General features: G+C 42.8%; 1 protein-coding gene across 4 annotated transcripts; it reads left to right on the forward strand.

Moving 5' to 3' along the window:
* Nucleotides 1–8,289: 8,289 nt before the first annotated feature.
* PARP11 (poly(ADP-ribose) polymerase family member 11) lies at nucleotides 8,290–44,352 on the forward strand. Of its 4 annotated transcripts, none has more exons than XM_075856044.1 (8): nucleotides 8,290–8,374; nucleotides 19,887–19,996; nucleotides 20,981–21,112; nucleotides 22,912–23,032; nucleotides 23,953–24,028; nucleotides 38,223–38,426; nucleotides 38,625–38,776; nucleotides 40,152–44,352. In XM_075856044.1, the coding sequence occupies exons 2-8, from the start codon at nucleotides 19,994–19,996 to the stop codon at nucleotides 40,463–40,465; spliced, it is 1,002 nt and encodes a 333-aa protein (XP_075712159.1). In that variant the 5' UTR covers nucleotides 8,290–8,374; nucleotides 19,887–19,993; the 3' UTR covers nucleotides 40,466–44,352. The 4 variants fall into 4 exon arrangements, with proteins under 4 accessions (XP_075712159.1, XP_075712160.1, XP_075712161.1 ...); XM_075856045.1 differs by lacking the exon at nucleotides 8,290–8,374 and adding an exon at nucleotides 8,387–8,546; XM_075856046.1 differs by lacking the exon at nucleotides 8,290–8,374 and adding an exon at nucleotides 8,585–8,606.
* The last annotated feature ends 12,751 nt before the right edge of the window (nucleotides 44,353–57,103 follow it).

Here is a 57,103-nt window from a genome sequence, read left to right on the forward strand (position 1 = left end):
GCAGATGTTTGCCAACGCTATCGAGGCGCATTTTCGGACGTAATTCGAGGCATAAAACGCCCGAATTACGTCCGTAAATAAGCTGTGTGAACATACCCATAGGCTTCTTTCAGACATAGATTTTTTTTCTGATGTATTAAAAAAATACGCATTTTAAAACACCAGCTTTTTTGTTTTTCTCTTTAAATAGAACAGCTTTTATATGGCGTTTTCCGTGTTCTTTTTGGTGCCTTTTTTTTTTTAATCTAGTGTTATTATATACATGCGTTTTTATTAAGTTCTATAGAAAAACCTATGGTAAAAAATGTCAGGAAAAAGCACCATAACCTGAGCATGATGCGTTTGAAAAAAAAAATAACACCACTGGCTACAAAAACGCCACAGACCAAAAAACTGTGCATGTAGTTAGTGTATAAAATTTAGCATAACATAGGCCACACATAAAAAGCACTAAACGCTGTGGCTCTCCAGCTATTGCACCACTATAACTCCCAGCATTCCCTGAAAGCTTTGGCAGATGGAGAGTCACATATTGAAGATTACTGACCTAGAGCCATATCCAGGGTTGCCAACCGTCCGTATATTTACGGACAGTCTACAAAAAAGGTAGTGTCCGTAGTGTCCGGCAGAAGAAAGCGCTGTCCGGGATTTTGTTGTCATTCTCCAAGAACGTTGCACTGCGCATGCAGCAAAATGTACATGCGCAGTGCTAAAGGAAAGAGTAGGCCGTGTGCATATTTTCAGATTATGCTTGATTTCTACGGAATCTGAAAATATGCAGGCCGCTGCCAAGTGAATGACAGTCTGAGTGAGGTCGGTGCCGGGAGTGGACCAGTCCAGTTACCTGACCTGTCACTTGACCTCACGTCAGTGACATGATTTCAGGTGACTGGACTGGGACCGGACCGGCACCGACCTCACTCAGACCGCCGCATGACCTGCTCCTAATGGCGAGTCTCGTCAGGCAGAGCAGAGTGTGGTAATGGTAGTCTACCGCTACTGCTCTGGGGGCTGTGTGGCACTAAGTACAAGAGTGGGCTCTGTGGTACTCCCTTGTACTGTGTGGCAGTATCTACAAGGGGGGGGGGGGGACTGTGTGGCACTATCTACAAGCGGGTGCTGTGTGGCACTATCTACAAGCGGGGGCTGTGTGGCACTATCTACAATAGGGTGCGTGTGGCACTATCTACAGCGGGCTGTGTGTGGCACTGTCTACAGGGGACATTATTATACTGTGTGGGGGCACGGTTATTGAGGGGCACTTTTATTGTGTTGAGCACTAAGGAATCATTATTACCACCTGGGGTACTGTGGATTATGAGTTTGTTTAGCGAATGGGGTATAGGTGGGGAGGGTGCTGGAAAAGCGAGAAACCAACATGTCTGTGTGTGAAATTCTTCAGGGACGAGTCGTGTCTGGAATAAGTCATCACAGTGGTCTGGGCCGGATGGAGAAATAAAGGGAAAGTGAACGACTAATCAGAGAAAACACCACCTGTGAGTCACTGGATATAAATGTGCTGTAATCCTTTACTGTATATCTTCTGCAGAGCTCCTGTGTATAACTGGCATCTACCACTATATGTTCACTACATGGTGGTAATATTGGTCCTTGTATAGTGGTTTTTATTCAGTAACAGTATGGAGGTATTATTCAGTCACTATGTGGTTATGTTGTGGCGGTATTATTCAGTAACAGTATGGGGGTATTATTCAGTAACAGTATGGAGGTATTATTCAGTCACTTTGTGGTTATGTTGTGGCGGTATTATTCAGTAACAGTATGGGGTATTATTCAGTCACTATGTGGTTATGGTGTGGAAGTATTCAGTAACAGTATGGGGGTATTTTTCAGTCACTATGTGGTTATGGTGTGGCGGTATTATTCAGTAACAGTATGGAGGTATTATTCAGTCACTTTGTGGTTATGTTGTGGCGGTATTATTCAGTAACAGTATGGGGTATTATTCAGTCACTATGTGGTTATGGTGTGGAAGTATTCAGTAACAGTATGGGGGTATTTTTCAGTCACTATGTGGTTATGTTGTGGCGGTATTATTCAGTAACAGTATGGGGGTATTATTCAGTAACAGTATGGAGGTATTATTCAGTCACTTTGTGGTTATGTTGTGGCGGTATTATTGAGTAACAGTATGGGGTTATTATTCAGTCACTATGTGGTTATGGTGTGGCGGTATTATTCAGTAACAGTATGGGGGTATTATTCAGTCACTATGTGGTTATGGTGTGGCGGTATTATTCAGTAACAGTATGGAGGTATTATTCAGTCACTATGTGGTTATGTTGTGGCGGTATTATTCAGTAACAGTATGGGGGTATTATTCAGTAACAGTATGGAGGTATTATTCAGTCACTTTGTGGTTATGTTGTGGCGGTATTATTCAGTAACAGTATGGGGTATTATTCAGTCACTATGTGGTTATGGTGTGGAAGTATTCAGTAACAGTATGGGGGTATTTTTCAGTCACTATGTGGTTATGGTGTGGCGATATTATTCAGTAACAGTATGGAGGTATTATTCAGTCACTTTGTGGTTATGTTGTGGCGGTATTATTCAGTAACAGTATGGGGTATTATTCAGTCACTATGTGGTTATGGTGTGGAAGTATTCAGTAACAGTATGGGGGTATTTTTCAGTCACTATGTGGTTATGTTGTGGCGGTATTATTCAGTAACAGTATGGGGGTATTATTCAGTAACAGTATGGAGGTATTATTCAGTCACTTTGTGGTTATCTTGTGGCGGTATTATTCAGTAACAGTATGGGGTATTATTCAGTCACTATGTGGTTATGGTGTGGCGGTATTATTCAGTAACAGTATGGAGGTATTATTCAGTCACTATGTGGTTATGGTGTGGCGGTATTATTCAGTAACAGTATGGGGGTATTATTCAGTCACTATGTGGTTATGGTTTGGCGGTATTATTCAGTAACTGTTTGGGTTATTATTCAGTAACAGTATGGAGGTATTATTCAGTCACTATGTGGTTATGGTTTGGCGGTATTATTCAGTAACAGTATGGGGGTATTATTCAGTCACTATGTGGTTATGGTTTGGCGGTATTATTCAGTAACAGTATGGGGGTATTATTCAGTCACTATATGGTTATGGTGTGGTGGTATTATTCAGTAACCGTATGGGGGTATTATCCAGTTACTATGTGGTTATGGTGTGGCGGAATTATTCAGTAACAGTATGGGGGTATTATTCAGTAACAATATGGGGGTATTATTCAGTAACAGTATGGGTGTATTATTCAGTCACTATGTGGTTATGGTGTGGTGGTATTATTCAGTAACAGTATGGGGTTATTATTCAGTCACTATGTGGTTATGGTGTGGGGGTATTATTCAGTAACAGTATGGGCTATTATTCAGTAACAGTATGGGGGTATTATTCAGTCATTATGTGGTTATGGTGTGGCGGTATTATTCTTAACAGTATGGGAGTATTATTCAGTCACTATGTGGTTATAGTGTGGAGGTATTATTCAGTAACAGTATGTCGGTATTATTCGGTCACTATGTGGTTATGGTGTGGCGGTATTATTCTTAACAGTATGGGAGTATTATTCAGTCACTATGTGGTTATAGTGTGGAGGTATTATTCAGTAACAGTATGTCTGTATTATTCAGTCACTATGTGGTTAAGGTGTGGCGGTATTATTCAGTAACAGTACGGGGGTATTATTCAGTCACTATGTGGTTATGGTGTGGCGGTATTATTCAGTAACAGTATGGGGGTATTATTCAGTCACTATGTGGTTGTGGTGTGGTGGTATTATTCAGTAACAGTATGGGGGTATTATTCAGTCACTATGTGGTTAAGGTGTGGCGGTATTATTCAGTAACAGTATGGGGTATTATTCAGTCACTATGTGGTTATGGTATGGGGGTATTATTCAGTAACAGTATGGGGGTATTATTCAGTCACTACGTGGTTATGATGTGGCGGTATTATTCAGTAACAGTATGGGGGTATTATTCAGTCACTATGTGGTTATGGTATGGGGGTATTATTCAGTAACAGTATGGGGGTATTATTCAGTCACTACGTGGTTATGGTTTGGCTGTATTATTCAGTAACAGTATGGGGGTATTATTCAGTCACTACGTGGTTATCGTATGGCGGTATTATTCAGTAACAGTATGGGGGTATTATTCAGTCACTATGTGGTTATGGTGTGGCGGTATTATTCAGTAACAGTATGGGGGTATTATTCAGTCACTATGTGGTTAAGGTGTGGCGGTATTATTCAGTAACAGTATGGGGGTATTATTCAGTCTATGTCGTTATAATGTGGCGGTATTATTTGGACCTTATATTGTGTTATTATTGGTAATATTGGTCTTATAATAGTGAGTTGTGTTCAGTAACAGTATGGGGGTATTATTTCCTCTGGTATAGTGGTATGATACAATAACTGTATATGTATATAGATCATTTGTTTTTGTGAGAGGGGGGACATTACTTTGAGGCTTTCAACACTCCGGGACGCGCTAGAAATCAGTGATGACGTTCTCTGCACACCCCCTTCTGAATTGACTGCATTACTGGTACAATAATTCAGCATTTGGGGCCCCACTTTTAACTTTGCCCAGGGCCAAACTTTGTCTAAAGTTTCTAAGGCTCTCCAGTTCCTTCAGTCAGTTGATCAGCGCAAGTGTCTGGAGTCGGACCCCTTCCGATTTGATATTAATGGCCTATTTGACGCCATGTACTGCTTAATTTGACGTCTAGCCACGCAAGTCCTACCGCCAGTTTCTATACCTGGCCTAATAGTTATCTACCGTACTAAGATTAGTGCCTGTCCTGGGGATACCTTCTGATCTGAAATCGGTTCAGTAGCTCAAAAATAGCAGAAACCTGATGGATCCCGTTATAAGTCACTATGGTCTGTCAGGATTCATCGGGATCTATTTCATCTACGGATACGGCACAGTGGTCATGGCTCGGTTATGAACGGAAGCCATGGTGCTAATGAGAATAGAGTCTTATTATCCCCTCTAACGTGTAAGTATAGAGAAGAGGTGCCACATGGGCGGCGCAGCATATTTTACAGCAGTCCGTAATATTTTTTGTTCCTGAGAGTAAATCACTGAGGTTTCTTTGACAATGCGTGCCCTTCAGCCACAGATGCCCTCAGAGTGCCAGCTGTATCTTGCGCTGAGACCTGAATCCGGACAACAGCGGGACTGACTGGTTCAGTGACAGCGGGTCCTGTGTGTCTATGAGGCTTTATTCAGACGAACGGGAAAAACGTCCGTGCAACGCGCTTGATTTGCACGCGCGTTGCACGCACCTATATTAGTCTATGGGGCCGTGCAGACATGTCCGTGATTTTTACTCAGCGTGAGTCCGCTGAAAAAAAGTCACGTCATGTCCGTTATTTCGGCGTTTTGCGCGAATCACGCACCCATTGAAGTCAATGGGTGCGTGAAAACCATGCATGCCGCACGGAAGCACTTCCGTGCGAACTGCGTGATTTGCGCAACAGCTGTCAAAAGGATGAATGTAAACAGAAAAGCACCACGTGCTTTTCTGTTTACAAACATCCAAATGGAGTGTCATAATGATGGCGGCTGCGCGAAAAGCACGCAGCCGCGTAACACATGCTGATGCCCCACGGAGCTGTTAAGTGGTTTTTGCGCATGCAAAACGCCACGTTTTTGCGTGCGCAAAACCGCCACGCTCGTGTGAGTGAGGCCTGACACACAGGATCGAGCTGCTCTAAATCACATCTAAGTTCATAACTTAGATGTGATCGATAAGAGGTGGATCCTGGGTGTCAGAGACATGCAGGACCCGCTGTCACTGAACCAGTCAGTCCCGCTGTTGTCCGGATTCAGGTTTCAGTACACGATACAGCTGCTCTACATACAGTACAGAGCAGCTGTATCTCGAAAAGTAAAAATTATTTTACTAAAAAGCATTTAGAAAGTTGTTCCAAACACACTGATAGACATTTTTATTGAAAAAAACTACTACCGCACTCTGCATTCTGACGCCAGGGAGGAGGAAAGAAATACGTGTGGGTCTCGCTGTCAGGATACGGTGCCCAGGAGACTTGCCGGTCCGCCCGAGAAGTCTCCCTTTTTTTCGTGAGTCTCACGGCAATTCTAGTTGAATAGGGAAATATTTAGGGCTCATAAAAGTGACAAAGCGGTGAGCACGGACCCTATACGCTGGGATGATGACGTTTCGGTCTACAGCCACCACCATAATATATTCATTGTTCCTTATGTTTGTGTTACTAAAACCATCGGTTCCAAATGGAAACCAGCCTTACATCCTGTCAGATAAGGCGGGATTCACACGACCGGGTCGTTCCCGAGCCCAAGTGTCGGCCGGTAAAATCTGACATTTTGCCCGGCCGGTTTGCATTAAGGCCTCATTCACACGGCAGGGTTTCCCGGCCGGGTGCCGGCCGTTCATAAATCGGCCGGCACCCGGCTGCATTAGGAATAATAGACCCCTAATGGTGTTATTCACACGACCGATTTTTTGACGGCCAGGAAAACCGGCCGTCAAAAAATAGGGCATGCTCCATCTTCGCCCGGGTACCCGGCCGCCCGGCTCCCATAGAAGTCTATGGGGCCGGGTAATACACGGCCATCACCGGGATGTGTCCCGAGTGATGGCCGGGTTTTCCGGCGCTTGCGCTCTATCTCCTCCTCCTCACAGCGCAGAGTGCATGTGAGGAGGAGGAGTTGATGCCATTCTGACGAATGGCATCGCTGTACACTGTGTGGCAGGGTCGGGGTGTACAGCAGGTGGAGGGAGCGCTGCGCTGGCTCCCTTCCCCTGCTTGTTTTAAAAGCACCCTGGCCCGGCGACACCTTCCATGGCGCCGCTAGCAGCTGCAGCTGCTGCGGCTGCTACTACTGTAGCGACGCCACTATAGCAGAGCAGGGAGGTATCTCCCCGCTCTGCTATGTGCTAGCCGCACTTTAGCTCCTTGAAGGAGCGGAATCCCCGTGTTTTCGGGGATTCCGCTCCTGGACAGAGCGCTTGATGTCTCTGTCCATATATGGGCAGTGACATCAGGGGAAACTCCTGAAGCGGAATCCCCAAACACAGGAGTTGCCGCTGATGTCACTGTCCGGATCTGCCCGGCCCGGCACGGATGCAAAACTTAAAGGCTGTGTTCACACCTGCGTTCAGCTTTCCGTTGTTCTGCTGGGTCAGAAGAGCAGAACAATGAAAGTACCGGAAGCGCCGGTTCCGTTGTACAGTGGATACCACCGGCGGCCGACTGAACCCATTGACTTTAATGGGTTCGGTCTGGATTCCGTGGTTTTACCAGACACAATAGCGCAACATGCTGCGCTATTGTTTCCGTTATTTTTAGGTATTCCTAACTGAGCCTCCGACGCAGATGTGAACGAGGATTAACTGTTCGCGGTTTTGTTCCTGCTGTCATATGTATACAGACAGGGCCGGTTTTACAAGGTGGTAACTGGGCAATTGCCCAGGACCCCATTTCCTAGAGGCACCAAGGAGCCCTTCACTGCCCTAGACCACCAGAGCGCTTATAATTAACCCATTCACTGCCCCAGACACCAGAGACTTTATAATTAACCCCTTCCCTGCCCTAGACCAACAGAGAACTTATAATTAACCCATTCGTTGCCCCGACCCCGAGAATTTATAATTAACCCCTTCCTTGTCCTAGACCAACAGAGACATTATAATCAACCCCTTCACTGCCCTAGACCCCCAGAGAATTTGTACCTAAGCCCTGCCCTACCCGACCAGATAATTTAGAATGAACCCCTTCACTGCCTTAGACCAGCACAGAATTTATAATTAACCCATTCACTGCCCCAGACCCCCAGAGAATGTATAATTAACCCCTTCCTTGCCCTAGACCAACAGAGAACTTATAATTAACCCCTTCACTGCCCTAGACCCCCAGAGAATTTGTACCTAACCCCTGCCCTACCCGACCAGATAATTTAGAATGAACCCCTCCACCGCCTTAGACCTGCACAGAATTTATAATTAACCCCTTCACTGCCCCCAGATTACCAGAGAATTTATAATTAACACTTTCAGTACCCTAGACCACCGGGTATTTTGAAATTACAAGAAAAATTGTTTTAAAAAAAATAATAAAAATCTGTGATAAATAATGGGGACATTCCAGGTCCCAGTAAGAACATAATTGCAGGATTGCAGTAAAAAAAAAGAAAAAAAAAAAAGAAAGGGACACTGCTCCTTTAAGCTGAGCGCTCCAACCCGGCTGTGACACATTGTATCTCGTCACATTCCACGTTCCCGCCCCCTTCGAACGTTTCGTTTCTTTGACTGCTGAGATGACCCCGCCCAGGAAGTGAATACAGGGAACAGGTAAGTGCACGGGGGGAGGTGCTGTCATGGTGACGCAAGGAACCCAGAAATCCTATAGAGATCACCATGCCCAAACATGTATACTGCCTGTGGCCCTGGCTCTGTGGACGTTACTGGTGCGGGGCTTCTGGGTAGAGAACAGCTGCTAAGTGGCCATTGTAAACATCTGGAGGTAAGGGGGAAGTAGTCACTGTCTGATGGGGGTTGTTACTCTATAGAGCTAGAATTGAAGGTAAGTCTCTTTTAACAAAAAAAAAAAAATCATATAAATAAGTCCTTGAGTCGTTCTCGTCTGTCCGGTAGTTTCTTAGTCTGGGAAAGCTGGGTGACCAGTCATATAGTGCTACTATTACAGCTCACCTGGAGGTAGGTAGTCACCCAGCTTTCCTAGTCTACTGCATGGTAAGTCTGCAGCTATTCTACAATATGGGAGCTTGTGATGTACATTGTTTTTGTGATGAGCCTTAATGGAGACCATCTTGCCTGTCACCTAGCTTTCTCAGACCAATGATATGGTAGCACGGTATGCATTACTGCTGCGAAAGTGATGCCGTTAACTACATGGAAAGCTGGGTGACAACGCTTGCGGGAGCTGTAATAGGACAGCGCGGCTGTCACCCAACTTTCCAAGACCCGTCATAACAGCAATGCATAGTAATTATTGCATGTCAATATAACAACCAATCAGATTCCACCTTTCATTTTTCAGAGGCCCTTTGGAAAATGAAAGCCGTGACCTGATTGGTTGCTATGGGCAACTACTGTACGTTTTTCCTTGCACCAGTTTTGCTTTATCTCCTCCAGTGACTTCTGATTTTAGGTTATATATAAACCGTACCTCAAGTTATAAGGCGACCGCCACTTGCTCTGGTGGGAGATTGAGCAGGTGGTCTTATATTCAAGGGAGATTTGGGAGTAGCGCACATTTTATTACTAGAGACGTGCACTTTAGGGTAGGTCTACACGACGACTTTGGCTGCGATACAGGGCGCACGGCCAAAGATAGCTGTGTGCCCCTACGGGCTTCGCACCGAATCAAAGTCGATGTGGCCTGACAGTCTTAAGAAATCTGATTTCTTGAGACTGTCGAGTCGTGACAACCCGTGGAAAGTCAACGTGGCCGCGTTGCAACCATTACGTGCGATGCATGCAGGGGCACACCGCGATCTTTGGCCGTGCTGTCGTAGTCACCGCGTAGCCATAGGTTAGTTCTGTTTGCTTCTGGGAAAGCTGGGTGACAAACAATATGATTGCCAGTAATGGGGTTTTCCGAGAGCTGAAGAAATGAAAGTAGCTGCAGCGCCGATGCTCCGGTCGTTCCCGCCGTTTTTATTTACTGTTCTGGAGTGATGGCATGACGTACGTCCACATGACTGCAGCTGCCAATCACTGCCCTCTATATTGACTCTAGCGAGTACGTCATGGCATCGCCTCAGGAAAATAAACTATAACCGGCGAGGAGCATCGGCGCCGGATTGGCAGGGGATATAACGGGTAAGTCATTTTTAATTTTTTTTACATTTCCTTCAGCTAGTTTCATTTCTCGGACAACCCATTAAGCACCCATGGGAGTTTTCACCTAGCTTTTTCAGACTCCTGAATAGCATATATGTCTTAGGCCTCATTCACACGAACGTATTTCTCGTCCCTGTGCTTTACATTTGAACAACAGACTCCACACTGAGCCATACAAGTCAATGGGACTAATCGCACATCCGTTTCTTTCAAAGGAGCCTCTGTCCATTACGAGAAACTCGCAGCGTGCCATATTCTGGCCCGTTTTTGCGGACCAGAATCAGCCATTGATGTCTATGGGTGCATGAAAAAAAACGGACATCAGTTGCTAAACAAATGAAGTGGAAGTGCTTATAGACGAGAAAATCGGACGTGCTCGTGTGAATAAGGCCTCAGGCCTCCTGACCACTTCAGTTATTTTCGTCAGGGTGCTATCCGTTTTTCTTAACAGATAGCACCCTCACACATTCAGTTCAATGGGGCAACTTCGGTTGTTTTAACGGAACCGTGTGGCCGTTCCACCAAAAATAGGGCAGGTCCTACTCCTGTCTGTTTTTGACGGAACAGTCTCGGCCTTTTCATTGATTTGGTCCGTGAAACAACGGACTGCACGTGGGAGCCATCCATGTGCGGCCCGTGTTTCACGGATCAGTCATTAGCGGCCGTACGACAGCCAGCGGAAGTGTGCATGAGGCCTTAGTCTTTAGCAATGTGGAACAGCAGATGTATCGCTGTATAAAGAGGCAGATTCTCTATTCAGGATTCTAGGAAAGCTGGGTGACAACCCGATAAAAGGTGCAATAAAATACATATTTGCCGTTACTTTGTTTAACCCCTTAAGGACGCAGCCTAGTTTGGGCCTTAAGGCTCAGAGCCCATTTTTCAAATCTGACATATTTCACTTTATGTGGTAATAACGTCGGAATGCTTAAACCTACCCAAGCGATTCTGAGATTGTTTTCTCGTGACACATTGGGCTTTAGGTTAGTGGTAAAATTTGGTCGATATATTCGGTGTTTATTTGTGAAAAATTGCCAAATTTTGAGAAAATTTTGAAAAAATAGAATTTTTCAGAATTTAAATGCATCTGCTTGTAAAACAGACGGTTATACCACCCAAAATAGTTACTAGGTCACATTTCCCATATGTCTACTTTAGATTGGCATCGTTTTTTGAACACACTTTTATTTTTCTTGTACGTTACAAGGCTTAGAACTTAAACAGCAATTTCTCATTTTTAAGAAAATTTCCTTCCTGGTACATGGGTACTGGTGTGACATCTCTCTTGTCCTTGTACGTGACGCACAATATGTTGCTGCTAGATTGTGCCCTGCTCTCACCCCTTCTGAGTGTTTGCCCTGCAGAGTCTTAGGGAGGCCTCTCAGATTTCTTCTAGCAGTGCCGCATGCCGCAGGACTTCTGGAAGCGAGGCAGTTGAAGAGTGGGACGCTGGTATAAAAATTATCCAGGTAGAGGTGGTAACCCTGGTCCAGCCGTGGGTGCACCAAATCCCACACAATTTTTGCATTAACTCCCAGTAAGGGGGGCATTCTGGGGGCTGAGCACTAGTGTCCTTCCCTTCATATATCCTAAATTTGTAGGTATACCCTGATGCACTCTCGCACAGCTTATACATCTTCTCGCCATACCTTGCCCTCTTACCCGGCAGGTACTGGCGGAATTGAAGCCTCCCTTTAAAATGTACCAGGGACTCATCAATTGAAATACAATTCTCGGGGGTGTATGCTTGGGAAAACCGGGCACTGAAACGGTCGAATAGGGGTCTCCATTTATACAAACGGTCAAAACTGGGGTCATCTTGGAGTGGGCAATGCTCATTAGGCGAAGCAAAGTATTGCCTCCTTTTTTAGGTACCTGTTCAGTTCTGAAGTGGCTTTGAGGGGCCTATATATTATAAACACCCATAAAACACCCCATTTTAAAAACTAGACCCCTCAAAGTATTCAAAACCGCATTTGTAAAGTTTTTTTTAACCCTTTAGGCATTTCACAGGAATTAAAGCAAAATGGAGGTGAAATTTGCAAATCTCATTTTTCTTGCTGAATTTCAAATTTATTCAATTTTCTCCTGTAACACAGAAGGTTTTACCAGAGAAACACTACTAAATACGTATTGTCCAGATTCTGCAGTTTTTAGAAATGTCCCACATGTGGCCCTACTGCGCTCGTGGACTAAAACACAAGCCCCAGAGGCAAAGAAGCACCTAGTGCATTTTGAGGCCTCTTTTATTAGAATATATTTTAGGCAGCATGCCAGGTTTGAAGAGGTGTTGAGGTGCCAAAACAGTAGGAATCCCCCAATAGTGACCCCATTTTTGAAACTACACCCCTCAAGGAATTCATTTATGGTTGTTGTTACCATTTTGACCTCACAGTTTTTTCACAGCACCTATTTGAATTGGGCTGTGAAATTAAAAAATACTTTTTTTCCAATAAGATGTCATTTTTGATCAAAATTTCTTATTTTCACAGGAAACAAATTGACCCATTTTGTTGCCCAATTTGTCCTGAGTGCAGCAATACCCCATTTGTGGCGATAAACTGCCGTTTGGGCCCATGGGAGGGCTCAGAATTAAAGGAGCGCTGTGTGTTCTTTGGAATCCAGATTTTGCTGGATTGGTTTTTGGGTGTCATGTCGCATTTGCAGAGCCCCAGAGGTATCAAAGCAATGGAAACCCACCAGAAGTGACCGCATTTTGGAAACTACACCCCTCAAGAAATTCATTTATGCGTACTGTGACCATTTAGACCCCACAGTTTTTTCACAGAATTTATTTGAATTGGGCTGTGAATTTAAAAAAATGTAATTTTTTCCAATAATATGTAGTTTTGGCTCACAATTTCCTATTTTCACAAGGCATAAAACACCCCAATTTGTCCTGAGTGCGGCAATACCCCATTTGTGGCGATAAACTGCCGTTTAGGCCCATGGGAGGGCTCAAAAGGAAAGGAGTGCTATGTGTTCTTTGGAATCCAGATTTTGCTGGATTGGTTTTCGGGTGCCATGTCGCATTTGTAAAGCCCCAGAGGTATCAAAGCAATGGAAACCCACCAGAAATGACCCCATTTTGGAAACTACACCCCTTAAGGCATTCATCTAGAGGTGTAGTGAGCATTTTGATCCCACAGGTATTGTCTAAAAGGTATTGCGCAGCAGATGGTGCAGCGTGAGATTTGCCATTTTCTATATATATGTGCCATTTCAGTGTCCAATATATTGTGCCCAGCATGCGCCACCGGAGATATACACCCTTTTAAATTGTAATGTGGGTTCTCCTGGGTATGGCAATACCCTACATGTGGCTGTTATCAGCTGCCTGGGCACACGGCAGGGCTCAGAAGGGAAAGATGAGGGGGATAAGCTGTGCCGAGTGCATCAGGGTAAATTAAAAATCAAGGGATGTATGATAAATTCTAAAACACTCTTTCATACAGAGCCCTGGTTTTTCGGGACACGTGTCACATTGGTGTATTGTGTCCTTCCTTATCCCCCTCTTATAGCAGACTTTGCACCTCTTTTGACTTTTTCCTTTCTTGCCAGTTTGGGGAACTTCTCCTGGAAAGTGTGGCCTCGCTTCCAGAAGTACTGGGTGTCCCCCTTCTTGGTTTTTGATAACCACCTCTTGAAATTCCAGGAAAGTTCCCGTCTGGCCTGCACATCGATGTAGCACGTACGCATTGTACAAAGCCATCTGTATGATGTGCCCGGCCAGCTTCTTCTACCACACCGCATGGCGCTGTAGGGCTTCAGGACTTGATCTGACAAGTCCACCCCTCCCATGTACCTATTGTAGTCCAGGATGCAGTCTGGTTTGGGGGTGTCTGTACTGGTACATAGGTACTGGTGTGACATCTCTCTTGTCCTTGTACGTGACGCACAATATGTTGCTGCTAGATTGTGCCCTGCTCTCACCCCTTCTGAGTGTTTGCCCTGCAGAGTCTTAGGGAGGCCTCTCAGATTTCTTCTAGCAGTGCCGCATGCCGCAGGACTTCTGGAAGCGAGGCAGTTGAAGAGTGGGACGCTGGTATAAAAATTATCCAGGTAGAGGTGATAACCCTGGTCCAGCCGTGGGTGCACCAAATCCCACACAATTTTTGCATTAACTCCCAGTAAGGGGGGCATTCTGGGGGCTGAGCACTAGTGTCCTTCCCTTCATATATCCTAAATTTGTAGGTATACCCTGATGCACTCTCGCACAGCTTATACAGCTTCACGCCATACCTTGCCCTCCTACCCGGCAGGTACTGGCGGAATTGAAGTCTCCCTTTAAAATGTACCAAGGACTCATCAATAGAAATACACTTCTCGGGGGTGAATGCTTGGGAAAACCGGGTACTGAAACGGTCTAATAGGGGTCTCCGTTTATACAAACGGTCAAAACTGGGGTCATCTTGGAGTGGGCAATGCTCATTAGGCGAAGCAAAGTATTAATAATAATAATAATAATAATCTTAATATAGCGCCAACATATTACGCAGCACGTTACAATTTAGAGGGAACATGAAACAAACAATATCAGACATTACATAGTGACAAAGTTCATTTACAATTCAAATCTGGGGAGTGAGGACCCTGCTCGCAAGAGCTTACAATCTATGAGGACATAAGGGAGACACAAAGTGTAATAGTGTTTGTTCTGTACAATTGTCCGGACATTTTTATACACATGCGGTGGTAACATAAAGCTGCATGAGCCGGTCACCAGCCAGTATCCGTGTATGATGGACATGAAGAGAAGGAGTGTGAGGGAATCTTATTCTGATGACTAATCTAAAACGGGGGCCATGGAAAGGAGTCAGATTAGGGAATGTTATAGGCCTGTCTAAATAGATGTGTTTTCAGGGCACGTTTAAAACTGTGGATATTGGGAATTAATCGGATTGTCTGGGGTAGCGCATTCCAGAGGACGGTGCAGCACGAGAGAAATCCTGGAGACGGTAGTGGGAGGTTCGGATTATGGAGGATTTTAATCTAAGGTCGTTGGCAGAATGAAGAGCCCGAGTAGGGTGGTAGACAGAGATGAGGGAGGAGATGTAAGGAGGTGCAGCACTGTGGAGAGCTTTGTGGTTGAGAGTAATAAGTTTGAATTTTATTCGGAAGGGGATGGGCAACCAGTGCAGTGACTGGCACAGATTAGAGGCGTTGGTGTAGCGGTTGGTCATAAATATGAGCCTGGCTGCTGCATTGAGGATAGATTGGAGAGGGGAGAGTTTAGTGAGGGGAAGACCGACTAGTAATGAGTTACAGTAGTCAAGACGAGAGTGAATCAGAGCAACAATGAGAGTTTTGGCAGTTTCCTCCGTAAGAAAAGAGCGGATTCTGGAGATGTTTTTGAGGTGAAAATGACAGGAGCGTGAAAGTGATTGTATGTGAGGAGTAAAGGAAAGATCTGAGTCAAAAATAACCCTGAGACAGCGGGCGTGCTGCTTAGGAGTGATGATAGTGCCACACACAGAGATGGAGACATCAGGTTTAGGGAGGTTAGTAGATGGTGGGAACACAAGGAGCTCGGTTTTAGAAAGATTCAGTTTCAGATAGAGGACATGATGTTAGAGACAGCGGACAGACAATCACTGGTGTTTTGTATTAGAGCAGGGGTGATGTCACGGGAAGAGGTATATAATTGGGTGTCATCAGCGTAGAGATGGTACTGGAAGCCAAATCTGCTCATGGTTTGTCCAATAGGAGCTGTGTAGATAAAAGAGCAGCGGACCTAGGACTGATCCCTGAGGAACCCCGATATCAAGGGGAAGAGGAGAAGAAGTGGAACCAGCAAATGACACACTGAACGAGCGGTCAGAGAGATAGGAGGAAAACCAAGAGAGAGCCGCGTCCTTGAGGCCAATAGAGTGGAGCATGTTAAGTAGGAGTTTGTGGTCTAGTGTCAAAGGCTGCAGAGAGATCCAAAAGAATCAGGAGAGAGGATTTTCCGTCCGATTTAGCCGCCAAGAGATCATTTGAGACTTTAGTAAGGGCAGTTTCTGTGGAGTGTAGAGTGCGGAAACCAGATTGTAAGGGGTCAAGAATGGAGTTAGCAGAGAGATAGCGGATAAGGCGAGAGTAGACCAAGCGTTCCAGGAGTTTGGAGATGAAGGGCAGATTAGAGACTGGTCGGTAGTTGGCAGCGCTGGATGGGTCAAGAGTTGGTTTTTTCAGTAATGGGTTTATAATGGCATGTTTAAAAGAGGAGGGAAAGATACCAGAGGAAAGAGAGAGGTTAAATATTTTAGTGACAGCTGGGGAGAGGGACTGGAGGAGGTGTGAGGGGACAGGATCACTAGGGCAGGTAGTAGGACGAGAAGAAGAGAGGAGCCTCGAGACTTCTTCTTCAGTTATTGGGTCAAATGCTGAGAGTGAAGAAGAGGGAGTGCGGGAGGGAAGGGGATCGATGTTACTAGGGGACTGGGAGATAATATCATGCCGGATGTTGTCAATTTTAACTTTAAAATAAGTGTCCAGGTCTTCAGCACTGAGATCTGTGATTGGCGTCTGCACTTTTGGACTAAGGAGGGAGTGAAAAGTATCAAAGAGGCGTTTTGGATTATTAGATAGTGTGGAGATGAGAGAAGTGAAATAGACTTGTTTGGCGCGGTGAAGGGCAGAGTTGTAAGTTTTGAGCATAAATTTGTAATGGAGGAAATCTGCATCCAAATGCGATTTTCTCCAGTCGTTCGGCACATCTCAAGCACCGCTGAACAAAGTATTGGCTCTTCCTTTTTTTTTTTTTTAGGTTTCAGTTCAGTTCTGAAGTTGCTTTGAGGGGCCTATATATTAGAAATCCCCATCAAACACCCCATTTTAGAAACTAGACCCCTCAAAGTATTCACAATCGTATTTAGAAAGTTTATGAACCCTTTAGGTGTTTCACAGGAATTTAGAGCAAAGTGGAGGTGACATTTACATATTTATTTTTGTCAGAAAATCCTCTTTATACCATTTTTTTTCTATAACACAAAAGGTTTTATCAGAGAACTCAACTTAGTAGTTATTGCCCAGATTCTGCAGTTTTGAGAAATATCCCACATGTGTCCCTAGTGCGGTAATGGACTGAAGCACCGGCCTCCGAAGCAAAGGAGCACCTAGTGGATTTTGAGCCCTCCTTTTTTTTTTTTTTTTTATTAGGCACCATGTCCGGTTTGAAGAGGTCTTGTGGTGCCAAAACAGTGGAAACCCCCCAAAAGTGACCCCAATTTGGAAACTAGACCCCTTGAGGAATCCATTGTAGTTTTCTTGGGGTGCATGCGACTTTTTGATCAGTTTTTATTCTATTTTTAGGTGGCGCGGTGACTAAAAAACAGCAATTCTACTATTGTTTTTCATTCTATTTTTTTACAGAGTTCACCGTGCGCTATAAATGACACATTCACTTTATTCTGCGGGGCGATACGATTACGGCGATACCAGATGTTTATAGTTTTTTTTTATGTCTTCTGGCGTTTGCACAATAAAATACGTTTTGTAAACAATCATTCACTTTTTGTGTTACCTTATTCTAAGAGCCAGAACTTTTATATTTTTCAATCAATAAAGCCGTGCGAGGACTTATTTTTTGCGTAACGAACTGTAGTTTCAATCAGGACCATTTTTAGGTACATGCGACTTTTTGATCTCTTTTTATTCCATTTTTTGAGAGGTGAAGTGACCAAACAATTGTGATTGTGGTTCGGTTTATTATTATTTTCTTTTACGGCGTTCACCGCGCGGGATAAATAAGAAAATAATTTTATAGTTCAGGCCGTTACGGACGCGGCGATACCAATTATGTATAGTTTATTTGTTTGTTTATATATTTTTATTAATAATAAATGAGTGATAAGGGAAAAAGGGGGATTTTTACTTTTATTACTTTTAAAACTTTTATTTTCTTATTTTTACACATCATTTTTTTTAACTTTATTACTTTTGTCCCACTAGGGGACTTGAGGGCAGGAGGCCCTGATCGCTATTCTAATACACTGCACTACATGCGTAGTGCAGTGTATTAGAACTGTCAGCTACTCACTGACAGCAAGCATAGTGGGTCCTGACGTTGTCAGGACCCACTAGGCTTCCGTCTATGGCATAGTCTTTCAAACGCCATTGTTTGGTGTCCGGTTGCCATAGTTACCATCGCCGGCCGCTATCGTGTAGCAGGCCTGCGATGGTGGCTTAACCACTAAAAAGCCGCGATCTCTATTGAACGCGGCTTTTAAGGGGTTAATCAGCGGGGACCCAGCGATCGGTCCCCGCTGTAGGAGCTGTGACAGCTGCTGTACGAGACAGCAGCTGTCACAGCTCCTGTATGTGTCGGGAGGACGGCCGAAACGGCCGTTACTCCCGAGACATACTATTAGGTCATGGAGCGCGAACGATACAGCTGCCATGACCTAATAATACGTCCAGGAGCGGGAAGGGGTTAAAGGGATTGTTGAAAATTAGAAAAAAGGGTCCTGCTCTTATGGATGGGCTGTGACTGAGATGGTTTCGGGAAGAAAAAAGACACCCTTCTTTACTAATGTCAGACGCACCCTTTAAAACCGTCATCATGCGGCTTTTATATAGTGTGTGCCTTGGTGACGTCCCGAACTGGCCACAAAATAATCTGCCGCATTGAGTGTGACACGACTGTATTTACCTGTAAACAATTGGATTTTGTTATTCCTCTATTATTCATCCTGGAAATGTATGAATAAATTGACAATTATGTGTTACCATTCCTCTTGACACATCAGGAGAGAGTCTTGTCAATCAAGCTGAGCCGAAGGGAGAGACGCCAAGCGGGTACTTCTCCCCGAAATGTATTCACCCACAAATCTGCGGGTGAATTGCGGCTCTATTCATTTTAATGGGCCCATGCACACGACCGTGGTTTCCACGGTCCGTGCATGGCTCAGGAGCCTGGACCGCAAAAAGAACGGACATGTCTTATTACGGCCGTGTTTTGCGTTCCAGGCTCATAGAAATGAATGCACGCAGCCATGTGCCCACGATTTGCGGGCAGCTCGTGGGTGACACTCCGCGGCCGTCCGCGCCGCAAATAACGGCCGTGCACACCACTATGGTCATGTGTGCATGAGGCTTTAGTGTAAGAGCCGCTCACATCCTAACAAATTTACTATAATTTACACCTATAATTGGCGCACGGACAGCCAGAGATACTCATAATTTATCAGGGTATGTTCACACACTTAACAAAAAACGTCTGAATATACGGCGCTGTTTTCAAGGGAAAACAGACCCTGATTTTCAGCCGTTTTTTTTTAAGCAACTCGCGTTTTTTACGGTTGTTTTTTTAGCTGTTTTTCTGTTGAGTCAAAGAAAAACGGCTCAAGAAGTGACATGCATTTAATTTTATGAGACGTTTCTTTTACGCGGCCGTTTTTAAAAACGGCCGCGTAAAAATCGCCCCGTGGGAGCGGAACGCCATTATTCCCATTAAAATCAATGAGCACAGGTTTGTAGACGTTCAGCCCCCGCATCTTTAGCCGTTTTTCAGGGGCGTTAACGGCTGAAAATAACCTGTGTGAACATAGACTTATGGCTCATTCAGACGACCGTGAATATCGTCCGTGTGCTACGCATGGAAATCACGCACAGCGCACGGACCCATTGATTTCAACCTTGTCACTAATTTATTTTTTTTTCTACCCTCCTCCGTTATTTAGATATCGATGCCGTTGTATATGGTGCCCCATATGTAAATAACCCCCTGAACTGTCAATGGGGCGTGTACTGATCATTCTGACACTGTCCAATTAGCTACGGACAGTGTTGAGAGCGGCTTGCTTGCGCGCCCTTACCCATTCACTTTCAGTATATTTTGTGTTAATAGACCAGATTGTACCATGTGGACCGTCTATGGTAGAATCTGATTACCATCCTTTAATGTCGGGCAATGTGGTTGGCAGAGCCACGCGGTTGGCATGGTTTAGGGACTATGTTACAATGTGGGATAAGTATATACGTGTAATGTTCCTCTATCTGTCGATCTTCTTAGACCTACGATTCTCCTAACTTAATGGCTGTGGTAAGAACATCCCAAAATATTCTTCCAGAACGTGAAATAAGGAAACAGAACTGGTTGTGAACAAATCATTACGAGAAATGGTAAATATCTCTCTATTTTGTACGTGATGCTTAGAGGGGTTATCCGGGGACCAAAAATGGCATTGTTGTAATATTTTTATGTAAAAAGAAGTCACTTACTAATGAACTTGAATTAAAAATTCGGTACTAAATGTTGCAGTTCAAACCCGGCGAACTGTTCCCGGAAATCCTGGAGCTTTTCTAATATTGATGACGCGCCGACACGGATCCACGTGACTGACGACTTGCTTCCTGTGCTGGTCGTGTCGGCGTGTTATCAATGGCGTGACCGCAAGGGGCCGTCGCATTGCCTTTTGCTGGAGTCCCCGGGCAGAGCATCAGCTAGCGCTTATCTCGGGACTCCAGCCCTGCTCCCGACATTTGGTAAATAATAAAGTAAGGGCAAAAAGTGGGTTTTTCACTTTTTTTAATTTTTTTTCCACTTTTTTTTTAAATTTTTTTTTTTATTAAACTTTTTTTTTACTAGTCCCACTAGGGGACCACACGATGCGATTGTCCGATCATTTTTATAATACACTGCAAAACTTTTGTATTGCAGTGTATTACTGCCTGTCCGTGTAAAACGGACAGGCATCTGCTGGGCCATGCGTCCTGGGATGGCCTAGCAGGCATAACTAGTGGCAGACCTGGGGGCTTTGTTTAGCTATTGCTATTGAGCGCCGTATCTGAGGGGTTAAACGAGCGAGATAGATACTGATCTTGATCTCGCCCATTAAAGCAGGGATGCCCCCAACCCTCAGCTACTGGAGAGCAGGGAGATTTAACGGCATTCATTTGAACGGACACCGTGTAATACCAAGTTTCTCCTTTAGAGGCCGCTACAGTAGAATTGTGCTACAGCGGCAGTTTCCCCCACGGATGACCACATGGGACAAACCTTTCGATGTTATTCCTAAGCTCGTCTTATGGCAATTTTTTATTCTTTTTTAAAATTCTCCTGACAGGATAATTCTCTATATGATTAATTGTGGTTTTATCTTTCAGGTTGAATGTTTCAGGCCAACACGAAAAATGGGGGCAACCATTGACATCGATGTACCGGAGGACATGGACGTTTCTGAGACGCAGTGGGGTTGGTTTTACCTGGCTGAATGCGGTAAATGGCATATGTTTGAGGTAAATATTTCTTTGTATATGTAAAACACATGGTCACCCATTGTATCTAGTTAGAGGGGTTGTCAGCGTTATTAAAAAAAAAATTGGCCACAGTAGAGAGATGCCCCAAAAAATAAATAAATGTCGCTGTTCAATTCACGGATCCCCGTCGTTCCAGCGCCGCCGCTGTGTATTGACATATGATGTGCTTGTATAACCACTTGATCGCTGCAGCCAATCACAGGTCTCAGTGAGTATATGGCACAGGATGGCTGAGGCCAGTGCTTTGCTGCAGGTATATATATACACGTGGGTATACGGGCACGTCATCGCTGCAGCTATGTCAATACACAGCAGCGGGGAGGAACGGAGCGGCGGCGCTGAAATGACCGGGATCTGTGGGGTGAGTAACGGCTCTTTTTTTTTTTTTTTTTTCCCCTCCTGCATTGGCCAATTTTTTTAATAACTCGGTGAACCCCTTTAAGGAGTAATTCACACGTTGCGGTCATATTGCTATTTTTTTTTTTTTTTTTTGTGCGAACTTGCGGAATAACAAGTTTGGCAAAAAAAGCAATATGGCCGTGATGTGTAAATAGACCCTAATACAGTAGCCTGCGACGGGGAATGATGGGACTGCTGCCATGTTGCTTTTCTCCTCAGCGTAGTTACACTCCAGTTTTGACTGACAGTCTGGTTGCTATGGATACAATGTCTGTCTTAGGCAAAAATCTTAGGCAGCTTGTCCCTAGCCACCAGTCTCTCTCATGTTACCTAAGTCTTAAAGGGGTTCTCCGGGCAACAATAATAGATCGGTTGAGGTCCAACTACCTGCGACCCTGCCGATCACCTAACTGAAGGGGCTGCAGCGCAGCGCCGTACTCTTCCGTAGGAACTGCCTGGTATTGCAGCTCCGTCCCATTCACTTGAATGGGACCGGGACTGCAATCTGAGGCACAGCCGCTATGGAAGCGTATGGCGCTATGCCTGGAAACGGTGAAAAATATGTGGCAACAAAAGCCTATCAATCAGCAGGGGTGCCGGGCGTTAGACCCCAACCAAACTGATATTGATGGCCTATCCTAAGAATAGGCCATCAATATAAAATACCTGGAGAACCCCTTTAAGCCCAAGGCAGAACTAAGGGAATAGAATGGTCAAGGAGACTTGGCAGGGATTCCTCTTGATCTCTTCCTGTCCGCTCTGCTGACATGTTTGTTTATGGAAATGCTACAAATAGCAATGCTGGAGCATCTTTTCTTAGACTTTTGCATGTCATTTCTCTGTTTTTACTCATGGAAATGTATGAATAAATTGACATCTGGGTTTTCCCATTCCCCTTGTCAAAGTGGCCGTGACTCTTCACACTCTGACACCGTCCAATCACGGCTTACAGTGTCAGACTGCAGTGATTGAAAACCAGTTGTCAATTTATTTATACATTCCCAGGAGGAATAACAGAGGAAAGGCACGCAGAATTCTAAGAAATGGTTCTTCCGAATTATTTGCTGGGAATACCAGTTTTTACTAAACAGACATGTCAGGAGAGCAAACGTGCCCTCTTTAAATTCTTTAAAAAGTTAGTATAACGCCCCACCCATTCAAACAATTGGATGACCATGTAGTACCTGACTACGCCAATGCTCCAGGGTGCGAGTTGGTCTTTTCAGTGGCTCTCCACTCTGGCTAGTTGAGGGGTGTCTCTAGTGGAGGACCCCGCCTCTATGATATCAATATTCAACAATAGGGACACCCCCTTTAAGTATAATTTGTGGGTTGATGTATGACCGGGATGATGATCTTCTTATCTTTGTGTCTTCTAGACGTCGTCCACTGCCTACTGTTCAATAAGCAGCCAAGAGATCGAACAACACTACAAGAGTAATCCGCACGGCTCCGTACATTTTAGAACTACAAAGTTTAACTACGCGTTAGATTTTATAGGTGAGCAGATTTTCAGCCTCTTCTATTCGCTGGTTGTGTTTCTTAGGTTTTTCCATATGCTCCATGCTAGTGGCCTCCGACCTGGGCCCTATAGTTGTTGCAAAACTACAACTCCCATCCTGCTGTGGTTTTGCAACAGCTACAGAGTCCGAGGTAGGAGATCACCGCTCCGTAGGACGTCCAGGTAGGTGCAGGCTTCGTGGTTTCCTCTTTTCTTCTTGAGGTCTGTTTCGAGCTCACCAACATTAGCTATATTCCCTTACTATCCCCCTCATGTGTTTTTAAAGGCAGTCATAAGGGGTTTTACTCTCGGACGGTGTCAAAGTGTGCATGGACACAATTCAAAAGGTGAATGGTAACGGCATACATTTCCAGGAGGAATAACAGAGGAACAGCACAATGCAGTTTTCTAAGTCAAGGTGCCCCGGAATTGTTGCCTTATTGGAAATGGAAGTATTTACTAAAACAGACATGGTGTTGTCTGTGTAGGACAGGACAGGTCCTCCAGAGCGAGAGATACTCTATGTAACCGCTCTACACTCTGGCCAAGGGATGAGGATCCAGAACAGAGGACCCCCCCCTCTATTAACCCAGAATTCTCTGATCAGGTGTATGAAAACAGGTTTTCTAAACTGGTCTATAAGTTCAACAGTTCCTCCAGAACAGAGCATCATCGTGCACTCCAAGTACTAAGTGGAGACACATAACAAGGATAGCAAATGTTACACAGCACTTGGCCTGCTTGCTGATGGTTTCCAAGTAACATGTGCCGACTGTATAGCAATTGTTTAGCCAATTAAAAACCTCCGCAATATGAAGACAAAGCACTTGGCCTACTCGCAGCTGATACTTTTCATGATGTACTTTTGTTCATGACAACGTGTTGCTAATTATTTTTTTTATCTTCTTTCCTTTTACAGAAATGAAACAGACCAATTTGTGTACCGGAAAACAAAGAGCAGTAAAACGAGCCCCCTTCTCCATTTCAGCTTTTAGGTAATTGGATTCACTTTCTAAATATTCTACTGATTGCATTCATGAATCTATAGAGAAGACCTTTTCCTGGGACTATAATATTGGGGGACTATCCTCAACCTCCGATTAATGCGGGTCCGATTCTCGGCACCTCTGGCAGACAGCTGACTGAACTGGTCATGATTCTCCGGTGGGGGTGTCTAAAGTTGGACCCCTATTAATCTGATATTGTTGGCCTATCTTAAGAATACGACGTTAATATTGTAGTCCTAGAAAAGCCCTTTAATGTGAAATCTCACATTCCAATATTTTAGAAGGAATAAATAGTAATTCCTCCCGGGAGTACTGAAGAGCTGCCTGTGTTAACAATAAAGGGGGCGCAGCAATTTCTGAAGCTAGGCCCTTCAGTCTGCTGATTTCCAGGGGCATTGGGGGTAAATGCCCTTTTGGACGGGCCAATGATCGGGAACGAGCATTCATATGAACTGGGCAACGATCAGTGAGCAAACGCTCATTCTGCAATAAATATTATCGTTGGCACATTTCATGCTGCCGACATGATAAAAATGTATGGGGACGAGCGATCACAGTAACCCATACATGGCCAATAATTGCTCCTTGTGAACATTGATTGGCACTCCTTTTCACGGCCCACATTGGCCAGTGTAAAACTGCTTTAACACCTCTTGCACGCGACCGACCGAGATCGGGCCGAGAAAAACGCTCCGTGTGTTGGCCGGATTTTCCGGCCCGACCGCGAAAAAGGTGAACGGGACTCCCGGCAGCGTAAACATTTCTAATGCTAGGAGTCCCTGCCTCCCCGCGGAACTGCTGTTCCGTGCTGTATCATTTCCGTGGGGAGGCAGGGACTCCTAACATTAGAAATGTTTACGATGCCGGGAGTCCCGTTCACCTGTTCCGTGGAGGGGCCGGGAATTCCAGCCAACACTCGGGCCGTTTTTCACGGCCTGATCTCGGTCATGTGCAAGAACTGTAAGGCTAAGGATAGCCATCAATGTTTGACTCTAGAAAAACCATTTTAACCCCTTCCCGACATGCGCCGTACATTTACGGCGCTGTCGGGAGGTGCTTCCCGCAAAGCACCGTACATGTACGGCGCAGTGATTGTGCGGGCTCCGAAGCAGAGCCGGCACCATCACCGCGGGGTGACAGCTGTATTATACAGCTGGCACCCTCCTGTAACTGCCAGGACCGGAGCTATTCTCCGATCCGGCAGATTAACCCCTCAGATGCTGCGCTCAATAGAGCGCAGCATCTGATAGGTTTTCACCCTACCGGCAACCCAGTGATGCAATCGCTGGGTTGCTGTGGCAATCGGACGCCAGAAAATGGCGTCCGAGTTTGCCTTGTACGGGAGCCGATGAGGACCCGCCTGCGGCGAGTCCTCATAGGCTTGCTGTCAGTGAATAACTGACAGCACTAATACACTGCACTACGTATGTAGTGCAGTGTATTAGAGTAGCGATCGGGGCATCAGGCCCTCATGTCCCCTAGTGGGACAAGTCAGAAAAGTAAAAAAAAGTTAATAAAAATGTGGTAAAACAATAAAAACACACACATTTCAAATAAAAATAAAGCCAAACTGACTTTTTTTCCCATAGTTAGTCTTTTATTATGGGAAAAACCGTAAAAATAAAAAAAACTATACATAATTGGTATCGCCGCATCCGTAACGACCCAAACTACAAAACTATTATGTAATTTATCCCGCACGGTGAACGCCGTAAAAAAAAAACATGAAAAACAGCGCCAGAATCTTTGTTTTTAGGTCACATCTCCTTCCAAAAAATGCTATAAAAAGTGATCAAAAAGTCACATTTACTCCAAAATAGTACTAATAAAAAATGACAATCCGTGCCGCAAAAAATAATCCCGACACCGCTTTGTGCACGCAAAAATAATAAAGTTATGGGTCTTAGAATATGTCGACACAGAAAACAAATGATTTTATAAAAAAAGTGATTTTATTGTGCAAAAGCCGCAATACATAAAAAAACTATATAAATTTGGTATCGCCGTAATCGTATCGACCCGCAGAATAAAGCTAACATGTAATTTAGGGCGCACTGTGGATGCAGAGAAAAAAAAACAATAAAAAACTATTCCAGAATTGCTTGTTTTTGGTAATTTCCTTTACCAAAAAATGAAATAAAAAGTGATCAAAAAGTCGTATGTGTTCTAAAATGGTACCAATAAAATCTACAGCCCGTCTCGCAAAAAACAAGCCCGCACACCGCTCAATCAACTGAAAAATAAAAAAGTTATGGCACTAGTAATGCGGTGATGAAAAACATCTCAATGCGCAGGCCGGAGGGGAACATTCCTGCAGTTTCAGGTCCCTAGTATTGAGAAACTAGGAAGGGAAGGGACATCGCACATCCGCTGGAAGCGAGGGCGCCCGTATTATACCAGCGCAAAACTTTCCCAGCAATATTTCCCAAACTACGAAGGAGAAAAAGTCCCCAAAAGGTGCAGAGCGTTACAAAAGGGGATAATAAAGAAAACTGTTTATCAATGTGACACCGGCCTGTGCATAACGGATCGCTTCACATCGTAACACACACCTATGGATAATTGTATTATTTACCCCATGATTATACCCTCCTATTATGCCCTGATATACTCCGCACAGATTACATATACCCTGATGTACTCCACACAGATTACATATACCCTGATGTACTCCACACAGATTACATATACCCTGATGTACTCCGCACAGTTTACATATACCCTGATGTACTCCGCACATATTACATATACCCTGATGTACTCCTCACATATTACATATACCCTGATGTACTCCACACAGATTACATATACCCTGATGTACTCCTCACAGATTACATATACCCTGATGTACTCCGCCCATATTACATATACCCTGATGTACTCCAAACAGCTTACATATACCCTGATGTACTCCGCCCAGCTTACATATGCCCTGATGTACTCCTCACATATTACATATACCCTGATGTACTCCTCACATATTACATATACCCTGATGTACTCCTCACAGTTTACATATACCCTGATGTACTCCGCACATATTACATATACCCTGATGTACTCCTCACATATTACATATACCCTGATGTACTCCGCACAGCTTACATATACCCTGATGTACTCCACCCAGCTTACATATACCCTGATGTACTCCTCACAGTTTACATATACCCTGATGTACTCCGCCCAGCTTACATATACCCTGATGTACTCCTCACATATTACATATACCCTGATGTACTCCTCACATATTACATATACCCTGATGTACTCCGCACAGATTACATATACCCTGATGTACTCCGCACAGTTTACATATACCCTGATGTACTCCTCACAGCTTACATATACCCTGATGTACTCCGCACAGATTATATATACCCTGATGTACTCCGCACAGCTTACATATACCCTGATGTACTCCGCACATATTACATATACCCTGATGTACTCCGCACAGATTACATATACCCTGATGTACTCCACACAGCTTACATATACCCTGATGTACTCCTCACAGATTACATATACCCTGATGTACTCCGCACAGTTTACATATACCCTGATGTACTCCACACAGCTTACATATACCCTGATGTACTCCTCACATATTACATATACCCTGATGTACTCCTCACAGCTTACATATACCCTGATGTACTCCGCACAGATTACATATACCCTGATGTACTCCACACAGCTTACATATACCCTGATGTACTCCTCACATATTACATATACCCTGATGTACTCCGCACAGATTACATATACCCTGATGTACTCCACACAGCTTACATATACCCTGATGTACTCCTCACAGCTTACATATACCCTGATGTACTCCGCACAGTTTACATATACCCTGATGTACTCCTCACATATTACATATACCCTGATGTACTCCTCACATATTACATATACCCTGATGTACTCCTCACATATTACATATACCCTGATGTACTCCTCACATATTACATATACCCTGATGTACTCCGCACAGATTACATATACCCTGATGTACTCCTCACATATTACATATACCCTGATGTACTCCTCACATATTACATATACCCTGATGTACTCCGCACAGATTACATATACCCTGATGTACTCCTCACATATTACATATACCCTGATGTACTCCTCACATATTACATATACCCTGATGTACTCCTCACAGCTTACATATACCCTGATGTACTCCGCACAGCTTACATATACCCTGATGTACTCCGCACAGTTTACATATACCCTGATGTACTCCTCACATATTACATATACCCTGATGTACTCCTCACAGATTACATATACCCTGATGTACTCCTCACATATTACATATACCCTGATGTACTCCACCCAGCTTACATATACCCTGATGTACTCCTCACATATTACATATACCCTGATGTACTCCGCCCAGTTTACATATACCCTGATGTACTCCGCACAGATTACATATACCCTGATGTACTCCTCACATATTACATATACCCTGATGTACTCCTCACAGTTTACATATACCCTGATGTACTCCGCACATATTACATATACCCTGATGTACTCCTCACATATTACATATACCCTGATGTACTCCTCACAGTTTACATATACCCTGATGTACTCCGCACATATTACATATACCCTGATGTACTCCTCACATATTACATATACCCTGATGTACTCCGCACAGCTTACATATACCCTGATGTACTCCACCCAGCTTACATATACCCTGATGTACTCCTCACATATTACATATACACTGATGTTCTCCGCACAGATTACATATATCCTGATGTTCTCCGCACAGCTTACATATACCCTGATGTACTCCTCACAGATTACATATACCCTGATGTACTCCTCACATATTACATATACCCTGATGTACTCCGCACAGATTACATATACCCTGATGTACTCCGCACAGATTACATATACCCTGATGTACTCCTCACATATTACATATACCCTGATGTACTCCTCACAGTTTACATATACCCTGATGTACTCCGCACAGCTTACATATACCCTGATGTACTCCGCCCAGTTTACATATACCCTGATGTACTCCTCACATATTACATATACCCTGATGTACTCCGCCCAGTTTACATATACCCTGATGTACTCCGCACAGATTACATATACCCTGATGTACTCCTCACATATTACATATACCCTGATGTTCTCCGCACAGCTTACATATACCCTGATGTTCTCCGCACAGATTACATATACCCTGATGTACTCCTCACATATTACATATACCCTGATGTACTCCTCACATATTACATATACCCTGATGTACTCCTCACATATTACATATACCCTGATGTACTCCTCACAGATTACATATACCCTGATGTACTCCTCACAGATTACATATACCCTGATGTACTCCTCACATATTACATATACCCTGATGTACTCCTCACAGTTTACATATACCCTGATGTACTCCGCACATATTACATATACCCTGATGTACTCCTCACATATTACATATACCCTGATGTACTCCTCACATATTACATATACCCTGATGTACTCCGCACAGCTTACATATACCCTGATGTACTCCGCACATATTACATATACCCTGATGTACTCCTCACATATTACATATACCCTGATGTACTCCGCACAGCTTACATATACCCTGATGTACTCCGCACAGCTTACATATACCCTGATGTACTCCGCACATATTACATATACCACTGATATACTCCGCACAGATTACATATGCCACCACATTATAAACGGAAATACCAGCAAAACTCAAACAAAACTACCAAGCAAAATCCATGCTCAAAATGGCGGTCTTTCCCTTCTTAGCCCTACAGTGTGCCCAAACAGCAATTTATGGCCACAAGTAAGGCATTACCATACCCGGGAGAACCCGCTTAACAATTTATGGGGTAAGATTCTCTAGGGGCACAACATCTTGTGTGGTGAATGGGCAGATCAGTGGAAAAATTGCAATTTTCACTTTGCACCATCCACTGCGTATTCATTTCTGAAAAACACCTGTGGAGTCTAAATTCTCACTACACCCCTTGATAAATGCCTTTAGGGGTGTAGTTTCTAAAACAGGGTCACTTTTTTGTTTGGTACATCAGGGGTTTTGCAAATGCAACATGGCGTCCGCAAACCATTCCAGCAAAATCTACGCTCCAAAAGATAAATACCGCTCCTTTTCTTCTGAATGCTCCCATATATGTAAACAGTCGATTATAACCACATATGGGGTGTTACGTACTCGGGAGAAATTACTTTACAAATGTTGGGGTGCTTTTTCTTCTCTATTCCTTGTAAAAATGAAAAATGTTGATCTAAAACTACATCTTGTTGGAAAAAATATATATTTTTTTCCAGTACATCCCTCATGACAGCACTACAGGAGGTTGCCCTCTTGACCTCTGTAGGGACAGGAAGACAGAGAGGTTAAAAGGCCCCTCCCACCACCCACTTGCCAGTGTTCTTCCTGTCCCCACAAGGGTCAGGAGCAGAGAGCGTCGCTCCTGTATTAGTGCAGGAAAAAACTCGGGCAGGGGGCAAGATCGGGGGGTCCGTGCACTCCCCCTTCTCTTCCCCCTAAAGCCCAGGCTAACACCCCTCATACGACGGGTCCCTTAGCTCCCTCCCTAAGACACCTACCGGAGGAATCCTAGGCAGGGTTCTGGTAGTGTGTGGGGGCTGGGGTTTCCCAAGCAGGCTTCGGCCGGACCGCGGACCAGGCGGGGACCGGCAGCTCCATAGGCATGGACGCACCGGCAGGGATCCTCGCTGCACCGCATAGCAAGCCTTAGCGCCGGCTATGGCGGCTGCACTCCAGGTACACGCTGGACGAATAGCCGACCGGATATGACGTCGGGCTACTTCCGGTCCGCGGCCATCTTGGAAGGCGGGAAATTCAAAACGCCCGCAATTAAAGGGACACGCACAGGTATGTAGTTAGAGCTGATAACTCTAACTTGGATTTATTTTTTGTGGTTTGCATATTGCATTGCCTGTTACCTGTCGCGATATGGAACTTCCTCGTCCTGATGGAACTCCAGATATGTCCCAGGGTCACGTGAGTCTCACCCTTGGGGAAGGGTATGACCCCTTATGTATGTACACCATACTTTACCTACCTTCTGTTTTCTCTAGGAAAAAGATTTCTCTCAGAGACAAACTGATAAAAAGAAGGTTAAAAAATGTGCGACTTGTGCAAAAAAATTGCCAGAGTCCCATAAAAAACAATTGTGTCAGGATTGTATTGCCAAAATACTAAAGGAGGAACAACCAACGTTCATGTCCGAACTTAGGACTATGATTCGTGAGGAAGTGGGTCAGTCAGTAGCCTCCCTCGCCACTCCGCAAGAAACTCCCTCACACTCCCGGGCAAAAAGACCACGGATTGAAGTGGATCAAAAATATTGGCCTCCTTCTCAGGGGTCGGACTCTGAACAGGAGTGCTATTACCTATCGGAAGATGAGTTAGAAGAAAGAGACGAACTCTTACCTTCAACTTCTTCCACTCAAGAGAAAAAATTTTTCTTCTCTTCCGAGATGTCTGATACCCTAATTCAAGCAATACGGGAAACTATGGATATTCCCGAAGTGGACCAACCACATACCATCCAGGATGAGATGTTTGGAGGTCTAACGGGAAAGAAAACAAGGGTTTTTCCGGTAAACGAAAATCTTAAAAGAATGGTGACAACTGAATGGGAAGATTCAGAAAAAAGGCTCTTCATTTCAAGAGATTTTAAGAACAGACTTCTCTTTGATCCAGAGGACACTAAGCCTTGGGATGAAATCCCAAAAGTAGATGTCCCAGTCGCCAGGGTTGCTAAAAAAACCGCAATCCCCTTTGAAGATTCCTCTCAGTTGAGGGACGCCATGGACCGAAAGGCAGACGGACTACTAAAAAGAGCGTGGGAATCTTCCTCGGCCTTGATCTCAACTAATATCGCGGCCACATCAGTAGCAAGAGCAATGTTCATATGGCTAAACCAGCTAGAGACCCATCTGATGATGAAGACATCACGACAAGAGCTACTAGAATCTCTACCTTTACTAAAAATGGCAACCGGATTCTTAGTAGACGCTTCAGCGGAATCTATTAGATTTGCTGCCAGGAATGGGGCTCTCTCAAATGCTGCTAGAAGAGCATTATGGCTCAAAATGTGGTCAGGAGATACTAAGTCCAAAAACAAGTTGTGTTCTATCCCATTTACAGGGTCTCTGATGTTCGGTCCTCTCCTTGATAACATACTGGAGAGTGCAACAGATAGAAAAAAGGGGTTTCCTGAAGAGAAACCAAAAAAACCCCCTCAATTTGGAAGATTTCGCCAACAGAGGGATCCTACTTCACAGAACTACAGCGGGAAAGGGAAGTCCGGTCGCTGGAGTTACCCCAAAGGGAAAAGGGGTCGAGGATATCTCCTTAACCCAAATAATTCATTCCAGCCCTCAAAGCAATGACGCCAAGAGTGTGGGGGGAAGACTCCTACAATTTTATCCCGAATGGTCGAGAATAACCCAGAACCCCTGGGTTCTAAAGATAATAGAAGAAGGATACAAAATAGAATTTTCCTCCATTCCTCCAGAGAAATTCCTAATAACCCAGTACCAAGCAAAAGATCTTCATCAGGTACTTATCCAGGACGTCCAGAAATTACTCAGATTGAGAGCCATTTCCCCAGTTCCCCACAACGAGATATGCAAGGGCCACTATTCGAAAATCTTCTTGGTCAAAAAACCAGATGGTTCCTACAGGACAATAATCAACCTGAAGTTCCTAAACAAATGGGTGAATTATCGGAAATTCAAGATGGAGTCTATCAGATCGACTATTCCTCTAATCAGGGAAGAGGCATCAATGTGTACGATCGATTTAAATAATGCGTATTATCACGTTCCTATCCACCCCGCGTACCAGAGATTCCTCAGATTCGCAATTCAGGACGGTCCTTCCATTCTCCACTTCCAGTTTGTCTGCCTCCCCTTCGGCCTTTCCTCCGCCCCCAGAATTTTTACAAAAATTATGGCAGAGATCATGGCATTCATAAGAAGTCAAGGTATAGTAATTATCCCATATCTAGACGACTTCTTGTTGACAGCAGATACTCCTGCTATCTTAGTCAGTCATCAGTCACAGGTTCTTTCCCTACTACAAAAATTGGGATGGATAATCAACTTTCAGAAGTCGAGTCTTCCTCCCCAGAAACAGAAGGTCTTCTTAGGAGTACTGCTAGACTCCTCCCTTCAACATTCCTTCCTCCCAAGAGAGAAACAAATACTCCTACTGGCAGAAGTAAGAAAATTTTGGGGGAAAGACGCCTGTTCCATAAGGGAATGTATGCGGATGTTGGGAATGATGACATCTTGCATCCAATCTATTCCATGGAGCCAATTTCACTCCAGACCCTTACAGAATCTGATCTTATCCCGGTGGGATCGAAAACAAAACTCCCTGAATTTAAAAATGCAAATTTCCGAGACTGTGAAATCATCTCTCCTGTGGTGGCTCTGCACAAACAACATAGACAAGGGAGTCCCCTGGAGAACTTCTCCTTATGTAGTGATTACCACAGATGCCAGCAAACACGGCTGGGGGTCAGTAATCCAAGACCAACACTTTCAGGGCACATGGACTGGTCAAATGAAGATGATGTCTTCAAACTTCAAAGAACTAAGAGCTGTATGGGAGACACTTATAAGAGCTTCACCCACCATAAAAGGGAAGCATATAAGAATTTTATCGGACAACACGACAGCAGTGTCCTTTCTTCGCCATCAAGGGGGAACAAGACACACTCTTCTTCAGGGCCTCTCTGCACAAATTTTCAGTTGGGCAGAAGAAAACGTCCTATCAGTCACGGCAGTCCACCTAAAAGGCTCAGAGAACCTATCAGCAGATTTCCTGAGTCGGAAAAAAGTAGACCCAGGAGAATGGTCCCTAAACAAGGAAGTCTTTCGTTGCCTAACCCGAAATTGGGGTTATCCACAAATAGACCTGTTTGCCACGAGGAAAAACACTCAAGTAGAGACATTCTTCTCCCTAAATCTCAGAGACAACCCATTGGGAGTAGATGCATTGTCCCAACACTGGGACATGGATCTGGCCTATGCCTTTCCTCCGTTTCCTCTAATACCAATGGTATTAAGAAAAATCCAGGAAGATTTGACAAAGCTCATCATTATTCTTCCCTATTGGCCGAAAAGAAGTTGGTTTCCAATCGTACAATACCTAGCGTTGGAAGATCCTATCATGCTCCCAGTCAAGGAGAATCTTCTCTCCCAGGGTCCCTTATTCTTCCAGGGAATAGAGACTCTGAAATTGTCAGCCTGGATCCTGAAAGGCAGATCTTGAGGAACCACGGTCTGTCAGACGAGGTAATTTCAACTATCTTATCAAGTCATAAAGAAGTTACCTCAAAAATCTATCAAAAGATTTGGAAGAAATTCTGTTCCTGGCATGGAATCCCAGGACCAGATCCCTTTTCTCCCAACATTGCAAAAATCCAAGATTTTTTACAATCGGGATTCAAAAAAGGACTTAGCCCTAGTACCTTAAAAGTGCAGATTTCAGCCTTAGGTAATTTTTTTAACACTCCTCTGGCTGAACATCGGTGGATCAGAAGATTCACCCAAGCGGTCTCTAAACTGAAACCTTCCCTAAAGAAATCAGTTCCTACCTGGGATTTGAATGTGGTGTTAACGACTCTTTGTGAGCCCCCCTTTGAGCCGCTCGACAAAATTAGTATGCATTTTTTAACTCTAAAAGCTGCATTCTTAGTCGCTATTACTTCAGCAAGAAGGATTGGAGAAATCCAATCTCTATCAATCATAGAACCGTACCTAAAAGTACAAGAGGATAAGATCATCCTAAAGCTGGATCCCTCATTTATTCCAAAGGTATCTACCGCTTTCCATAGAGAACAAGAAATAATTCTACCTTCCTTTTATCCAGATCCAAAAGACCAACAAGAAGAAAAATTCCATTGCCTGGATGTCAGGCGAACAATTCTTCAGTATCTGGATAGAACCTCCTCCTGGAGACGAGATAAAAATCTATTTGTCCTATTCGGGGGAAAGAATAGAGGAAAGAAAGCCTCAAAAGGCTCTCTAGCGAGATGGGTAAAAACCACCATACAAGAAGCCTACAAATCCCAAGGACTATGTGCCCCACAAGGCATCAAAGCCCATTCAACAAGGGCAGTCTCGGCATCCTGGGCAGAAAGAAGAGAAGCCTCTATTGACCAAATCTGCAAAGCTGCCACTTGGTCAAGCCATCATACGTTTTACAAACATTATAGACTCGATGTGCTGTCCGATACGGATTTAAGTTTTGGACGGAAAGTCCTCCAATCCATAGTCCCGCCCTGAGCATTATAATCTGGTATTGCTCCTGTAGTGCTGTCATGAGGGATGTACTGGAAAATAGCAATTAGACCTACCGGTAATTGTATTTCCAGGAATCCATCATGACAGCACCATTATATTCCCTCCCTTATTGAATTCTGATTTGTGCATTTAACATGTCAGTTATTATCCCTAGAAATAAAATAGGGTTGCATCCATCCTGGTGTAGTAATTGAAAAACACTGGCAAGTGGGTGGTGGGAGGGGCCTTTTAACCTCTCTGTCTTCCTGTCCCTACAGAGGTCAAGAGGGCAACCTCCTGTAGTGCTGTCATGATGGATTCCTGGAAATACAATTACCGGTAGGTCTAATTGCTATTTTCATTTTCATGGCTTAATTCTAATTAATTCAGCAAAAAACCTTTGGGATCAAAATTTTCACTATACCCCTAGATGATTCCTCAGGGGGTGCAGTTTCCCAAATGGAGTCACTTTTGGGGTGTTTCCACTGTACTAGTACTACAGGGGCTCAGCAAATATGACATGGCGCCCAGACACTATCCAAAATCCAAATGGTGCTAGTTCCATTCTGAGCCCTACCGTGTGTCCAAACAGATGTTTATTACCACATGTGGGGCATTGTTTTACTCGGGAGAAGTTGCTTTACTAATCTTATGGTGCTTTTTCTCCTTCAGTCCTTGTGGAAATGAAAAAAAAATACCTAAACCTACATTTTATTTGAAAAAATGTAGATTTTCATTTTTACGGCCTACTTCCAATAAGTTCTGTAAAACACCTGTGGGGTCAAACTGCTCACTGTACCCCTAGATAATTTCCTCATGGGGTGTAGTTTCCAAAATGGGGTCACTTGTTGGGGGTTTCCACTGTTTTGTCACCTCAGGGGCTTTGCAAATGTGACATGGCCACCGCAAACCATTCCTGCTAAATTTGAGCTCCAAGAGCCAAATGGCGCTCTTTCCCTACTAAGCCCTGCCGTGTGTCCAAACAACCGTTTATTACCACATGTGGGGTATTGTTTTACTCGGGAGAAATTTCTTTACAAATTTTATGGTGCTTTTTCTCCTTCAGTCCTTGTGAAAATGACAAAAAATTAGCTAAACCTACATTTTATTTGAAAAAATGTAGATTTTCATGGCCTAGTTCCAAAAATTTTTGCAAAAAAACTGGCCGGTCAAAATGCTTGCTACACCGCTAGATAAATTCCTCGAGGGGTGTAGTTTCCCAAATGGTGTCACTTTTGGGGGTTTCCACTGTTTTAGCTCCACTAGACCTGTTCAAAGCTGACATGGTGCCTAAAATATATTCTAATAAAAAGGAGACCCAAAATCCACTAGGTGCTCCTTTGCTTCTGAGGCCGGTGCTTCAGTCCAGTAGCACACTAGAGCCACATGTGGGATATTTCCTAAAACTGCAGAACCTGGGCAATAAATATTGAGTTGCATTTCTTGGGTAAAACATTCTGTGGTACAAAAAAAATGGATTCAAAATGAATTTCTGGAAAAAAAATAATGAACTTTGTAAATTTCACCTCTACTTTGCCTTAATTCCTGCGCAATGTCTAAAGGGTTAAACTTTCTATATGCTGTTTTGAATACTTTTAGGGGTGCAGTTTTTAAAATGGGGTGACTTATTGGGGGTTTCTAATATCTAAGGACCTCAAAGCCACTTCACAACTGAACTGGCCCCTGTAAAAATAGCATTTTGACATTTTCTTGAAAATGTGAGAAATTTCTGCTAAAGTTCTAAGCCTTGTAACGTCCTAGAAAAATAAAATGATGTTCAAAAAACGATGCCAATCTAAAGTAGACATATGGGGGATGTTAATTAGCAACATTTTTGTGTGGTATTACTATCTGTCTTACAAGCAGATACATTTAAATTGAGAAAAATGCTAATTTTTGCAATTTTTCGCTAAATTTTGGTGTTTTTCACAATTAAATACTGAATGTATCGGGCAAATTTTGCCAGTAACATAAAGTCCAATGTGTCATGAGAAAACAATCTCAGAATCACTTGGATAGGTAAAAGCATTCCGGAGTTATTACCACATAAAGTGAAACATGTCAGATTTGAAAAATGAGGCTCTGTAAGGAAGGTCAAAAGTGGCCAAAGAGGGAAGGGGTTAATATAATGTTATCAAAATCCTGCGGTTTAAGGGATATGTCCATCTTCGCACACATCGTCCACATTTTTTCTTTCTCCAATGCATTTCAAATAAAAATGAACCAGCTTTTCATTAAAAATCGCCTACTGTTTTATGTTTACAGCTCCCATTAAGTCCATATCGTCTCCATGGTTACAGACTACAAACAATCTGTGTAGTCTGATCGTGCAGTCATACTCCCTTCTACTTGTCACCTACTTTTTTTTAAACTTACATTCAGTATGAAGGGGGTGGGGGAGGGAGTATGACTGCAGGATCAGACTACACAGAGATTGCTTGTAGTCTCTAACCGTGGAGACACATAGATCTGCATGGGATCTGCATACACCAAACGGTAGAAGATTTTTAATTAAGACTATTTGCAAAGTTTCCTCAGTTTTTTTTTGTTTTTTTTTTGTTTTTTTTAAATGTATTGATGCATTATAAAATGGTTGCAGAGGTGTACATGGACTTTAATTGAGAAGACGTGATACCATACAAGGGAATTGTTAGTTACGCGGTTTTCTTCTATATGGGTGGAGGTTCACTTTAATTACATGATATCGCCTTCCTATAGACCCCTGGCTATATTGTATAAGTGACGTAGGGCCGTTTATGCGACTAGTTGTTAATGTGTCCATATTTTCTTTCTGTCCTAGTTACATCTGTGACAACGGATCTATTCCACTGCCGTCTCACTGGGAACACGTGAACAACTCGGAGCCTTATCAGCTCATTCCTTTGATCAAATGTTGTAATGAGTATAATGAAGTAGCCAATCTCTTCGGAGAATCAATGGATAAGAACCGGATCGCAAACATTCTTAGGATACAAAACCTAGACTTATGGGAATTTTACTGCAGGTAAGTTTACTCTTAAAGGGGCAGCGCATTTCTTCCCAAATTCTGTGGACCCCATATACACATGTATATGAATGTCTATTTTGTAGGGGTTTAGGCAAATTAGGCTGCCAATGTGTTCTTGCATAATAGGTCTCATATTATGAAAGATTTTACGACTATCGCCTGACGCTGCATTGATGGGGATTGTGTTCCTTATAGAAAGAAAGCGCAGCTGAAGAAGAGGAAGGGTCTGGCTGAGATTACAGAAGAGATGCTGTTTCACGGGACGAGTAATGAATTTGTTAACGCTATTTGTATCCATAACTTTGACTGGAGAATTAACGGGATACATGGAGCTGTGTATGGGAAAGGTAAGATCGCTGCTTATCACAATCTCGCACCACTTCTCTCCTTTTACTCTGATGCTTTTATCTTTCCCCTTTGCTTCACCCATTGCTTCTGCCCTGCTTCCCTTTCCTTTCTTATTGTCTTTTGTTAGGCCTTCCCCCACTTACATTAATCTGTGTTTGCTCCGCCCTCTTGGTTTGTGTCCCACCCCTGCTTTATTTTTCTTTAGTTTTTTTTTTATTCAACTTGCGTAATATTGGCTGTTTTTTTACTGGCCTGTTCCCTGTCCTTTTTACATTTTCTTCTTAGTGTTCCCGGTCTTGTTTTCTAGGTGCCTTACCATTCCCTGTCTTGTTCTTTTGGTGTGGCCCTCCTTCACAGTTCTTGTTTGTTACTTGGTGCCCCCCCCCCACCGTTCCCTGTCTTGTCTTTTCTATGTGCTTTACCCCCTTTTTTGTTCACCTTGTCCGTTTTCTTCTGTTGCCCTGTCCCCTATTCTATGTGCAGAAGCCGCACTGAAAATTTTCAAAAAATGTGCAGCACGTTGCGAGTAAATGGGGTTTTATAAAACCAACCCTATTCACACGCTGTGGGTAAAATCAGAATTTATGGATTTATAGCAATGCAATGCTAAACCAGTCTGCAGGAAGCTCCCTCTAGTGGCTGCTGCAGGTAGCAAATTTTTTATTTAAAGTGGTTTTGTGCTACAGTTCAAATGATTGAAAAATGGTACAAAAAAAAAATGTTCTAATAGGTGCCGGTCATGTGTCTCTAATCACTGGGGTCCCCCACTGCTTGCTGCAGCACAATGATGTTTTTATTATTTTTTTACATCATGTGACCACGATAGCAAATCATTGGCCACAGTTGTGATGTCATCTAAAGTGACATCACTGCTGCAGTCACATGGCCCTCGACAATACGTCATCACACTGCCATAACAGGAAGTGGCAAGTGATTGGTGGTGAAGGAATAGCATCTAATTTAACAGGTAGATACAGAAAAATTATTTTTACAATTTTCAGCCATTTAAACGTTCTTTTTTAGGGGTTGAAAAACCCCCTTAACTTTATAGATAAGCTGAAAAATTGGACCACGATCTCAATAAAGATCACATTAAGAAATTGAATTAAAGATAAACGAACAAAAATGTTTCCGTGTGTAATGTTTAATTTTCTTTTTTTTTTTTAAGTAAGTTTTTATTTTATTTTTTTATGAACAAATTACTTCTTGAGTTACAAACACCAAAAATAACCCCCCCCCCCCCAACCCCAGAACAATGTCTCATCGTTTCTAATTCCCACTAATGCTCAGATTGCTGCATTAAGCCCACATATTGCACCGTGATTGGCTGGCCGGGAACATTTTTGAAATTATTTTATTTTTTTTCCATTTCAGGTACATACCTTGCAAAGAACGCATCCTTATCAAGTCAGTACTGTAAAAACACCGGCAAGCACAGCGCGACGCTGAAACTACACGGAGTCACCACCGACTGCTGCCAGTTCTTCTCAAAGAAATCAATGTTTTTGGCCCGAGTCCTCGTAGGTGAATACGCTACCGGAGACAGCAAATACATCCGACCGCCATCGAAGGACGGCAGCCTCACTAACTTGTATGACAGCTGCGTGGATAACCCCTTCTCGCCACTCATTTATGTCATATTTGATAGCAATCAAATCTACCCGGAATATCTAATACACTTTGATTAACTCTTTGTTTGTTTTTGCGTTTATTATTAAGAACTTGAAGCCAATTCTACTGTGGATGGGTATACGATAAACGTCCTATGATCCGGCATTCAGCTGTCTAAAAATGGCGGACCTGTATTGCGGATCGGATCATATGGTGCCCGAAACCAGGACGTTCTGGACGATCAGACTTCCTGTATATGGATGTCCAGTAGTCTGGAAGAAAGGAAAATGTGTCTGAACATGGAACTATAAGGCATTGGAGCTATGATTCAGGATTTGGATGGGATTCCGGACTATCGGAAGTTTTGCCTTTTGCGAAGTATAAAATGCGATGGATATATTCACCTACTTGAAAACCTGGATATTGCTTGCGTAGTATGGGTTTCTCGAAGAACGTTTCGTCACAATTTCATATCTCGGCCAAAATCCCGTTGGATAGAGGTTCCCCGTTTTCGGAGGACTGCAATTTATTGTAATGGCTGCTGTGCAAGTCCGTAAACATTTCCTCTCGTATGTGTTTTACAGCAAGTCCTGTATACCGACCAGGCAGAGAGCGGTTCTGTGTCATGTCCATGGTCAAGGTTGTTAAAAATATTCATCACTGGACAAAGCCTAATAAGGAAGTTGATGATGTAGCAGAGCTGAATTTGTAATGTAACCGTATGAGGCTGCATTGTTCGTGCATCTTGATGACTAATGGTTTAGAAAACACTTTTTCAAGTATCGTATTAAATTCAGAATTATAAGGAGGTCTGCCGTTCTGGACCCTCCTCTATTAGCTGGAGCAGAGAGAAGCTACAAAAAATGTCTCTCTGCTCCGGAGGACCCAGCACGTCCTGGCATTACATGGACGGCCCATTGTTTTTTTAATGAGAACTGTGTAATGCTTAATTTCGCCTGTGGTGGTGCTGCAGGGGAAATGAACAGTTCTTGCTAGGTTCCCTCCCTGATCGCTGGTGGTCCCAGAAACAGGACACCCTGTGATCAGCTTATCTTTGGGAGATCCTTGTAACAAAGCAGACGACCTCTTTGAAGAGAAGTATTTTAAATGCAGTCCTGTGTAAAACCACGGTATGATGTTATGACAAACTCAGCTCTGCTAACCCTTTATGGTTATGAGTTGACTCTATATTGTAATCAGATGAGATATCTGTAGTGAGCCTGGACACTTGTGTAATTGATCGCAAACTGCTCCCCCTCTTTATACATTGTGCATGCCCAAAATGTACAGGTCATGCAGGGACTTGTAGTGCAATTCAAATCAGCCGCTTCCTTGGCAGGGGATGGTGGGCGGAAAACGCTGCATCGGGACAGCTGTCGACTACTGATTATACTGTACATATTATAGGGTAAGTATACCATTATCGGGGTTATTTATGGTATAAAAGCGCCACACTAGGGATTAACGCATTTATTATTGCCGTTTCGCAAAACGCTTTGCGATCCACCTGCGTTAGGGTTCATTGATGACTAGATTAGTCCGTGTTTTGAGATTTACTTTTGTGGAATTTAAGAAAAAAAAAAAGGCAAATTGATTCTGAAATTCTGTTTTTACATCATTGTTCTAGCTGTCTGAGTAAAGCCTGCAGTGTAAACCATGGTGGTTTTTCTTTCCAGTTGCCATGGCTACAGCCAGGGACGTGTATATGTCTTTGTATTCTTCCTAAGCTTTTCCAACTCTAGTATAGTGTAATTGTATTTTAGTATATCTAGTATAGACCGGAGGAGAAATGGTATATACTTGTATAGATACACGGATGTAACCATGGCAACCAGAATGAAAGCCTCCACTGTTTACACTGCCGGCTGCATTCATAGACCTGGACTACGGTGTATAATAGAAACCAGGTTTATAGACAAAGTTAGGTCTTCGTTTTGTTACTAAACAGTTTGATTTATATAAAAAGTTTAGAACCCCCCCTTTAATCCGACATCTAAAAGGTTTACGTTTGATAATCCAGAATATTTGGTAATCCAGCATTTATAATTTTCCACTCTTGCCGGATTAAAGAAATGTTTTTGTTTTTTTTTTACATGTTTTCTTCCATCTTTTAACTGTACATTATATTTATACTGCAGTTATGATCTACTGTGTGGTACGAAACCTTACAGAAAATAATAGGGAATTGTTTAAAGGGGTTGTCTGGTTTGGAGAATATCTTGTTGCTTCTTTATTAATTCAGAATTCTGCAGTAGACTATTAAAACAGACAACCCCTTTAATAAAGGGGATCCCCTGTGAGCAGGGAACAGCTACATAGAGCCTCTCAGAGAATTTATTTATTTCAATTAGGACTTTGTAATACATCATGCATCCTCTGGAGGCGCTGCAGGGGAATTGAACACTTGCTGACTGGTTCCCCTACAGATTATAGCAAGAAATGTCACATTTGCCTTATTTTCTACACCCATTTAACAGGCTCTAGGGTGGCTTATGACCAATATGGAGCATAACCATAGGGAATAGGGGGTCTTCCAGACTAGCCTGTTGGGTTTTGGTGCGATTCTGTTAACAAAAATATATTAGGGAATTGCTGTTTAGTCAATTATTTTCTTTAAAGTCCCGCTATACTGATGATAAATGCAATTTTGGGGGTGTCAACCACTTGTGTGTTCAAGTCACTACTACAGTGAATCTATTGGCTGCACAGAGTAAATTTTAGTAATTTTTTTTTTGTGTGATCAATCAAAATTCAAGAAAACCTCCCGAAGATCTAAGATAAATTTCCCTCGGTGATGTCACTAGTACTTTGAATTGATAGGCTGAATTCTTGTAGATCTTAGCTCCACCCACTCAATGGCTGCTTTGTATGGGTGGCACCAATTTAATAACAAAAAAGGAGGGGGAAATGGTTCAGAAGTTGGAGCTATTATATAAATGCAGGGTGATGGTTCTCGTATTTATGTTTGTGTTGGTCGGTGTAAAATCCATGTGTCCACTCTTAAAGGGCATTTCCACAAAAAAAAATATGAAAAAAAAAATTACAAAATTGAAACCCTTTGTTTGATCTTTTAGTTAAATTGTTAAAAGTTATAGTCAACTGTTTGCTAAAAATAAAGATTTTAAGAAAGCTGGGTGACAACCAATATGGCTGCCATTCTTGCTCCCGTAGGTGGTTGTCACCCAGCATCTCTAGACTTCTGAATGTCAAACCTTCCTAATCTTGATCCCTCCCTCATAACTAGGCAGATTTGACATTTCAGAAAAAGGGTAAAGCTGGGTGACCACCCAATGGAAACCATAGTTGTCACCCAGCTTTCCTAGATTCAGATATAATGGAATTTGTATTAACTTGACAAAAGAGGAAAACTCAGATGGGATGATGTTACAAAACTGGTGAAACGGAAAGTTAAAAAAATAAATAAAAATGATGAAAGCTGCGACCTGATTGTTTGTTTGGCATTAGCAACTGCTCCACTTTTTCCTTTGCATCAATTTTGATGCATTTTGTACAATATGTAGCTCATGTAAGTGATTTACACTGCAGCACAACTCTCCTCTGGAGGAATAAAATGTAATAACCACTAGGGGTGCTATTTAATGGTGCCTATATGGGCTTTCACTCAATATCCTCACAAAGGATAGAATGGGGAAGCATAAGCACCTTCTGAACTAAAAAATAATTTAGTAATATTTTTTTTTTTGTTAATTCCCATAATGCTGTTGCCGCCATGTCTTAAAAATTTCCTTTTCGAAATCCTCTTTGCCATAACTATATTTTTCTGGTTATTCAGTATTTGGTCTCTATGAGACTTCAGCATGGAAGAAGAAATGCAAATGTTTATGTAGAGTGAATTGTGTAACTGTAGAGGACGTTCTCCTCCGGGGTGTGTGCACTTCTGCTTTGTTATTACCTTGAATCCTATTGTTTGGAAGGAGCAAATTAAAGGGATAATCGCCAAAAAGTCTGTGTGTTTTTTTTTTTTCTTTAGACGGTGCCACTCTTGTCCATAGGCTGTGCCTGGTATTGCAGCTCAATTAACCTGAATGGAATGCAAATTCATAGTGAATCTATTACAGATTCTGATCCGTATTTAGATGCAAGACTCTCTGCAAGCTTTTGTCAACTGGTGTAAAGAAATGTAACCTTCTGGGCCCCCCTCTCTTTAGCTGGAAATCAAGATAACTGGGCCCAGCGAGAAAAATAAAAAAAGGGGCTGGGCGCTGCCCATGTAAAATTATTGTAAAACTTCTAAGCAGGGCCCCAGCGGTAGTTTAGTTTGGAGAAATGAATGGGCCCCATTATATTGCAGAGCCCGTACATTTTTAAAAAGTAACTACCGCTGGTGCCCGGCTGGCCAGCATCGGTAGCATGAGACACCCAAAAAGTAAAGAGGTGCCCAGCCGGATGTGAAGAGACCAAAGGACCTGGGAGCGGTAAGAACATAGGTGTCTGGTCTGGCGTCTACATTATTTTGTGAGGGTCTAGTCCATTTCTGTAAATTATGAAGGCACAGACAGTACTACGTCCCTGCCTCCTCCTATAAATCAGGTATAGATGGTACTGCCTGCCTTTCTCTTCCTGTAAATGATCTAGATAGTACTGCTTCCCTGTCTCTTCCTGTAAATGATGTAGGAACAGATAATACCGCCTCTCTGTCTCTCCACGGAAATGATCTAGATACAGATAGTACTGCCTCTCTCCTTTTCTGTAAATGATTTAGGTACAAATAGTACTGCCTCCGCCCATAAATTTGTTGATCGGTGCTCGTTTGATCCTTTCACAAGGAGCAATGATCGGTTATGTATGGGCACGAGCGATCATTACTATGACCGTTCATCCCCATACTGTACATTTCCATCATGATTACACGGGGCGATGTGCAGCTGACTAGCGACCAATTTATTGGCTGCATAAACGAGCTGCTCAGCCGATGTACGAGCGTTTGCTGATCGCTGTCCTGTTATTACATAGGGCAATGATCGGGAACGATCATTTGTATCAAAGGTTGTTTCCCTGATTATTGGCCCGTGTAAAAGGGCATTAGGACAACAGAGTACGTTGGTGCAAAGTGGTGAATTATCCTCCATAATTGGACGATCATGCCATACTGCTATTACTTTAATTGTCATAATAGTAGGTCCATTTATAACCACTAGATGGCACACAAGTTTTCACTGATATCTCCTTGCATGATTCCCAGAGGAATAACTGGGGGACAAACTTCAAACCACTTCCCTATTAAATTTTAAAAAAAGTGATTTCTCTCAGTTCATATATGTAACAATATTAAGCTATATTACAGGATTTAGTGTCACTTTACATGTACATGGTGAATCCCCTATACTCAAACTCTTAATGGACACATGTCGGTGGGGGCAGAATTTTTGGATGTGAACTATGGAGTACAGAAGTATGGCGGCACCATACAGTAGTACGCAGAGTGCCGATTGCCATGGTCATGAGGCCTTCGATAAGGGTTGGTTGCAAAAGAGAATCAGCATTCAGTATAGTGGCACACTTCACGACATAGAATTTAATAATTTCCACAGATATAATTTTCATGAAGACCATACGGTCGCCATGACACTATATAGAATTGTTGGTATATAATAACAATATTAATAATCTATTTATATGAAATGTATATGGATTGTACTTACAATGATTGAACACCAGGTGGCGCTATGTCCCTATTCTATAACCAGTGTTATTTGTGTATAAGATGCTCCAGTACTTTTATCTGTGAGACTCCAGACGATCCACTTGCTTTTATGTGAAGGTTCTTCTATAGTTGTGTCCACTCTACACATCATGTGAATTACATTTATTATATGTTCATATCTAGATATTTATGCCCGATTTTACGCAAATCTGATTAATAAAAAAGTCAGCAGACTGTGATTCACATGTGGCCTAAATAAATATGATTAACTAGTTCATGACTAGGGTACTTCAGGCCCTTTATCACTTCATTTCAGATAAAGATTTATTAGTGTGAAGTTATTAGGGTAAGGGCCGGCCTTACGGTACAGGGTGCCCGTTGCGGTAATTTGTGTTATCGGCTCCCATGTGGTGTTGGGTCATATAGTGTACAAATAACCATTCTATATAGTGCCTATATATCGGCATCCTATAGGATAGTGCCCAAATAACACTTCCATAAAATTCTTAAACAATGCTACACAGTGCTGCCACCACTATCCATACATGCAAAAATAATATACTATACAGTGCCACACAACGCTTAAGAAAATACCATCATACAGTGCAGAAATAATACCACCATACAGTGACCAAATAGCAGCTCCATAGAGTGACAAAAGAACAACACCATACAGTGACCAAATACCACAATAGAGTGACCACATAATACCACCATCCAGTCACTAAAATCCACCATACAGTAACCAAATAACCACCATACAGTGACCAAATAATACCACCAGACAGTGACCAAATAGCAGCTCCATACACTGACCAAATAATACTACCATACAGTGCTCAAATTATACCACCATACAATGACCAAATTGCAGCTCCATGCAGTGACCAAATAATACCACCATACAGTGACCAAATACCACCATACAGTGACCAAATAACACCACCATACAGTGACCAAATAGCAGCTCCATAGTGTGTCCAAAGAACTACACTATACAGTGACCAAATAGCAGCTCCATGCAGTGAACAAATAATACCACCATACAGTGACCAAATAGCAGCTCCATACACTGACCAAATAATACTACCATACAGTGCTCAAATAATACCACCATACAGTGCTCAAATTATACCACCATACAATGACCAAATTGCAGCTCCATGCAGTGACCAAATAATACCACCATACAGTGACCAAATACCACCATACAGTGGCCAAATAATACCACCATACAGTGACCAAATAATACCACCATACAGTGTCCAAATAATACCACCATACAGAGACAAAATAATACCACTATACAATGCTCAAATAATACCACCATACAGTGACAAAATAATATTAACATACAGAGACCAAATATCACCACCATAGAGTGGCCAAATACTTACAGTGCTTTAATATTAAATGACAGTATTATTTAGATATTGTAAAGGGGTTGTCCGGATATCATTTTTTATTGATGGCCTACCCTTGCGGCCTCTTCAACACTTAAACACGTGTCAGGAGTCAGACCCCCACCGATTTGATATTGAAAAATGTCTGGGCAACCCTTTTAAACTTTGTGTTGGTCACAATCCTTGGGTGTCAGGACACTGGTGCCCGACCCTGATTAGGGTTACAATGTACAGTATGAGAAAAATACATAAGCACCAGCTCCAGGTGTATGGGGGCTCTTGCTCATCTGTATACTCCACCTTCAACTTGACAAGCTTAGAGCATGTTTACCGATGGGCCCCCGAAAACCCAGTGCACTGGCACCTACCCAGGTTTGTCTTGTGTTGACAATGCCATATGATACTCTGTACTGATCCGCAAACTGAATTACTACATGTGATACCGTATTATTTCTGTATGTTTCCATATGGTGTCCAGTACGGGTACCCAAGGATGCACCGAAACGCTATTCCTATGGAGGTGAATATGGATCAGATTTTTTTAGTCTCCATTGACTTTTATGGGAGATAATTTGCATCCATACGGCATCTGATGGAGCAGTCCACATTTTTTTCTCTATGGTGCCAGAAGATGTCACATGCAGGTACAGAAAACTCTGTAGGATAACATTAGCGCCATATTACGGTTTTGTTATAGAAAAGAATCTGTGAGTAAAATTCTATGGCCTCCGTATTACAGATCCATAATAGGGCCGTGTTCTAGAGGCCGTTGTGCTATAAATGTGAATAGTGTCTTTTTTATTTATTTATATATTTAGTTAATTTTTCGAGCATTTTATATATTTTTTTTCTTTGTGCTTTTACTTATTTTGCTAAGCACAACACCCTCAAATATTCAAAACACAATCTTTTCCCTCTGTAAGTGAATCTGACACAGATAGCAGTACAGAGCAATTACGACATGTCATTTTGCCACAGTGAGGGCTGATCTGGGATCCTAGGGATGACATGATCTATAATATCATCACCAAGAAAATTATAGGATGCAGCACTGCCATATGTCTGATCATTTTCCAAAAAACAGCACCATCCTTGTCCATGAGCTGTGATGAGCTGTCCATGAGCTCTGCCCCATTCATACTGCAATAACCGACACAGCCAATGAGCAAGAGTGGTGCTGTTTTTAGGAGGACCCCTTCTAATGTCATAATAATAATATCATCATATTTCAGTGGTCTCATACCCATTGCTCTTCAGCTCTTCAAGGACATAGGTCTGTTATTTCTTTTACACAGGATTCAACCTTGGAGGAACTATTTCACACTTGCATTTTAGGGGGGAGAAAATAGGAGAACAAAGTCAGCAATAGTACAGACTTAATAATATTTATCGGTATTAGGTTGGATTCAGACGACTGTAGTGTGGTCGTATTTTAATTTGAATCCATCTGCAGCTCTACTGAGCCAAGCCTAGATCACTATAGGGATCTGTGGGGATCTAAGTTCAGTTCAGCAGAACCGCAGAGGGTACTGTGTCTTGCAGATTGTTTTACGGCCTCATGCACATGATGGATTTTCGATCTGCATTTTAAAAAAATGTGGTACCTCAAGGGGGTGCTGAGGTACCACTCGCACCCGGGCCCTCGTGCCTGACTGATGCAATATGGATGACATAGTGATGACATAGTGATGACATACTACTGACATACTGAGGACATAATGAAGACATAATTATGAAATGCTAATGACATACTGATGACACACTGATGACACACTGATGACGCACTGATGACGCACTGATAACATACTGATGACACACTAATGATATACTGATGAAATACTGATGACATAATGATGACATGCTAGTGACACACTGGTGACATACTGATGACATGCTGTTGACATACTGATGATATACTAATGACGCACTGATAACACACAGATGACATAGTGATGACATTCTGGTGACATACTGATGATATACTAATGACACACTGATAACATACTGATGACACACTAATGACATGCTGGTGACATACTAATGACACTGATCACATAATGATGACTTAATGATGACATAATGATGACTTAATGATGACATAATGATGACATGCTGGTGACACACTGATGGCACACTGATGACATCATGATGACATGCTGATGACATACTGATGATATACTAATGACGCACTGATAACATACTGATGACACACTAATGACATACTAATGACATAATGATGACATGCTGGTGACATACTGATGACATCGATGACATAATGATGACTTAATGATAACATAATGATGACATGATGGTGCCATACTGATGGCACACTGATGACATGCTGATGACATACTGATGATATACTAATGACGCACTGATAACATACTGATGACACACTAATGACATACTGATGACATAATGATGACATGCTGGTGACACACTGATGACATACTGATGACATAATGATGACATGCTGGTGACACACTGATGACATAATGATGACATAATGATGACACACTGATGACATAATGATGACATTCTGGTGACACACTGATGACTCACTGATGACATACTGATGACATAATGATGCAATATGGATAACATACTGATGCATACATATTTTGGACACTCTCCATAGACTTCAATGGGCATTTTCCACCTTCAAAACAGATGAATGTAGTGTGTTGTGTGTTTTAAAAGTACATATTTTATACATATTCATATTACATATACATACATATACATATAAATAGTTTTCATAGATTAACATTGGCTCCATATTAAGCACTAAAAAATACGGACATAATACTGATTAAAAATATACTTGTGTGAATGTGGCCTAAGGATAAATTATTAATTTATCACTGGCTTTAGCGGTGAAATGTCGACCCCAGTGACGTCACCAGAAAGGGATGACAACATGTCATCACTGGAGCCGAGTAAACAAATATCGGCCCGTGTACCAGGGTAGCTTCGGCACAGGAGTGGCAGGGACTTGGTAAGGTGGGTGTTACTCCTTTTATTGTCTTATATCATTGTCAGCTTTTTGTAAAAAATGTCATGGGATTGGAAATCCGCTGTAAATATTCACATATTTTTTTAATACATTTCCCGATCAATATTTTTTTATAATATTTGTCCCCAGTAGCAGTGAGTAACTGGTCTCACACGGTCACCACCCATTGAATACAGAGACATTCAGTGCTCATTATTAAGTAAACTTGCCAGAGGTAATTTGGTAATTAAGGAGTGGCCGTCAGGATATGAAGAATTATTTGCTCTACCTTCCCGTACACATCCTGGAAAGAGGAAACAGAGGTACAAATAAAGTATAATTCCTTTAGTTCAGTAATAACAGGATCTGACAAGTGCCAGATTATCAAACTCTCTGGATCATTGGATATAAGTAGTATAGCATAAAGAGCGTCAAAAGATCTTTCCACCATAGACATTATTGGCATAATGACTGGATATGTCATTAACGTCAGCACCTGGCAAAACCATAGGCAGATGCCAGGGCCCACAGGGCATGGTTGGCCGATTACTATATGGGCAAAATTGCTTTATGCTTGTCAAGCTGAGGGAGGGATGAGCAGGGAGTTCACGGACTGGAGAGCAGCAATAACCAGTACATCCAGAAGATCTAGACTAGTAGTGGACAGGCCAAAGGTCAGGCAGGAGGATAGTCTAAGATCTTGGCCAGCTCCTGGAGCACAGGCAAAAAGTCCAATAATCAGGAGGAGGTTTAGTCAATAGCAAGTTGGGACAAGGTGTAAGGCAGTGGACACGATGAAAGGTACAAGGTAACCCCTCATAGATGTTAGCAAGTTCTATTTGAACCGCTGACCTCTCCCTCCCCCTATAGAAAGTCATCTATCTATCTATCTATCTATCTATCTATCTATCTATCTATCTATCTATCTATCTATCTATCTATCTATCCAACACAAACATTTCTGCCATGGATGATTTTAATTAGTTTGATGCTGGTTCCTACCATCCCCAGATATATGTAGGCTTAGTCCCAGTTCTGGGTGTATGTGCAGCGTAGGTTCCCACCTTATAGAAATCGTCTTGTCGTGGCAGGTGGGCTCACCCAATTTGATCAAAATGTGCGCTAAGAACCTCCCTATTGTAAGTAGATTTAGCAGTAATGCATCCAGTTATCCAGGACACGGATACAGTTGAATACCATGGTTGAGTAGTGAGTCACTGGCAGCAGGATGTTTCAGGAAATGGAGGTAGGCCGGCATGATGCAGTGACGTCACTTGTCGACTCCTACGCCGTGCCACTGCCAGCAAAGTCTACAAGCCGTAAGAGGCCTGTAGCCTGAGCTGCTCCATTCATCCTGGAAACGGTTAGGTGAGTATTCCTTTAAAAAAAAATTGATTTGGGGGGCGCTTTTACTGTGTGGGGAGCACTATTAGTGCGGTGATGCCACTAAGAGAGCACTAATACTGTGTAGGGCACAAAGGGGGCTATTATTATTGTATGGGGCACTATAACTATCTGTTTGGCACTATTTTTTTGGGGTACAACTATAGTTATGGGAGGCAGCAGATGGAACAGTATTAGGGGAAGCAGCAGGATGTTACTGATAAAAGAGCAGCAGCAGAGTGGAAAGTTTGTGTAGAAGGTGGAGAATAGGTGGGGAGGGTGCTGGAAAAGCAGGGAGCCAAAGATGGCTGGGAAACAAACTCTGTAGAGATGAGTCGTCGTTGAGAAGTCGTCATGCCGGTCTGGGTCGGAGGAAAAGAAACGGGAAAGTGAATGACTCCAATCAGAGAAGATGTCACCTGTCAGTCACTGGATGTAACTGTCCTGTAATCACTTATATGGTCTGCAAAGCGCCTTTGTAGGACTGGTGTCTACCACTATATGGTCACTGTATGGTGGTAAGATTGGTCTTTGTATAGTAGTTTTTATTCAGTAGCAGTTTGGTGGACAAAGCTTCATAACACATTTTTTAACCTCCTTGAGAAAATCCTGCACAAGCTCTTGATAGAATTTCTACTTAAGCAATATGTTCATCTATTCTAGTTCTCCTTGAGGACATTCTTCATGTGTATAATGTATGTTATACAGACTTCTCTCTCATGTTCTCGTCTCTCAAGCTGGATGTGATGATGATTGACCGGGAGACTGGGTGGAGACTGGTCCATTCATCTCCTGCCTCTTTGTTCCACCTCAACATGATACATATGGGTGGGAAGATTAAATAAACTTGTGATCTAGAAGCTACATGGGTATGATATGAACTTTAGATCTGTTTTGTTTTTCATTTGTAGGGAAGGGAATCTTTAGTATCCTGGGAGTGGTGCTGTTTTATTACGCCTTTGTCAATTCAGTGGGTAAACAAAGTCTTATGAAAACTTGACTTGACTCTTTACCGTCTGGAAATCACGTGACACATTTCTTAATTTGCTAAGCAGCACAATATGATTATAATAAAAATAAATAAAATAAAAAAACAAGGGTCAATTATGCATATGAAATCGGTTGTATTGACCGAGAAGCTTTTGAGTATTGGGGCCTCCTGACAACAGATGTCAGGGGAACGAGGATTGAATATTTTGGATGTTCATCCAGGAGATAAGCTATTGCCAGATGTGAGGTTGATGGTGGCCATTCTGCGCAAAAACTTGGTGTGGGCTTCCATCCTAGACCCCCACCTGGTCCCCTATCACAACCACATATAGGAGAGGTGGTCCTCTTCGTTAACATCTATGAGGGTTATGGAGCCAGTCACTCCTATAGACTTCAAAAGAGAGACCCACACACATGCATGGCCACGTCTCCCCACTTCTCAGCTGGACAGGATAATGGAATAGACATTAGGGAGGTTGGGTGAGTGGTTTAGGCCCCCTAGGTACCCAAGGTGGTGGAGGACCCCCCAGGGGGCTTCCCCATGTACTCTACTCCCTCTCCTCATTGAAAATAAACATACCTGCTTGGCCTATGCATGGTTACAGGGAAGCTGGGAGATAGCTGAAGGTGGTTTTCACATGCAGGAGAGTAATTTCGACATTTTCTAGAATGTATCATAAGACATCTAGATACTGTGGGTAGGAGGATGTGACTTATGCAAACTATTGAGGCTTTTCAGAAGAAATCTACATTTCAAACAGTCATTTCTGTGCAGAATGAGAAGCATCAGATAGGACTGCATGAGATAACCTGCTGCAAAAGTCAGTGATTGAGGTTGACATTTCCTTGACTGCAAACCTACAAAACCTCAACAAGCTAACATATACTTGAGCCATGTCCTGACTGTTCTAAAAAGTCTCAGATATATTTTCTCAAAAATATATTTCAAATATAATCAATACAGCAGATGTTAATCTTGGAGTGGACTCAACACAGTTGTAGAAACCATCTGCTAAAATTCTAGGCCATGAACTTTTGTGGTTTCTTCCCATACCAACATCATGGATTGAAGTGAGTCTAGATAATAATTTATTCTTCTCAACTTTTTGCCCAAAATGTGGGCAGATCTGGCCCTCTTCATTTTGTTGGAACTTCTCTAAAGTATAGTTGGTGAGGTTTCTCGCCAAACTCTTTGGCATAGTGACACAGTGTGGGTACAACCATGGAAGTTATGTGACTATATAGGATGTTAAGTGATCAACGAGTTGTTGTTTTTTACACCCTGATAATAATCTTTGGCTCTCTTCTGACTCAGAACTTCTGATTTTCCCATACAACATCTAATTCTCAGCCCAAAAAAGGGATCCTATGAGATTAGAGAAAAAGGGTCTGTATGTTTTTTTTTCCAGAAACAGCACCTCTCTTGTCCACAGGGGGTGCCTGGTATTTCAAGTACAAGAGTGGCGCTGTTTCTGGAAAAAATTAGAGCCTTTTCGTAAAGTGCTTTTAGCCTTGGGTGCAAACTATGTCTGCACCCATTGATTGTATATTCAACTCCAAATAATGGGATCTGTCATGATCTGTGGGTATGTTGACGCACTGGGCCGTACCACCTTAACAGGATAGCAGCTGGCCAAACAGTGTACCAAGTCAATGTCTATATAGTCCAAACACAAGGGTACCTGTGGCAGTTCAGACAGTAGTAACGGCTAGGCTCAGATGTGACCTTGGCAGCAGACACCAGGCGTAGTGTAACACAGCAGGCGTGACCGATGGCACAACACGACTCCAACTTTCTAAGGCACAGGAACAACAGTAGCACGGTATACAGGATACAGATAGCAGGTACGGGAACACTGGGATCAGGATAACACTAAGGGACCATGACTAACATAGGTAAACACAACAACGCTCAGGCAATGAGTGAAAGGGCAGAGCCCTTTTTATAGTCCAGGCTGATGATTGATGATTATTTTCATGTGCGAGCGCTGGCCCTTTAAGGCCAGACACGAGCGTGCGCACGCCCCCTATGGGACACAGCAGAACGGAGAGGAAGTGAGCTCTGGCGTCTCCTGAGGAGGTGATGCGGGCCGGCACTCACTGATCCATGGCTGTGGCCGTCGGGTGGGGGGGGGGGTGAGTAATCCCGACGGTCCGCAGCCGTGGACGCTAAAATCTGTCTATATCCATTGGATGTTTCTGGGTATCTTAACAAGTTCTAAGTCTCCCTGTAGAGCAGACTTTAGTGTCACTTGTATACCAGTATACTGTTCCTATAGATAAGATATATTTAGTAATAGGTTGTGTGAAATATTTATAGTTACCATTATAAAACATAATAAAACATAATCATTTAGTGGGATACTCATTGTTTGTGTGTGAAATGTATTGGATTTACCTCTGCTAAGAGTGTGAGAAAGAAATAGAGAATAACATATGGACCCAGGGTCTTATATAATATGGAAACCTTTACCTGCTCAAAAAGTCCTTATTCATCTGGAGGAGTAAACAAGGTATTTTTAGTTATGGTGTCCAAAAAAAGAGCTTCAGAGTGACTAAAATAGTTCCTATGAGCTACTATACTATCTGTACTGTACTTACTGTAATTTTCATTAATTTCAATGTAGGGTGACAACCTTTGTGATGTTAGACCACCATTGAGAAGTCAGACTAGGACAAGATTACTATCTCCTTTCTAGTTATTTCTGGACATATGAGAAAAAATAATAATGGGCGGACCAAATTTGTTACATGCCCCGCCCTACATATAGGCCATGCCCACACAAAGCCCCCTCAATATAATGCCCTCAAATAAAGAGTAGTGCACACAACCCTTTTATCAGACCTCAGACTCCCAAATTACTATAATTTAGACCCCAATATTAATCCAGACCCCAAAAATAAATTCAGACCCTACACCCCAAAAATAAATTCAGACCCCAGACTCTCAAATTAATTTAGTCCCTATAATTCATTCAGGCCCTAGACCCCAAAATTAAATCATACCCCAGGCTTTAGTGTGTTTCCTTTGTGTGACAGCTCCCCTAAGCTAATCTTTGGTTAACTCACTGCACTGGTTGCCTACTAGTCGGTGGTCGCTTCTGTGGTAGTGGTCTGGACTTGGAGGAGCGGTAGAAGTCAGCGAACACAAAAAGACTCATCACATCAGGTGAGAAAAACCAACGTCTGACTACATCCGTGGAAGGAAGAATCAAAGCGGGAAAACAGGCGCAGCTCTCCCTTATTGGGCCACAAGAAGAATGAGGGCTATCATCATCTTTACTAAAAAAAGGGGTTGTTCAGAATTAAAAAAAACATTCCTGCTATCTTCCAGAAACAGCTCCACACCTGTGCATGGGTTGTATGTGGTATTGCAGCTCAGCTTCATTAATGTAAATGGGGCTGAGCTGCAATACAACATACAACCTGCCGACAGGTGTGGCAGTGTTTTTAATACAATCAGCCATGTTATTCTCATCCTGGAAAAGCACTTTAAGTCTAGACGGCTTTACCCAGGCTTCTTTGCACTGCCCTTTTCACTGAATGCCGCGGCGCAAAACCAGTCCAGAATCACAGACAGTGTTTATTTCTGATGGCAGAAAAAACTCTAGATTTTTGCGGACTGTCCATAAATATCTACTGATGGTTGGCAACCCTTGACTGAGACTAACTCATTCTCCGGATCACTGGGATGCCAACCTCCGGACCCTTACCAATATGACATTCAAGTCATATTTAAGTATTTTTTGGAAAACCCCTTTAATTGTAAAATGGGCAGTAAGTAAACCGGCCACGTTTCACACCTACCTTCCTTCTTCCTTACTTTATTCTAGTTCCTTCCCTTAATGTCTACATTCACGTAAAAGCTAGAAAATAGACAGTATTTTAGGGTTACAACAGTATACCTACAGCTATACATGTTGCTGTTTGTACTACAGGTATGTGCAGTTGTATAGCTATCTGGCAGTGGCACACGCACATGGCCCCTATATGAATATAAAAGGACTGCAGTATTATAAATGTCACATGGCAATTGTGGGCCCTAGTACATATTTTATTGAGCTCCAAGCTAAGCTACTGGATATGTGTACAATGCTCATAAAACGTCTTATAGTTTACAGGAGTGAGGTCATTGTTAGCAAATTACAGTCACTGCCAACCCACCATTAATTGTAAATGTTAAAGGGAATTTTCCATAACAGACTTTAAAGGGTCGTCTGGGGTTTCTGAGTTGATAGTAGGGGTCCCCAGTCAGGACTCTTATCTTTTAGTCATAGAA

The sequence above is a fragment of the Rhinoderma darwinii genome, chromosome 3 (genome assembly GCF_050947455.1).
Source record: "Rhinoderma darwinii isolate aRhiDar2 chromosome 3, aRhiDar2.hap1, whole genome shotgun sequence".
Taxonomy (NCBI): domain Eukaryota; kingdom Metazoa; phylum Chordata; class Amphibia; order Anura; family Rhinodermatidae; genus Rhinoderma; species Rhinoderma darwinii.

Coding starts and splice junctions, on each gene's coding strand:
- PARP11 (XM_075856043.1), top strand. CDS start 20,720: ATGCCCCCAACCCTCAGCTACTGGAGAGCAGGGAGATTTAACGGCATT. Junction 24,029..38,222: donor TTCTCCATTTCAGCTTTTAG/GTAATTGGATTC, acceptor TTTCTGTCCTAG/TTACATCTGTGACAACGGAT. Junction 38,777..40,151: donor TGGAGCTGTGTATGGGAAAG/GTAAGATCGCTG, acceptor TTTCCATTTCAG/GTACATACCTTGCAAAGAAC.